This window comes from Peromyscus leucopus, chromosome 8b (genome assembly GCF_004664715.2).
Source record: "Peromyscus leucopus breed LL Stock chromosome 8b, UCI_PerLeu_2.1, whole genome shotgun sequence".
NCBI classification, from domain to species: domain Eukaryota; kingdom Metazoa; phylum Chordata; class Mammalia; order Rodentia; family Cricetidae; genus Peromyscus; species Peromyscus leucopus.
The window spans coordinates 40,678,886-40,735,267 of NC_051086.1; the positions used below are offsets into that span (position 1 = coordinate 40,678,886).

Consider the following 56,382-nt stretch of genomic DNA (forward strand, 5'->3'; position numbering starts at 1 on the left):
TCCTACAGTTGAGTTTTGATGAATCACATGAACACTCCAGTTCTTGTTTGCTTCCCATGGTAGCTTCCTGAATGTGAAGTTCAGATCAGTCAGGGCCCAGCCTGACTCAGGAGGCATTTTAACCCTGCGGGGTTTCCGGCGGGGCGGAACTGCTCTGACTCCGGCTTCGTTCTCCCTGCAGTGGTTACGATTTTGGCTACATGGTGAAGCTGCTGACAGATTCTCGATTGCCAGAAGAAGAACATGAGTTTTTCCACATCCTGAATCTTTTCTTCCCATCCATTTACGATGTGAAATACCTAATGAAGAGCTGCAAAAATCTTAAGGTAACAGACAACATTCTCCTTCGTAACTGTAATAAACAAGCAAACCCCAAGGCCAAGACTTGTTTTGTTTTTCTGATGATTTCAGCATGTGTTTTTGAGGCCTGGCGGTCTCCTCTACAGAGGGTGTCGATTGAGCTGAGTGGCACAGGCCTTCCTCTGTAGCTGTCTTTGTTGGTAGCTTGGGCGCCAAAAGGGCCCGATTTCTTGCCTCTTGAGGCTGGCTGCCTTCCTCTTAGGCTGAGAGCCTCCCAGAGAAGTTGGTGACATGAAGCTGTGTGCAGTATGTCATGACAGTCCCGCACTGGCCTACAGTCTGAGGGGTTTTTAACTTTTTAAAAGTTCAAGAAGGCTGGATGGTGGTGGCGCACGCCTTTAATCCCAGCACTCAGGAGCAGAGACAGGCAGATCTCTGTGAGTTCGAGGCCAGCCTGGTCTACAGAGTGAGTTCTAGGACAGGCTCCAAAGCTACACAGAGAAACCCTTCCCCCCCCAAACAAAACAAACCAGAAGTTGAAGGAGTTGGGCCTGTGAGATGGCTGAGTGGGTGAAGGTGCCTGCTGCCAAACCTGATGGACCCGAGTCTGGTCTCTGCAACCCGTGTGGTAGGAGAGCACTGACTTGGGAAAGCTGTCTTCTCGTCTCTGCGTGCATAGTGTATTGTTTGGGAAGAACAGAGGGAAAACCTGAGAGATGGCTACTGAGGCCTGTTAGATGAGAGGCCTGTCCCACTGCTAAATGAACTCTCGAGTAGACTTTCCTTGAGTCCAGGAGAATAGCATTGGTATGTGACATCTCTGTTTTCTGTCCTCTAGGGAGGTCTTCAGGAGGTGGCTGATCAGTTGGATTTGCAGAGGATTGGAAGGCAGCATCAAGCAGGCTCAGACTCCCTGCTGACAGGGATGGCTTTCTTCAGGATGAAAGAGGTAATGCTCCAGTGTGAGGCTGCTTCTCCTTCTTTTCTTCTGCTTTCCACAGTAGGAGTGGTGTTTGTTAGTTTACCCCCTTGGGCTAAGGATTGTTTCTCTAATGAAGATGAATTTCTCTTTCGGTTTACTTACCTACTCTGTAAGTTTTAAAATATGTTTGAAGAGGAAGAATATGATTGAAAATTACAGTGAAAGCTGGGCGGTGGTGGTGCAGGCCTTTGATCCCAGCCGGCACTCAGGAGGCAGAGGCTGGTGGATCTCTTGAGCTGAAGGCCAGCCTGGACTACAGAGTGAGTTCCAGGACAGCCAGGGCTATAGAGAAACCCTATGTCAAGGAAGAAGAGAAAAAGAAAAGTTACAATTTTTTTTGACATTTTTCTTTTAATTTATTGTTTTTGGTTTTTCTATGTCTCACTGTGTATCCTTGACTGACTTTAAACTTATATATTTAGAGATCTGCCTCTTGAGTGCTGGGGTTAAAGGCTTATGCCTGTCCTTGAACCCTTGCCTCGGGTTCTAAAGTCTGGGATTACAGCTGTGAGCTGTCATAACTAGTTATATTTCTTTTTTGCTGCTTTTAAGCACTATTGCAAGTTCAGGTATTGATTTAACTAGTTTTCTGTGGCTTTGACAAAATAGCTGAGGCCATCAACTTCAAAGGACTAGTTTATTTGGGCTTACAACTTAAGAGATTTTAGCCAATGATTGGCTGGCTCTGCTCTGGCAAGCCAGAGCATCTGAATGCTAGGGTCTGGCAGGAGGTCTGTTTATCTCTGGTGGCTTGGGAACAGAGGAAGAGGCTGAGTACAGGGGCTGGCCCTGACAACTTCACTCCCTCCAACTAAGTTTCACCTCCTCAAGGTTTTACCATTTCCTGGTAACGCTTTAAGTTGGTGCTAAGCCTTCAACACAAGGACTTCTAGGAATATTTTCTATCGAAATAGTAACAAGTGTATTAGGTCAATGGCTGCCAAGTGGCACATTTGGTAATGCCTTGGAGATGATCCTTGTTATACTTAGTAGAGGTGGTGCTTCTGGCCAGGGCTGTGCTCAACATCTTGTGATTGGACTGGACAGCTCCTGCCCAGTGATAGTAAGGTTGAGTTGCTGGTGAGTGCTCATTGTCCATGAGCTCCTCAGTCACTTTCTGCCTCACCTCACGTGGTAGGATTCCATGTGTGCACCAACTCACCTGGTTTTCATGACTTTTATGAATAAGGAACCATGATGGAATGGAGTTGAAGTGACTTAGCAAACCTGAGTTCTTAGTCACTGCCTTGCCTGGCAGCAGCCCAGACTTCTTGGCAGTGGCAGATCATAGGAATACGAAGTCTGTTTAGGAAGCAGAGCCCAGTGCCTGTGTGGGAGATGTTTGGTGTCACTGAGTTAGTGTCAGGGCATGAGAAGCTGGGAGGTGGCATGACTCCTGGCCCCTTTCTCAGCTGCTTCTGTCCCGTTCTGCAGCTATTCTTTGAGGACAGTATTGATGATGCCAAGTACTGTGGGCGCCTCTATGGCCTGGGCACGGGAGTGGCTCAGAAGCAGAATGAGGATGTGGACTCTGCCCAGGAGAAGATGAGCATCCTGGCCATGATCAACAACATGCAGCAGTGACAGCACGTACATCCTGCCGCCTGGGCCATCGCCCCGCCACTGACCTGTGCGTCTGCTCCGAGCAGAGACTGGGTTTCTGTTTAAAGATGCCTTTATTTTAGATCCAGAAGAAGGGATTTGCTCTGAATCTGTAAACAAGTCTTCCTTGTCCTCATGCCCACGCCCCTCTGCTGCCTCCTGCCACCAGCATCCATGGCTCCATGGACACCTTTTTAAACCTCCGGGATGTCTGAAACAAACCAGTAAAATGTATCTGACTCTTATGTGTTGTCCTTCTTTTTCTTTTGGCTTTGCTGCTCTGATGAGATTCAGGTGAGCCGAGGCTGCCAGGGAGCATGCTGTATGTTCTTGGGAAGTAGGTCTGCAGCAGCAGCAGGCTCTGCCTGCCCTGGCAGTGCGTCTCCAGGCGGCAGTCCTGACTTAAATTGATTCCATGGCTGCCGTGCTGAAATCTGGAGAGTTCTGCCACTCTTTCTGTGGTTAGCGGGCACCTGAGCCTCAAGTCACCTTTTCAGATGAACTGCCTGAGACTAGGTCATGCTCCAGGTCCATTTTGTCCTCAGCAGGGGGATCTCAATCAGCTGTGTTCTTAGCTTCCATTTCCCCTGCTTGTATTTAGAAACGTGAGATGGTCAGGTGGTAGAGCTGAGCTCTGGAGTGTTGAGTCTTAGAAAAGTCACAGGAGTACTTGTGAGCAGGGCAGCAAGGGAGTTCACCTCAGACCTCCTGGAATCATCCCCACAGCTGTGCTCAGAAGCCTATTGTTTTTCAGGGTTAGGCATTTAAGAAGCACACTGGTTTTTGTTTTTGTTTTTTTTTTTTAATGACTACAGAAAGTACAATTTTGAGAAAGCAGAAACTTCTTGGGAAGTTGGAGACAGACGGCAGCAGCTTGGAGTGGTCTTACATTTTAAAAGCTTGTGGGGAACTGAATTTGAAATGATTACAAAATGTCAAGTATTAAAGCTGGTATTTAAGATGCTTGTAAATATTATTTATGTTTTTAATTTTGTAAAATAAAGATTGCTTTTTAACCACTGGCATGAGGTGTGGTCTTTGTTAGCTAGGAACTGGTATCTGTGACAGGATTGGCTTACCTCAGAACCAATCAGCCTTGGAAGGAAGGTCTCATTGAGGAGCACACGCTCACACCCTGCTGGCAGTTGGGTCTTATTAGGACAGTAGAGTAGCTTTAATTGTATTCTCCCTGGCTACTCATATGTAGTGGGTTAGGCTCAGTGGAATTCTGTAGGACACATTGAACTTCAGACTTCCTAATTTAGTTTTATTTCCAGTTTTTTCTGTTGGCACAAAATGGTAAGGCTGTCAGTCAAGTATTGGGATCCTTCTAGAAAGCATTTCTAGAGGGTCCTTCTAGTCAGGGTCTTGTGTTACATAGGCTGGCCCTGACCTCCAAGCCATCCCCCTGAGAGGCAAGGAGTGTAGATTTGCACTACTGTACCCACCAGGTTTACAACTCTGGCTGGCAGGTGGAGATCTGTGGTGAAGGTGGAAGAGGGGCTCTCAGTAAGGTGCCCCGGAACATTTAAAGAATTGTGCTTTTCTCAGAGGACAGGCCAAACGTGCTGAGATGAGAAGCAGGACTGTCTACACACTAGAGAGGAAGGGCCCCGTCCATGAGAACTGACAAGCACGGTCACGTGACACACAGGGCTGTGCAAAGGGTGGGTATGCTCTGATGGAAAAGGTGCTAGGGAAGGAGGAAGAGAACAGCTTTTGGTGACCAGAGTTCAGCCCTATGTGCTGCTGACCTTGGATTCCACAGTTGGGTTTGCAAGTTGAGCAACCTTAAGCCTCTTGTCAGCCAGTGCTGGCATGTGAGTCCTGTGTTTCCAAATCACCAATGAGTATCTTAGTTTACTAGTTTATTCAGCCAGTGAGCTTTTATTAAGTACCCGTTATCACTCACTCTAGTAGATGTTGGGGTGAACAATAGAGGACACTGTCCCCCTCACTACAGGTGGAAGCCTACCTGTTACCAGACAGTAAATGACTTACACAAATACAACTTCAACTGTATATGGTCAGAGATTAAGGCTTAGGAAAAGGGGGAAAGGGCGGGGGGTGTGGCGGTTTAGGAAAAAAAAAATTTTAAAGCTGAGTTAAGGGGTGAGTAACTCAGGCAAGATGGCAGCAGCTGGGCCAGATTTGGTACAGGGTGAGATGCTGAGAGGTAGGAGGTGAAGGTGCAGAAAGGGAGGGGATGGGCGTAGGGAACAGTGGAAGCAGATCCAGAGCACCAGGGAGCCAGTAAGAGGTGGAAGAGGCCCAGCGGTGGCGCAGGCCTTTAGTCCCAGCACGTGGGAGGCAGAGGCAGGCGGATCTCGGAGTATGAGACCAGCCTGATCTAGAGTGAGTTCCAGGACAACCAGGGCTACACGGAGAACCCTGTCTTGAAAAAACAAAATCCAGGGCTGGAGAGATGGCTCAGAGGTTAAGAGCACTGACTGCTCTTCCAGAGGTCCTGAGTTCAATTCCCAGCAACCACATGGTGGCTCACAACCATCTGTAATGAGATCTGGTGCCCTCTTCTGGCCTGCAGTCACATATGCTGTATACATAATAAATAAACCTTAAAAAAAAAAAAAAATCCAACCTCCACCCCCTTAAAAAAAAAGGTGGGAGAAGGTGCTGAGGAATATTTTGAAGATGTGTTACATCTGTTTATGCTGTGGAACATTTGTTTGAATGATACAAAGATGTGTTATATTCTTTTATGTTGCATTTGTTTCATTCTGTGAAGCTGTTACTTTGCTTGTCTAAAACACCTGATTGGTCTAATAAAGAGCTGAATGGCCAATAGCTAGGCAGGTGAAAGGACAGGCAAGGCTGGCAAGAAGAGAGAATCAACAGGAGAAATCTGGGGGGAGAAAGATGGAGGTGCGAGAACGAGGGAAGACTCCAGGGGCCAGGCAGCTCTACAGCCAGACATGGAATAAGAATGGAAGAAAAGATAGACAGGATCATTTAAGGGAAGCTGGCAAGAAACAAGCCAAGCTAAGGCCAGGCATTTATAAGAAAGAGTAAGCCTGTGTATGTGATTATTTAGGAGCTAGGTGGCGGGCCCCCAAAGAGCAAAGAGCCAAAAGAGAAAACGAGTTAAAAAAAAAACAAAAAAACAAAAAACCCAAACCCAACAACTACAGAAGGTAACTGGATGAGTCTAGACCAAATTACTTTAGATAAACACTGCCCACCCACCCTCAAAAAAGGTTGCTTAGTAATACATGCTTTCTGCTACAACCTTGAGTGAACACCTTTGCTCCTCTGGCTCTGTGGTTCTCATAACTAGGGATACAGAAATAATATTCGAGTGATAGCAAGTTGATAACATCATACATTATTTAAAAGAGCAGTTTAAGAGGAAAACAGCTGTCATTTTAATTTTCTATTGGGTAGTTCTATTTTAGGTTTCTTTTTGAGTGTGTACATCTATGTACTATGTGTATGCCTGGTGACTGTGGAGGCCAGAAGAGGGTGTTGGATCCCCTGGAACGGAAGTTATAGATGTTTGTAAGCCACCATGTGGGGCTGAAATTGAACCCAGGTCCTGTGGAAAAGCAGCCAGTGCTCTTAAGCCATCACTGTAGCCCACTGGATTATCATTACTATTTTTGAGACAAGGTCTTGCTTCATAGCCCAGGCTAGCCTTGAATTCAAATTCCTCCTGCCTGTTTTTCCCCAGTAGTAAGTGGCATGCACAGTGGGCAGGGTTGCTCCCAACAAGCACTGGTTTCAGCAAATCACAAAGGTGAGTCTGTAGTTTACCAGCTACTCTTTATTCAAGTGGAGGGAACCAACTTTTCCCATTCTGTAGATGAAGTTGCTTGGCATTATCCAGTCCTCTATATAGTCAAGCCCACTCACATTTGTCAAGACTCTTGCCTTTAAGACCAATGCATCTTCCTAGAGTTCACACAATGGTACAGTAGTTCCCTTTTTTGGGTTTAGCATTTAGATTCCAAAGCTAGGCACACACAAATACCTCAAGATGCACGTCCCATGGGAGTTCCAGGGGGGAATATTTCTTGCTGCCCACAGATGAAGCCTTCACATTGGACCTCAAGAGAGGCAAAAAGAAGGTCTGTTTGGCCCACACAACCTGAGCATGTCTGCTTTTTCTGTTCTAGAAACCAGTGACAGTGGAGGCATCATCAGCCTCTGAGCTGTCTGGCTGTGTGGTAACTAGCAGCAGGCCCAGGGCTGGGGAATAAATAGTACTGCGGGTTCCAGGGTGTCCAGTGAAGCCTAATGACCCGGGAGGCACATGTAAAAGGAGGAAATATACGCATTGTTCTCCAGGCTGGGTTTTAGTCGATCCTCAACCAAAGGGTTTTATGACCCCAAAGGATTAAAGAACCACTAGGAGTGACTTTTCCTGAGCTGTCTGACCACCATCAGTCACGCTACCCAGCCTGGAGGACAACATCAGCTCTGTTCTCAGATAGCCGTAGCCATCTGTCCACGGAAGCAACTCCATACAAATAAAATCACTGTTGTCCTGGTGTTCCCAGTCAACACAGTGGGAGAGGCTAATTCCTTTACTCTTTGAGAGGTGGGAAGCCCAGCTAACAAAGTAATTAAGAAGCCCCGACCCAACAGTGAGAAGCGTGTCAAGTGCCCCTCCCACAGAATGAGACATTCCGATGGTGGGGATTTATAAAGGCAGCTGCACCTAGGACAGACAGACTTGGGGTGAAGAAGGCTTCTCTTTGGGGAAACCACGTAAGGCTTGAGACAACAGTCTTGGCGAGGGCTAGTTCTGAGTGACCCTGCTGGCTTTTGGCTCCATTACAGGAAACCACTTGGGAGGCACCAGGCAGGCTCCATTGTGAGTGGATCAAACTTCACCCTCAGCTGTCAGATGGACCACAGCATCTTTCCATTGGAGACGGGCTGGAGGCCTGGTGAGCTGTGACTGAGAAGAAAGTTGTCACAGTAGTGTGGCACAGCTTTACGGCCTCTGCAAGTTCATGTGCGCGGGGTCTGGCAGTGTCTTCTGTAAGTTCTACTGTGGCCGTACTTCTGAAGGAGCTTCTGGGCCTGTTGCTGCAGCTCGGGGTTCACGGCGCCAGGACACTGGGACCCGATGTGAAGCAAGACCAGGCAGCACTCCAGCACATCTGGAAAGGGCCAGGCCTAAAACAACAGGACAAGGCAGTGTCTGCAAGGGCGTGCAGAGGACAGATGGATGAAACTGGTATGTCTGCTGGCATGTCCTCGTGGGTGAGTCTCCTAGTGTCCCCAAATCAACTCACAGCTGCTCCTAGTACCAGTCACAGCCCAACGCACTGCTCCTCCGTGAGTACTGCACCTGCTACCATCTCCCATCTGACTTGGTTTCCCTCTCAGCCATACCTAACTCTTGTTCGGTTTTCCCTAAGACCGAGCAGGAAACCTGTGGTGTGGCCAGTCCTGCCACTGTCACAAATTACTGCAGCTAGGCAGAGACAACCGCATCCCAAGTGCTTTCTTCCTTTTTTTTTTTTTTTTTTTTTTTTTTGGTCTGTATACCACTAGCTGTCCTGGAACTCACTCTGTAGACCAGGCAGCCCTAAAACCCAGAGATCCGCCCGCCCGCCTCCCGAGGCTGGGATTAACGGCGTGCGCCACCGCCCAACTCTTGTATCCTAAAACTTTAAGCACACACAATGACAGTGGATGTAGATGACCTCAGGGGTTGGTGTGAAGCATCTCCAAACATCCTTACCTTTACACTCTCCGGAAACTCAGCTATTCTCTCATTGGCCTCCGTGAGCCTTCGGGTTAATTCAGGGAGAGAGACTGGTGCATTCCCTTCTTCTCTGCTAGCAAGAGTAACAATAAACTGAAGTCACATATGGTCACCTAACTTCTACCCCAAATGTTTCAGTTAAAGAAAACCTTTTGTTACTGTACATACATGTGTGCGATCATGGCTGTGCTTGCATGGTACAGTGTGTACATGTGGAGGTCAGGAGACGTTTGGGAGTTGATCCCCTCCTTCCATATGTAGGTTTCAGGAATGAAACCCGTATCATCAGGCTTGGTGGCAAATGCCTTTACCCACTAAACAACCTGCCAACCCCCACTGTTTTGACTGTGGTAAAAGAATAGTTAAAACCGGGCTGGAGAGATGGCTCAGAGGTTAAGAGCACTGACTGCTCTTCCAGAGGTCCTGAGTTCAAGTCCCAGCAACCACATGGTGGCTCACAACCATCTGTAATGAGATCTGGCACCCACTTCTGCATGCATACATAATAAATAAATAAATAAATAAATAAATAAATAAATAAATAAATAAATAAATTAACAAATTAACAAATTAAAAAAAAGAATAGTTAAAACCATTTCAACCACCTACAAACATATGTCCACTCATCATGCTGTGCATCATCACTGCCATCCAGGACCACAGCTATTTTTTTTGAGACAGTGTCTCACTGTGTGACCCTGGCTGGCCTGGAACTTGCTTTGTAAACCAGGCTGGTCTCTTGGTTCTAGAATTAAAGGCATTCACTCCCACTCTTGCTCAGGACCAGAGCTCTTGTGAAACAGGAACTTGCCTTGCCTATCTCTGCTGGTTGGCAGTCCACACTTGCTGTCTCATGGAACCATTATGCCATCTACCTTGTAGCAAATGTAGTACAGGCCACAGTTTCCTTCTTTTTCAACACTGGAAACACGGAGTAGTATTTCACTGAATGAATATACCATGTCTGCTAATCTACCCACCTGTCCTTGGATACTGGGCTGCTTCTCATTTTCAATGCTATCATGCACAGTGCTGCAGATGCTTACACAAACAGTGGAATTTCAATTATTTAATCATCCCTGCATTAATTTATTTAGACAGATTTTGCTGTGTAGCCCAGACTGGCTAACTTGGGGTCCTACGTGCTGGGATTAGAGGCATGCAGAACCATGCCAGGCTGCCCTGCTTTCAGTCCTCTTGACTGAGGAATAGAACGGCTGGATCTCAGAGTGCAGCTCATTTTCTAATTCCCGAGGAACTTCCATAGTGTTCTCACCTAGGACAAAGATTCAAGCTGTGCTGCACCAATCTTGACAGCAGCCACAGCACACTGGGTATGAAACGGTATTTCACTGTAGATTCATTTTATTATTTATTTATTTTTTTTTTTGGTTTTTCTGTGTAGCTTTGCGCCTTTCCTGGATCTCACTCTGTAGTCCAGGCTGGCCTCGAACTCACAAAGATCCACCTGCCTATGCCTCTCAAGTGCTGGGATTAAAGGTGCGCGCCACCACGGCCGGGCAGATTCATTTTATTTTTAAAGGCAGGGTTTCACATATGCTGGCCTTGAACTAGACAATGTAACTGAGGATGACCTTGAACTCTTGATCCTCCTGCATCTTACCCCACCAGTGCTGGGATTATAGGCATGCACCACCATGCCCACGATGCTGGTCATAGAATCCAGGGTTTCCTCTTGTTGGGGACAGACTCTCCTTACTCAGTCCTATACCTAGCCCTTCACTGTGTCATGGTTTGCGTATCTCCAGGGATGAGTGACTGGTATTTGTCACATCCTCCGTACTTTCTTGAAGCCAGCCACTTGTTATACCTAAGTAACTTCAACTCAGAGATGGAGAAGGCAACAAACTGGGATGAGACGCACACCTATGACGATGTGATGTGCCACTTTTCTAATACCTGTGACAGAAGATAGGGGCTTTAGAGGAAAGACGGCAGACAAGTGTGACAGGCCGGGGTCTCCAAGGAGTGGAAGGCAGCCAGGAACGGTGTCTTAAGGTCCTCAACAGGAATCTTGTGAGCCAAAGGTAAGAGCCCATCTCAGAGCTGTACAGCATTTTTTTTTTTTTTTTTTCTAAAAGCAAACCTGGCTGGGCACATCTATAATCCCAGCATTTGGAAGGCTGAGGTAGAAGGGCCACCACAGGGAAAGATCATGTCTTATACACAAATAAAAAACAAACCTGAACTGCCTACAGCAGTGGCTGGGATTTCTAAGTTATAACAGACCATTTTCTAATTCCTTTGGAGACAGTCCCACATTTCCTAGGTAGCCATACAGTCAATGTGACCTTGAACCACCTCCGAGTCTCCTGCCTCCAGCTCTGGAGTGTTGGGATTACAGGCATATAGTTTTTCATTTTTTCAGATTACTTATGTGTATGAATGTGTTTCTATGAGTGGGTATGCACATGAGTGCAGGCACCCATGAAAGTCAAAAGAGGGTGTTGGATCTTCTAGACCTAAGGTTAGAGGTAGTTGTGAGCCCCTGGGTAGGTGTTGGGAAAGGAACTTAGGTCTTCAAAAAAAGCGGGTGCCCTTAATTATAATGTCTCTCCAGCCCCATACTATTTTAAAGTTAATATAACCTCTGCGGATTTCTGAACTTACTGGTATTTCTTAGATTCTAGCCTGAGGAATGTAATCAAGATGAAAGGTACTAGAAGCATACGTAGTAGCACACACCTGTAATGGCAGTCTGAGCGCTAGTGTAGGGGTATATGGAGCACTGAGTGGCTTCAGAAGGGCTGGAATTAGCTGACTGACCTGGGTCTGCTGCTTCCCAACGGCCTAGTCAATGGCATCACACACTTATACTGCACAGTTATAGGACAACAAGGCCACCATGGTTCCAGACCTGAACTTACCTTGGGCTCTGAGGTTGCGAAGCGGCCTGCTCTGCTTCCTGGCCAGGGTCATCTCTGTTGGGGCCGTTGGCCGTGGCCTTGCAGAGCTGACTCTTTTGGTGCTGGCGGATCATCTCTGCCAGTGTCTCTTGGACTTCAGCAACAGTCCTCTGGGAGCTCTGGAGGCTGGCGTGCCTTTCTGAGAAGAGCTCTCTGCAGGCACTAAGTAAACGCTCACTCTCTCCACTGAGCCTGAGGCCTGCGCCTGGAGGCTGACTCGACTGTGGCTGAGCAGCAGCCCCAGGCTCTGTGTCTTTATCACTGGCGCTGTCATCTGGCTCCCTCTGCTCCGCAGGGACTGTGCTTTTCACCCAGATGCTGGACTCAGGGCCAGGCCCACAGAGTGACCACCAGACTTCATACAGTTGCCCGTAAATAAAAAAGGCCTCTAAGCTTTTGAAAGCTGCAGTGGCAAGAGAGAGGTCTCCCAGTTTATCTCGTAGGTGGTCACAGCCTAGAAGAAAAGGATCCTGGGATATGTTATACATTTCTCTATCTGTGAGAAACCTGGCTTCTCACCCATGTGTGGTCACCCCAGGAGAAGGGACAGCAATGTAACTCTTGGGATTACATCCTCTGCCCAAAGCCAATGGAACTCATCATTTCCTTTCCCACCCTGGGACAATGCAATCCCATCGCCACAGGTGACATCACTCACAGCATGACAGAAAACTATTGTTTTATTAAGAGCTCCAGGGCCACACTAATGTGGTGGGGTAGGGTATGAAGTACACTGTGCTCTGAAAATTGAGATGAACTGTAGGGACTAATCACATAGTCAATGCCTAGCCGGGTGTGGTGGCTTACACCTTTAATCCCAGCACTCAGGAGGCAGAGGCAGGCGGATCTCTGTGAGTTCGAGGCGAGCCTGGTCTACCAAGTGAGTTCCAGGACAGCCAGAGCTGTTTCACAAAGATGAAATGCCTAGCTTTCCTAATCTTTCCAGCTTGGAAACCCACATTCATTTATTTATTCACTCATTATTTATTTATTTTCAGTTTTTTGAGGCAGTGTTTCTGTATAGTCTTAGCTGTCCTGGAACTCGACTCTGTAGACTAGGCTGGGCTTAAATTCAGAGATCCACCCTCCTCTGCCTCCTGAGTGCTGGGATGAAAGGCGTGCCCTACCACCGCTCTGCTGGAAAGTCACATTTCTTGACCACCGCCCCCACTTCTTGGGTGATGGTTCGACAGGGTCTATGTAGCCCAGGCTGGCTGCAAACTCACCACATAGCCAAGGTTACCTTGAACTGCTGCTCGGACCACCCCACCCCCATGTTGGGATGGCAGGTGCATGTACCCCATATACCAGCTCTTTTTCTTTCCCTCTCCAACTGTGCTTTAAGGAGAGAGCAGGCAGGTAAGACACCGGTGCGGGTGCTTTGGTTTGGTCTCTGTAACCTGTGTAGCTCAGAGTTTGTGGCGATCCTCCTGCCACAGCCACATCCCCTTTTAATGACGCTGCCACTGCCAGTACAGTACCATCGGAGGTGGTTATACTGTGCTGTAACGGGAGGACCCAGGCAGCGATGTGTGTGCGGGGTCACTTACCGCCTGGGAGAAAGGCTGAGTAGATTTCCTGCATGAGGGTGAAGTTCCCTGAGGTGTAGCTCCGAAGCACAGCCTGCAGCAGAGCTGGCACGGCCTCCTCCCAGGAGGCCGCCTGTTGGCTCAGCATTGCCAGGGTCAGGTCATGGCAGACATGGAGCAGCAGCTGCAAAGAGGCCAGAGTCTCACTCACCTGCTAACACCCTCCTGTGGCAGAGACTTGACAAGCCTGGTCCCATAGCTAGGAACTGTACCGGAAACCAGTCACACAGAACGGCTACTCTGGAAGGCCTTTACCTCCCACCCATCAATCCCCCTCTGCCTGGTGGTAAAGTCTGAGCATTCTGAGGAGATGCACTGACCACTGCGCTTAACAGTGAAGGCAGCTGGCATGCCCAGGGAGCTGAGGAAGGAGGGTCATGAGATCAAAGGCAGACTGGGTTATACAACATCCTGTCTTTAGACTGCAAACAAAAACAAAGTGAGTTAAGTTTCTGGATCTAAAAAGCTGTAATTAGACAAACAAAATGGGGGGTGGGGGTATTATGCTTAATTGGCTGAGTGCCTGCTTAGCACGCACAAGGCCTTGGGTTCAGTCCTCAGGTTCACATCAACTTGGTGTGGTGACACACACCTGTAATCTTAGCACTGGAGAAGTGGAGGCAGGAGGACCAGGACTTCAGGGTCATCCTCTGCTATCTAAGAAGTTTGGGGCCAGCCTCAAAACAAAACAAAAAGAAGGAAATCAGCCGGGCGGTGGTGGCGCACGCCTTTAATCCCAGCACTTGGGAGGCAAAGCCAGGCAGATTTCTGTGAGTTCGAGGCCAGCCTGGGCTACAGAGTGAGTTCCAGGAAAGGCGCAAAGCTACACAGAGAAACCCTGTCTTGAAAAACCAAAAAAAAAAAAAAAAAAAAAAGAAGAAGAAGGAAATCAACAGAAATAACGTGAATAGTTGGTACCAATTCATTTTAGCATGTGGAGGTCTGAGGTACAATGTCAGTTGTCTTTCCCAATCACTCCATTTTATCTTTTTTTCTTCTTGAGACAAGGTTTCTCTGTGTAGCCCGACTGTCCTGGAACTCGCTTTGGAGACCAGGCTGGCCTCGAACTCACAGAGATTCACCTGCCTCTGCCTCCCGAGCGCTGGGATTAAAGGTGTGCACCACCATCACCTGGCCCCATTTTCTCTTTTGAGACAGGGTCTCTCACAGAACCTTAAGTTCACCAGCCGGGCTAGATCGTCTTGACAGCAAGTCCTTGGGGTCTACCTGCTTCTGCCTCCCTAATCCTGGGACATGGATGTCAACTGCATGTTAGTGATTAAACCCAGGGCCTCACGCAAAGCAGTTCACCTACTTGACTGAACCGGCTCTCCAGCCCGTAGGTTACTAAGCAGCTTGAAGCATCTGACAAGCAGTTTACAGCCACCACCAGAGTGAAGGCACACAACACCTTTGTCACACAAGGCCGTCTGACAGCACCTTCCCAGTCACCCTCCTCACGTCACTCTCAGAGCTCCTGGTTATGCCGCATGGCTTTTCTAGAATCCATGTAAATGGAGTCACAGTTTCAGTCTCAAGGGTCTTGGGACTGTCAGCCTGTTTCTGGGGCTCACTGATCTGTGCAGAGGTCTATTCTTCCCTTGTGTGGCTGTTTGTTTGGGGCTGTTGTGGGCTAAATGTCTCCAAATATTTGTATGCAGGCCTTTGAGTGGCCTCCTGATTTCACCTCTTGATGTGAACCACCCGGTCCACTTGGCTGGCTGGGCAGGAGTCTGCTATCTTTGTAAGAAACTGCAAACCCGCTTTCCATTTTGTATACCATCTGAGGAAGTCTCCTTCCTCAAAAGTAAAATCTTTTCATTTAAAAATTTAAAAAGCAGACAAATGGAGGCATATTCCTAGGATGAACTCAGTAGTTACCGTACGTCAGCTTGACCCCTCGGCATCAGCATGGGTAACCTGCAGGCGGGGACTCTCTCAGGTGAGTGGGGAGGGGGAAACAGCAGCGGGGGAGGACAGGAGGACCTCAGCTTTGCTCTATGTAGTATTTTGCCTACATGTATGTCTGTGCATGATGTGTATGCCTGGTGCCCATGAAGGCCAGAAGAGGGTGCTGGATCCCCTGGAACTGGAATTACATACGTGTATGGGTGCTGATAACGCACACTGAACCTTCTCCAAGAGCAGCCAGTGCTCTTAGCCATGAGCCATCTCTCCAGCCCCAAACTTCCTTGTATTTTAAAATTAAACAATGAGAGTCCCGAGTGAATACACAACTCAAGGCTTTCATCTGAGGGGTCTTCCCAAGGCCTGGACTGCCCTGTCTTTTTCAGATACCAACGGTTTTACTTATTTTCCGAGGGATGAAGCACACTGTCAGGCCTGGGCCGTGGCGCACCTGTCTGAAGGGGGTGTTACTTGTTGCAGACGGGTACTTGACATCCTGCAGCTTCCGCAAGGCGGCCCGACACTGCTCCGGGGTGTCCACACCGAAGGCGCTGCGCCACACACTGGCCACTCTCTGCACCAAGGTTCCTTCAGAGCCCGCGGCCCACGGGTGGTAAACGGAAGAGGGGCTTCTGACCTCTGGGGGCTGCTTTTCCTCCAAGTGTCGGCACAGAAGCTCAAGGAGGGAGAAGACCAGTCTCTGGCCCTGGGATCCAACAACACACAGGTATGACACAGGCAAACGTAGATGACACCCACACCCGTTAGAGCCTGCCGCCCCACTGGGCAACGGTTATAACAAGGATCCTGACTGACACCCACAATCCCTACCGGGAGCCACACCTAGGTCCACCCTTCAGCCCTGCAGCATCAGGCCCTCTCCTGCCGACAGCGCAGTGATGTTGGAACAGACAAGCGTGGCACTCAGGAGCTGGGCAGGCAGAGGCCGTGTCTAAGCAGGTCTGACAGGGAATCCACCAACAACAAAAGTAGCAAAAAAGCTCTAGAAAAATCTTTATTTGTTGGATTTCTCATTGCTACAAGATACCTGGCACACCCTGGGAAGTCCTCAGTTAAGCCTAGATGGCATCTGCAAACCAGTCAAAATGACCCCCCTCACCACAGTGTGGACCAAAAGGCTACAGCACTATTTTATTTTTTGCTTTGTTGAGGATGTTGCATCAGGGAGAAAATGAAGTGCTCGAGAACTACTTTTCTTAGCTGTCGATAAATGACTCTGCCCGGACTTGGTCATTTTATAACTAATGCACCCTGTGGCTCGATCTTCCAGTTCTGAGGACGCTAACCACCTATGTATCTTCCTTGGGCTCTGAACACTCAGCTGGGCACTGCTTTTCAGCCTTATTCCTGTGCTAGGGAAAGAGGAGCTTAAACAGTCCAGAAATGTCAGAAATGTCAGAACCGGCAAGGCGGCTCACACCTGGAATGCCAACTCCAGGGAGACTGAGACAGTAGGATTCTGAGTTTGAGGCCGCCTGGGCTGCACAGTACACTTATGGTAAGCGTGGACTACAGACTGCACCTCAGTTCTCACGGGTCAGAAAACAACAGTGATGGCAGTGGGAGTCTGAGTACGGCCAAAGCTCCCAACTCGCCAACACGAACGTGTTAGTGAAATCTGCTGTTTGCACAGCTTGTAGGGTTTGTCCTCATTAACTGCCGTTATCACCTGAAGTGCTGGGAATGGAACCTGGGACCGCCAGGGAAATGAGCTACCACTGAGTCATTTCTAGCCCACAGGAACAAAGCTTTCCAGAAACCAGACATGCCTGCTACTTACCGTGATCTTTCTGTCAGAGGCTAACCACTCTCCCCGGAGGGAGACAGTACTAATGTAGGAACCCTGGGCACTGCCCAAGCGCTGGCATACCGGTGGCTGTTCAGATGGTTTGTACAAACTTGTAAGCAGTAGAAATCACTGAACAGTGGTGTATCTCTTACCCCAAACATAGTAATGAGCAAGTTGTAGTATTTCAGTGAGATAGGGTAGTCACCACGGCTTTTGGACATTTCCAAAGGACACTTACTCAACTGGAAATTTGTCTACTGGGGGTTAGTTTGACCCAGCCCCTCCACACCCCCCATCCCCAGGCTCCAGAGACTGACCTGCAAGCTTTCATGCAGTCCCAAGGCTTCCTGTGCGCCCACCCAGTTCTTCACCAGAAGCAGCTCTTGGGCACATCTGAGAGCCAGGGAAGCAGCCAGCTCACTTTCTCCTGCTATGGAAGCCAGCTCTGCAGCGGTCCTGAGCGAGGCTGCATCTCCTTTTCTGGCCAGGACTTTGGCTGCATCATAGGCGGAAGTGGCTCCTAAGTAGCTGTGGCAAGAGTGAAAGCCGGTCACCAGCTGTGCGGCCCTCGCACCCCTCTTGGGTCTCTGTGGAGGCCGAGGTCGGGATGGCCCCATGCTGCTGAGTTGTATACCGCGCTGAACCTCCACAGTGCTGACTGACCCCCACAGAGGACCCACTCCCACATTCTGCTTATCTCATCAATGGAGACAGGTGTAACCTTCAAGTCTGCCCCTGAGATCGACTGACTGCCTGTGCCAAATCAGGTAACTGTGGAGCATGCGGCTGGGCTGAATCTTCCCTTCTTTTTACACTTCCGGTCACTGTACCCATTTCTACACTGAGCTCTTCCATTCTGTCGTGCTCCAAGCACATACTAAATCAGCCTCTCTGCTTACCACTTGGCTGCGATTGCGTAGTGGCCATCTCTCTCTAGGATGGACCCCCAGCTGAGGTACAGGTCCTTCAGGACAGGGTCTTCAGGGCGCAGCCGAGCCTTGGCAACTGCAATAGCTTCTCTAAAGGCAAAAGCAGGTACTTCAGTCAATCTGCAAAGGTTCCTCCATGGGAGGCTACCAATGAAAACAGTGAGTGCCCCGGGGAGGCAGCCAAATGATTAATTTCCCTAATTCCTTCCATCAGCATTTTCCACCTTCCCCATCACAAAATGGCAAGAATGCTTTGTTCCTGACATTATTCCAAACCATGTCAGTCATCTCTGGGGAAATCTGTACGAGTACACTAGAGGCTGACTAGCTGCCTTTACTTTCAATATTTGTGTGTGTGTGTGTGTGTGTGTGTGTGAGAGAGAGAGAGAGAGAGAGAGAGAGAGAGAGAGAGAGAGAGAGAGTGAGTGTGCACTTGTGTGTTGCATGTGAGTGTCTGTGCCTGTGTACACTGTACACACACTTTAAAAAAAAAGGTTTATTTATTATGTATGCACACAGTGTACTGCCTGCATGTATGCCTGCACAACAGAAGAGGACACCAGATCTCATTATAGACAGTTGTGATCCACCATGTGGGTGCTGGGAATTGAACCCAGGTCCTCTAGCAGAGCAGCCAGTGCTCTTAACCTTTGAGCCATCTCTCCAGCCCAACACACTTCTTTTTTATCACTCTTCACTTTCCCTTTTAGACTCTGTGTGGCTGTGCATGTATAAGGTGTGTGTAGGTGTGTGTGTGTGTGTGTGTGTGTGTGTGTGTGTGTGTGTGTGTGTGTGTAGGCCAGGTAACCTGCAGGAGGAGTTGGTTCTTTCCACTGCATGGGTTCTGGGTATCAAACCTGGGTCCATGGACTGGGCAGTAAGAGGCCTTACCTGCTGAGCTACCCCATTTCTTTTAAGATTGGTTAGGCTGGTTGGTCAAAGAGCTCCTGGGATCCTTCTATTCCCACCTGCTGACACCGGGGTCCCAGGCATAGGCGGCCATGCCCAGCTTTTCATTGGGTGCTTCTCCTGCTTGCAGGCAAACACTCTTACCCACCGTGCCCACACAGTCATTTCTCCAGCCCCAGCTAGCTGCTCTCTTCAAAAAAACTCACTTATTTTTACAAAGCACCGGCAGACTTAGTGGTGCTCGTCATTAGTCCCAGCACACAGAAGCAGCAGCAGCCAGATCTCTATGAATTTGAGGTTACCCTGTCCTACACAGTGAGTTCCAGAAGAGCTGGAGCTACAGTGAGACCCTGTCTAAAAACATAAATAAAACTAACAGATAAGCTATTTAGCTTCAAGTATTTTACAGATATTTTCTCAAAAATGGACAAAGTAAAGCATGTCGTCACTTTATGTTTCCAATGATAAAGTTTACACTTTCCTGAAAAATGGGATTTTCAGAAAAGAGTACCTGCCACTGGGGACTCAGAGCATCCCAAAGTTGAAAACCGTTCCAGTGAAGGTGACCCGAGACTAAAGAGTGTGACTCTTGTGGGACTTCTAACAAAGCGACTCAGTGTGTGTCACTTGGCAAATATCTCCCAAGTGCAGCTCAGCAGGAGCTGCAGCCACTGCACAGCTGTAGGAGGAGGAAAATGCTCGAAAGAGCAACGCCTTTAATCCAGCACAGGGAGGAGAGGCTGGCAGATCTCTGTGAGTTCGAGGCCAGCCTGATCTGAGAAACGAGTTCCAGGACAGTCAGGACTGCACAGGAAACCCTATCTCGAAAGAAAATAAATAAATCAAAGAAAAAAGAAATACTTGGGGCTTTTACTTCTAGGCATAGTCCTTTAAAGCAAAGGAGGAGAAATCAGTTCATACACAGAGAGGTGGCCAGGGTGGATCCTGCTGGGTCTCGGGCCATGCTGGAAACTCTGAGAGGCTGAACAAAGAACAATCAGGGAGCTTGGAGCTGAATGATGCCCAGAGCTTGTTGTGACTTGCTCGCTAAGCAAAGCCTTCGGCAGAGATATCAGAAGGTAGGAGGCCCTCACCAGTCCACAATGTGGACTTCTCTGAATCTGCCCTCCTGAAGTAAGGGGAAGGCTTACAATCCCAGCATTCCAGAGGCTGACAACACGGCCACAGATGTGAGGCTAGCACCGTCAGACTTTGTTCCGTTTCCACAAAGATCAAGGTGAGCCACAACGAAGGAGGACAAGGTAAACAAAAGGCCAACCTCACCACAGTACATCATCACACTACTGAAAATCAGTGATAATGGAAGGCGGCCTGGACACAGAGAACTCCACTGTTCTCACGCAGCACAGATGAAAATACAGCCAGTGTGGAGAGCACGCCTGTAACTGAAGTACCCGGAAAACTAAGGCAGGAGTTTCCAGGCCAGCCTGGGTTACATAACCAAAAAGTATCAACAACAATAGAAAGAAAATCTGCAGTATAGGATTCTTTTAGGCTCTTGTTCCTCAAGCTGCTACAACTACAGGTGTGCATCACCACAGCCACTGTTCCTGGTCCTCATTCCTCCCAGTGCTGGGTTGCAGGTGTGGACCACCACATCTGGAAGTAATCTAGAATTCTAAACTTGGAAAAGATCTCTTCAGATGAAGGTGAAATTATAGGCTTTTACACACAAAACAAGTTTTGGGAATTATCACCAGTAGAACATACTATTAAACAAACAAACAAACAAACAAACAAACAAACAAACAAAACTGTCAGGGGCTGGAGAGATGGCTCAGTGATTGAGAGCACTGGCTGTTTTTTCCCAGAGGATCTGGGTTCAATTTCCAGCATCCACACAGTGGCTCACAAACCATCTGTAACTCCAGCTCCAGGGGACACAATGCCTTCTTCTGGCCTCTTTAAGCACAAGGCACACACACACACGGTGCACAGACAAATATGTGGACAAAACATCCATACACATTAAAATGAGTAAATAAACAAATTTAAGAGGACGTAGCTAGAAGTCAGTACAGGAACCTGACAAAAATAGTCCATCCAAAAAAAAAAAAAAGATATACTTGACAAACAAGAAAGAAACACCAAGGTGTGCAGATACAAGCCAAGGACAGCAAATGAATATTAAATGTCACCGATTCAAACATCCCACTTAATGGCAGACATGGTGAGACAGAGAACCAACTGTCTAGCTCATGCCGCCTAGAATGGTCCTCCGCCACTGTGGCTGACATACAGGGTTACACTGGAAAGAGACCTCACCAGTCACCCCAGTAAGAATGGTGGACGGCCCTTCATCCAAACTGAGAACTGTGTTGGCTGGTTTTTACCAACTTGACACAAACCTAGACAAATCGGGAAGAGAGGGTCTTAACTGAGAAATGCCTCCAGAAGACTGGCCTGAAGTAGGTCTGTGGGGTACTGTCTTGATTGATGACTGACATAGGACAGCCCAGCCCACTGCGCGTGGTGCCGCCCCTGGGCAGCTGGTCCCGGGCTATGTAAGAAAACAACATGGCTTCTGCCCCAGTTCCTCCCTCCCGGTTCCTGCCTTGAGTTCTGGCCCCGACTTCCCTCAGCAGTTACGACTACAGCTGGAAGCTGAAGTTGCTTTTGGTAATGGTGTTCACTACAGCAACAGAAACCCTAAGACAGGAATGTTGGATTTTTCCTTAAAAAAAAAAAAAGTGGTATTGGTGGGGGAGCCCCAGAGAAACTGCTCAGCAGTTAAGAGCACTCACTGCTCTCCTGTAGAAGACCCAAGCTTGGTTCCAACATGTTGGGTAGCTCAAAACCTCCTGTAATTTCAGCTCTAGAGGGATCCACTGTTCCTGGCCCCCATAAGACAACTGTGATCATGTGCACATACCCACGACACACACATAAAGATAATCTTTAGGGAGTCGTCAAGCCCCCAACTATTTTCTCTGTTCCCATTGCGTCATCAACAAGTTTAGATCACACAGTACGTCAGATGCCGGCCGAGGCCCAAACTGCACAGACCTGTAGAAATGATTTGACTTGAGGAGTTCCACAGCTTCATACACTTTGTGGATGGACAGCAGGTAGGAGGCAGCCTTGACATACTGATCCTGGAAACACAGCTGCTTGGCAAAGGCTTCCACGGCCCACAGCCACACACTATAGCCAGCTTAAAGAAAAAAAGGGGGAGGAGGGTGTGTAAACGGAGGTACATTTGAGTTAAAACGCCGTTTTCATCACTCAGTAGGCAGGACGATCAGGCACACTTCAGATGCTACCGTAGCCCTTCTGCCCCCCTCCCCTCCCCACACCCACACTGTGAAACAGGATTTGTTCCTCTGACTCGCTCTATCACATGAAGACGAAGTTCAGGGAACACTTCTGGGTAGGAACAGACAGTGACAGCGAGACTGTGTGGCCATGTGTGTCTTCCGCTGAGGGTGAGGTCCAAAGAGAGCTTCTGGCTGGGTTGATGAGACCCGCCACACATTCTGATCTATGTGACCCACTTACATGTTCACCACAGCATCAACGGCTCCACTTCACAGCCATAGAGATGTGTCAATCATGGCGCCCCTGCTCTAAGCTATTCATTCATAAGAAGATTTTAATATATGGTTGCTTTTTTGCTGTTTCTTCTTTAGAGACAGGGTCTGACTACACAGCCCTGGCTGGCCTGGAACTCACAGAGATCCACCTGCCTCTGCCTCCCCTGAGCTGGGATTAGTGTGCAACACCATGCCCTGCTGGCACCATCTGTTTTGCGACATCTCCAATAGAGATGGCCGTGTTTGTGGGGGAGGAATGGTGGTCTTTTAAGGACATTTAGGGGGACCTTTTCTTCTTGCTTCTTCGTTTCCTAATCACAGTGTACTTTATCTAATTCACCATTTCACCAAACTTCGATTTCTCCCGGCCTGGCTGTCTTTCACTTCTCGTAGCACTTAGAAAACTCTGCAAATTAGCCGGGCGGTGGTGGCGCACGCCTTTAATCCCAGCACTCGGGAGGCAGAGCCAGGCGGATTTCTGTGAGTTCGAGGCCAGCCTGGGCTACCAAGTGAGTTCCAGGGAAGGCGCAAAGCTAAACAGAGAAACCCTGTCTCGAAAAACCAAAAAAAAAAAAAAAAAAAAAAAAAAAAAAAAAAAAAAAACTCTGCAAATTGACTTGGACGGCTAGATTTTCCGTATGTTCCTTTCTGCACATCTGCATAAGGAAGGCATAGACAGACATCTTGCCATTTGGTTTCTTAGGGTCACCTTTAGCCATCCGGACTGTATTGTTCACAGTGTGCCCAGGCTCCTGTCAGCTGCTCCACTGAGAGCCACCTTGATTCTTCTATATTCTGGGGCTCGCTCACGTTAAGAGTGTACAAGGCTGCCTCAGTCTCTGGGTATTTGTAAGGGTTTCCACTCTGTGTACATGACTTCACAGGTCTCTTACTTATAGACATGTAGGTAGGCCCTTACAGTCTTTTGTTATGTCCATGAATATGAGTGTAGTTTACTTTCTATCATTAGAACGGTTGGGCCAAAGGCTTTAAGCATTTTCAAATCTATCATACAGTCCAATTGGCCTTCCAGATGTGCTTTGTCCATCAGTGGCTTATGTGCTAGAGGCATGGTCGAGCTGGGCCTGGGGGACAGTAATTAAAACACAGGGCAGCGGTCCTGGACAGCCTGACTACTGCTGACCCGTGGAGTCGACTAATTCCCAGGAGCTGTTAGACAAAGAGCAAACTTGGCTCGGTCTGCCTCACCCGGGAAGCCAGCCTGTCCTGTCTTCCCTACATTCTGACTCTGTGCTGGCCCTGCCACCACTGAGCAATGCGGGCTCTGGCTCCCGAGCTCCAGAACTCTGAGCAGAATGAACCTGCTCCTTATAGAGCACAGGGCTGCGGCTACTCTGTCCTGACGAAACACAGTGGTGATGTGTCCCCAGCCTTTGCCATTGCTGCAGCGCCAGCTTCTGTAAAACCGTCTACTTGGGAGTGACTTTAAGCCCAAGGCAAGTGCTGCCACGTCATCTTTTCTCCTTTGTGCCCTGAACTGGTGAGTCCTCTGCCCTGCCTCCCGGCTGCTGGCTCTGCACCACCACACCAACCAGTGCCCCAGCCACCACCACACCAGTGCCCCAGCCACCACCACACCAGTGCCCCAGCCACCACCACACCAGTGCCCCAGCCACCACCACACCAGTGCTGGGTATCTTTAATGGCACGTTCTGGAAGGCCACACACTTTTTCAGGAAGCACATACCTACTGGTGCCACGGCCACGAGGCTGTCGGTAAGCTCTCCTCGCTCTGCTGCCGCCTGGAGAACACCTTTCAGATCTCCTTTCCAGAGCATGAGCTGGTGAAAAAGCTCAGGGTGGCCACTTTCCAAGTGACCTTTTCCTGTTTAGAAGAGACAGTGAAGGAAAGCTGTTTTGACCTTTATAAAACAAGAGTCAAAGTGGAAGAGAATATATAGGCACCTACTAAAATGATTTTAAGATTTTTTTTTATTAAAAAAAATTTATTTTATGTTCATTGGTGTTTTGCCTGCATGTATGTCTGTGTCAGAAGCCCTGAAAGTGGAGTTACAGACAGTTGTGAGCCGCCATGTGGGTGCTGGGAATTGAACCCGGGTCCTCTGGAAGAGCAGTCAGTGTTCTTAATTGCTGAGCCACCTCTCCAGTCCCGATTTTAAAACGTGAAATCTTTCCTTTCACTTTACTTCAGAGACAAGGTTTCTGTCTGCACTATGACACCTGCTCCGGCTCATCCTCTTGTCTGTTTCCATTTTGTAGCTGGGTTAGGACTGCAGTGTGAGCTATGCGTGTTCTGAGGACTGAACTCAGGTCAGAACTGCACTTCTACCTGAGCCAGCCCTCTGCTCCCTGGCTTTTTTTTTTTTTTTTTTTTTTTTTTTAAAGACAAAGTCTCTTCATAGCTCAGGCTGCCCTAGAACTCACTGGATGGACATACAGGGTGGCCTCAATCTTGTGATACTCCTGCTTTAGCCTCTAGAGTGCTGCGATTGTAGATGTGAACCACAGACCAAAGCCAACATGTACGCATGGGTCTGGAGCCCAGCTGACCACTGCCACCAGAGGCCTTCAAGTGCATTCCACCAGTTAGTGGCTGCTGTTTGGAGTCTGAGAACCACATAAAGGACATGTGGCAGTGGCCAAGATGGCAACATATTTGTAAGCAGAAAAGCTGCATAGAGTGGCAATGCATAGGCTGGCAGCCACCCAGAGTGAGGAGAGACAGGGCGATATAGACAACGGAGCAGGCCTCACCTTCTGTTTCCATCATCCTGTACAGAGTAGCCCTGTCTGTGAAAAGGCCCAAGTGGAACCGTTCCTCAAGGTCGGCAGACACATCTTCATTTAGCTCTGTGAATTGAAAAGGTCAACAGGGAAATGACATCCACTGCTTTCTGTCCAGTCGTTTCGGGATACATGCCCCAACACCTACTCCAGAGACAAAAAAAAAAAAAAAAAAACCACACTCCAGGTCCTCACTGACTCTACCTCCTATTAGTTACAGACACAGTTTGGAATCTTTAAAACTCAGCTTGGGCAAAATCCAACGAGACAATACCATTTTGTAGTTTGTGCTAACAAAGGCTTGAGGGAAAAATATGGTAAGAGGATTCCAAATTCAACATGTCTTTTAAATTTACTGTTAAAAAATTAACCAAAATTAACCAGAATGGCCTAAGAATTCCCTAGGAGCAGGCATGGAGCTGAACAGCTTTAATCCCAGCACTCAGGAGGCAGAGGCAGGAGGATCTCTGTGAGTTCGAGGCCAGCCTGGGCTACAGAGTGAGTTCCAGGACAGCCAGGACTGCTACACAGAGAAACCCTGACTCGAAAAACCAATCAAGCAACCAAACCAAATCAAAACAAAAACAAACAAAACTAAAACAGTCAGTGGTGTTTGGGCACGGCTCAGTGGTGGAGGCCTTGCCTAGCACATTACAGGCCCTGGCGTCCATCCAGAGTACACACCCCACCCGAGAATGTAAAAAATCCCGATTTCCAGTAAGTTTAACTGTTGTTAACCAAGGAGGCTCTAGGCCATCTCAAAATTCCAAAAACAAGCCATACCTATAAGAAGAACAGGAGAAAACAGTGGTAGCCAGTAGAGTGGGCAGGGGATTCACTCTCTTGGATTCTTTGAATTGTGCTTTACTGTGCTATTCTTTTTAACACATCAAATTCATAATAAAAACACCAAGTTGTTCAAATACCAAAATACTGGGCTGTGACAAACAAAACCAAAATCATTTAAAAAAAAACAAAACCTCCATCAAATACATCAAAGTAACTGCCAGACGTTATGGGGGGCATCTCTAGTGAGGATTTTTTGTTTTAACCTAAAGACACTGGTAGGGAAGAGTGGAAGGCAGATTTACACGGAGATGTGTAGATGCCTTGCCTGATGTGGCACAAAGATGGCTGGCTGGGTAGCAGAGTGACAGATGGGATAATGGGAGCAGTGACTGCAGGACAGGGGCATGGCAGGGGGCAGGGGGCCAAGGAAGCTGGGAGAAAAGCACAGGCAGTAGTGATCTGAACGTTTGCTCATTCACTTAACACACAGCACCATTATCAGCTGCAACGCACAGGAGCAAGGAGCAGCGCTCGGTACCTTTGGCGTGAGTTGCAGTTGCCAGTACCAAACAGTCTCGATGGAGCTCCTCTTTGGACCTGTGGTCCAAGCTTGTGCTCAGGGGAAGCATGGAGCGAGCCTTCCTCTTCTTGAGCAAGGCTTCTGAAATGCAACAACAGCAGCACATGGTTTCAGAAAAACAGATCAGAGAGGGAGCAAAGGAACGCCAATGTGGGCAGTGTGGGTATGGCCTGCAGGAGGGCGGCACTGAGCAAGCCACTCTCGGACGGGACGGTAGCTCTCACACCACGTGGCTGACGCTCCTGCTGACACAAGTGGAATCAACAACTGTACGACATTGCAAGTGCTGAGCGATGTGTGAGGACACACAAAATCCCAAACAACCTCAAACAGCCTGATCAGGTCTCTCTTGGGCACAGAGGGTCTCAGGAATATTTGGTAAAAACGTGCTCACGAAAGATACTGACCTGGCTTCTCTTTGGGTGGCTCCTTTTTCAGTGAGGTGGCTTTGCTACTAACTGTGACTTTTAACTTTTCCAAACCTAAGGAAACGGCAGTGCAGGAAACAGCTTCACCAGAAACTACATCAAGGAAAAAAAAAACCAGACAAGGTTTGAGACAAGAACTATATAGAAAGGCAGTAGGCAAGGGAACTCAGGCCTGTAACCTCAGCATTCTGGATACTGAGGCAGGATCACTACAGGTTGAGGCCAGCCTGGGCTACACTGCGAGTCCCAGGACCACCAGCTGTGCTCACAGAGGGAGACCCTGTTTCTAAACCACTGTCGAGTCCAGCTGTTGTTTAAGAGCATCAACAGGCTCAGCAATGCAATCCTAGCAACCGTGCCCTGATGAGCCCAACAGGCGCTCTGAGCCCACCCCTTCACAGACTGGGCTTCAGGAGTCTCTAAGCTTATCATCCAGAACTCCAAGACATTTGATTTGGAAACTGCTCACATGGCAAGTCACTTGTCAGATAACTTACACTTCACTGTACAAATAGGAAAAGGCTTCACTAACAAAAACAACAGGTACACAGGACAGTCACAATGCTAGGCACACAAATTGTTTTCTGACCTACAGAGGCAAAGGATAATTTGTGTAGCCCTTACTGATACAAAGGCATCTACAATTATTATCCTCACTGCATGTGCTCTGTCGTGTATGTGGAGGTCAGGACAATTCTCTGGAGTCAGAGCTCTTCTTCCATCTAAATCTTTCCTGCTAAATCTTTCCTGTATATTACTGACTCCACCCCAATCACGCACTACATCTCTTCTAACACTTCAAAGTGGCATTTAGACCTTCTAAAGATGGAGAGAGAGATGGCCCAAAGGTTAAGAGCACTGGCTGTTCTTGTAAAAGACCTGGGTTCAGTTCCCAACACCCATACGGCAGCTCACAATTGTGCCTAATTCCAGTTTTAGGGGACCCAATGCTCTCTTCTGGCCTCCATGGGCACTGTACTCTTTGTGGTACATAGTTGCAGGCAAAACACTCATACACATGAAACAAAAACAAATATTAAAAATGGCACCAAACAAACCCCTTTCAACGATGGTAACACGGTTTGCAAAGTCTCCATCGACACAGAGGCTACACACCGAGGAAGGGCCTGCTCCCTCAAGACACCAGAGGCGGGTTTTCAAAGCACCTACCCACTGGAGACGGCGGCAGCTCCGGCTCCTGGGCTTCCTCCTCGGCATCCTGGTCCGACACACCGTTCTCAACAGGTCCCGAGTTCTCCCTCGCACTCTCCTCTTCATTGCCAATGGAGGAATCTTGCTTTGCAGGCAGTCGCAACGTGGGCTTTTTCTTCTTTTTGAGCTTTGGCTTCGGTTGAGAGAGCCGTTTTTTCTCTAGTTCAATACATTTTTTCCCTACAGAGACCACGAGAGAAACAAGACTAGACTAAATACACACTGTGGGTGGGAAGCGCCCTGGTGAAATCCTCCCAAATCACCCACCGCTCTTCTGACAGTCTTTACACCCTCCTGCCTCCTTCTCCACGACTGCACAGCTACACCTCCATCAGCAGTCAACCCCCTGGAATCTCACTAATTCCACTCATGGCTGCCCACACTTTTCAAGGGATGCAAGTGGTCCCAGAGACACTGCCCTTCTGGGGTACCTGGGAGATGTGATCAGAGGGTGCCCCGACAGTGTCTGCTGCTGTCCATTGCCACACTTTTGGACTCCCTAGTTCCAGCACCAGACTCCTGACCGGAACTGTCACTATGCCAAGTGGGCACTTGTGACTTCCCTGGCTGGAATGCACTGCTGGACAGAACTGGTTCTCAGGAGAGGCCCATGTGATTCTGGCACCTGAAAAGTACACTTCCCATGCACCTGGCACTTACTAGTTCGCAGCATCTAACACCACCCTCTTCCTTCCTTAAAGCTTTTATCATTTGCTTACAGTCATTTTTATCTTTTTCACATTTCAACTGCTTTTGACAGAGTCACAGTACTGGAACCCAGCACTCGCAGCACAGACCAGATATGAAGCAGCGTCTTCTTGACCTGAGACCTCCACCTCGTAGATGCCCTGGCTCCAAGTTTGGGTTTTAGCTGCTCTAGGGTTTCATAGAAACAGTACATACCCTGTGCAGTCCCCTGGGCCTGGCTGCATCTGCTCAGTGGGACCTGTCAGAAATGCATCCATTTTGCTGCATTCATCAGCAGCTGCTCTTTGTTTCTGTTCTGAGGGCTGAAGTAGTTCTGTATACATAGGCAGCCTACAACCTCCTTCTTACGCCTATGAACATTTCCTCTGTAAGGATACACTTACAGGTCCACTAGCATTTGAGCAGTTTCTGACCACAGACAAAGCTAATTTGAGCATTCTTTTACAATACTGTAGGAGGATGGGGAATGTCATAGTTGGGGGTATATTTCTTTATCTCCTGTTTCTAGTTGTTTATGGTAGGGAAACAACATGCCAGGCATCAGTTAATTTTTGGTAGCTGCAAATACAATTCCCTTGTTTATTTTCTTTAAATAAAAAATATTTAAGCTGGGTGGTGATGGCGCACGCCTTTAATCCCAGCACTAGGGAGGCAGAGACAGGCATATCTTTGTGAATTCAAGGCCAGCATGGTCTACAGAGCAAGATCCAGGAAAAGCACAAAGCTACACAGAGAAACCCTGTCTCAAAATATATATATATATATATATATATATATATATATATACACACACATATATATATATATATACACATATATATAATTTACATTTATTTTTATAAATTTATGAAATTCACATGTAAATGATAAAAATTACTTATATGAATATGTCTCTGAGGGAGAGATAGATAGATAGATAGAGGGGAAGGAGGAGAGAGAGATTAGAGGATAGCTCGTAAGAGTTGGTTTTCTCCTTCCACTACTTGAATCTTAGGGATCAAATTCAGGTTGTCAGGCTTACCAGCAAGCACTTTATACCTAATGTTGTGTAGCAGTTTCCTCTAAGACTGATACATTCCATTCTTCCTTTAAACAGGAAGGTAAAGAACTCAAAAAAGCTTCAGGAAGTCCCTGAAACTGGCAGGATTCACTAGGTCCCTCCTTTCCAGCCAGAGCAGAAGCTGTACTGCCAAGACTCTGGGATTAGCCCAGCTGCCTGGAACAAGCAGAAACTAGCCAAGCTGCCTGAAGGAGGTTCAGAAGAGTCACCTGGAGAAGACACCCTTCAACCTGGTGAGCTGCCTGCAGGCCACACAGTGTGCTCCAGATTCCAGCTTCACCCATGCTGGGGTGGGCTTTGATGATGCAGCTGTCTTTGAGTCATTTCTGCTCCTGTTAGTAACCCCTCACCCATATTCTTGTTAGTAACCCCAATAAAACTCATAGTTTATCAAGCTGGACTTTGGTGGTATCCACACATTAGTCTGTTGTGGGCTCTATATACATATTACTAATTAGTATGTATGCACATACATTATTATTATTATTAGTTTGTTTTTTTCAAGACAAGGTTTCTGTGTAGTTTTGGTACCTGTCCTGATCTCGCTATGTAGACCAGGGTGGCCTCGAACTCACAGAGATCCGCCTGGCTCTGCCACCTGAGTGCTGGGATTAAAGGCGTGTGCCACCACAGCCTGGCTGTGACAACCAATCTTGATTGCCAATTTGACCAATCCAAAAAGCGGAGGCACTCCTGTGAGCAATGTTTTCTTTCTATTTTCTTTTAATTTGTCTGAGACAGTTTTTCTATGTAGTTCTGGCTGTCCTGGAGCTTGCTATGTAGATCAGGCTGCCTTTGAAGTCACAAAGATCCTCATGCCTCTGCCTCCCAAGTGCTGAGATTAAGGGCTTGCACCTCCTCTGGGCTTTTTAAGGGATTTTCTTGACTGGATCTGAGGTCAGAAGACCTATTAAAATCCAGGCCACACCTTCTGGTGGCACCCTATATAAAAGGTCATGGAAAAAGGAGGCCCTTGCCTTTTGCCTGCCTGCCCTCACTGTTGTCAGTATTAGAACCTACTTCTTTAAGATTCCAACACAGACCGAAGACCAGCAATTCTCTAGGAATCTTTCCAGACTCCAGCACCAAATTTGGAACTGTTGAGAGATCCAGTCTCGTGAACTGAATAACTACTGGATTTCTGGCCTTTCTATCTGGAGACAACCATTGCTAGACTACTCAGACCACAGCTTGTAAGCCACTCTAGTAAGTCGTGTGTGTGTGTGTGTGTGTGTGTGTGTGTGTGTGTGTGTGTGTGTGTGTATGTGTGTTCCATTCTGTCAGTTCTGTTCCTTTAGAGAATCTTGACTAATTCCCCCACTCTTAGACATCTTGCTGACCCTTCCTGTCAACAGCCTCCCTTTTGTTTGGCGGGGCCCTTCAAGCTGCTCTTTGTACTTGGATTTGAGCACACCTTTCTTTCTGGCCTAAGATGTTGCAGGTGCCTTCATTCCCAAAGTCCTCCTAGTGAGTCATGATGTCTAACAGCCCTGATAAGAGCACAGCCATGCTTGCTACAATTTGGAAGTCATGGGTGATGCTGGGTGGAGTCAGAGCAACAATTACTAAGGCAGAGAGAAAGGGATTCAGAAAAAACAGTGTGGGTTCCATAACCTCAACCTGACCAACCTTGAGGAGGCCGGGAATGGTCCTGCATGGAGGTCAGCCATCTGTATACACAGAAGTCATCTGCACCCGAGTAGATGCATTCTGGGTCCACTGGGGACCATGCCACACATAACAGCCGGCCTCGATGTCCTCGGAAATTGAACAAAGGCTCTTCCCGGAGGGCGTCCCACACCTAGAACCAACAGTAGTAAGACAGAACAATTGATACATTGCTCTGGAGCATTAGTTGCTCAATTAAAAATAAACTCATGACAGGCTTTTGATTTTCACGATTTGCATTTATCTAAAGCAGTCATGTGACAACACTATCTCACATGGCCCACACCTACAGTTCCAGCATGGAAGGGGGGAAGCAAGAGGATTAAAGCTTTGAGGACAGGATGGTGAGATGTCTCATCGGAAAAGGCATTTGCTGCCAAGTCTGATGACCTGAGTTCAATCCCTAGGACCTACATGATGGGAGGAGAGCACCAACTCCTGTAAGTTTTCCTAGGGGGACACACACACACACACACACACACACACACACACACACACACACTGTTAATTTAAAAAAATAAACCAAATCAAAATACAAAGAGTTTGAGGACAGCCTCCCTTGCATAGTAAGACCCAGGAGTAAAAGCCCAAACAACAACAAAAAGAATGCCTACAATTAGCTAAAATCTTTGTGTTCATTTGGTAGAGATTTTGGGGGCCACTTGGGTCCACCACACTGAGAGTAATCAGAATTCCCCACACTGACAATAAGTCACAAGTGACCTGCTAAGCGCTATGAGGAAACTACAGTGTCTTCTAGCTCAGCCCTTCTGTAAATGACAGAAGAGGAATGAAACAACCCAAAACAGAGGGAAGAGGAGAAAGTGTAGGTTACAGTAAGTGGTTCCAGGACAGCTACGGCTGTTACAGAGAAACCCTGTCTAGAAGCCCTCCCCCTCAAAGTAAGTCAAGACCTCAGGCTCAAGGACACACAGTACCTGAGCTGTGCCATCATAGCAAGCAGATACCAGCCTTCCATCATGATGAGGGCTCCACGCCAGACTGGTAACCTTGGCTGTGTGCCCCGAGAGGGTCCGGAAGGGCTCTGTGATGGTCACTGGAGACTCAGGATTGCTCTCTAAAAGGCAAGAGGAAGAAGTCACAAATGGCCACAGAAAGAATGCACAGAAGACAGGATATCTCAAGAGGCAAGGAAGGCTCTGTGAGATCTCAGTGATTAAGAATGTAGTTTAGCCAGGGGGCTAGAGAGATGGCTCAGTGGTTAAGAGCACTGGCTGCTCTTCCAGAGGTCCTGAATTCTATTCTCTGCAACTACATGGTGGCTCACAACCATCTGTAATGAGATCTGGTGCCCTCTTCTGGCCTGCAGGGATACATGCAGACAGGAAATTGTATACATAAGAAATAAACAAATCTTAAAAAAAAAAAAAAAAAAAAAAAAAAAGAAAGAATATAGTTTAGCTGGACGGTGGTGGTGGTGGTGGTGGTGGTGGTGGTGGTGGTGCATGCCTTTAATCCCAGCAGAGGCAGGTAGATCTCTGAGTTCAAGGCCAGCCTGGTCTACAGAGTGAGTTCCAGGACAGCCAAGGCTACACAGAGAAACCGTATCTCAAAACAAATCAAAAACAAAAAAACCAAATAAATGTAGCTTACAGTTGGGCAGTGGTGGCGCATGCCTTTAGTCCTAGAACTCTGCAGGTAGAGGCAAGCAGATCTCTGTGAGTTCGAGGCCAGCTTGATCTACAAAGCAAGTTCCAGAATGCCAGAGCTGTTATACAAAGAGACCCTGTTTTGAAAAAAAGGGTTGAGGATTTAGCTCAGTGGTAGAGCGCTTGCCTAGCAAGTGCAAGGCCCTGGGTTCAGTCCTCAGCTCCAAAAGAAAAAAAAAAGAAAAAGAAAAAAGAAAAAGAAAACAAAAACAAACAAACAAAAAAGGGGCTGGAGAGACAGCTTAGTGGATAAGAGCACTGACTGCTCTTCCAGAGGACCTGGGTTCAATTCTCAGCACCCACATGGCAGCTCACATCTGTCTGTAACTCCAGTTCCAGGGAATCTGATTCCTTCATGCACATAAAATAAAGTTAAATAAATAACTAAATAAGTAAATCAATATAGCCACCTAAACATGACTGAACAAATACGACACCAATAACTAATGGAGAAGGGAGAAAGTTTATGAGGCATCAACGCTAAACAACCATAGGCAACTAAGAACTGCTGAGAAAAGGAGAAACAGTCTTCCCCAGGGAAGAATCCATCAACTGGTTATCTAACACTAAATCGTCAGTCCTAAAAACACAGGCACATAAATAACATTAAAGGGATTGGGAAGAGTGCAATTTTGTATTTATGAATGTATATGTAACAACAAAGAAAGACAAGTCCATGAATCTGAAAGAGTTAGGGGGTACACGGAAGGGTTTGGAGGGAGAAAACAGGAGAAAAATGATATAAGCTCAAAACAAGACTTCAAAAAACAACAACAACAAGAAGAATGTAGCTCACTAACAGGGCCTGACACACAGGCCACCACAGGAAGTGTGTAGGTAAAGGCCAACACAAGAGCACCTCCTTCTGGACATGCCTGCACTCACACAGTAGTAACAGTAGGTAGGAACAGATCTGAAGCTACTCAAGAGAAAATACCTGATAAAACCAAACTGCAGGAACAGTGACGGAACAACTGTTCTGTGTTTCCATCACTATCAATTCCTTTACCAGAAGAAATCCAACATAAATTCCCTCCTCTTTAAAAAAAAAAATCTATTTGTGGCGTCGTCTATAATTCACCTTCACTTTAAAGGATCTCCCCCAGGCACAGAATCCAGATTACCGCTGGACAAGGAACGCAAGGCCACAACCTTGCGCTTGCTCAGCAGGCCCAGGCAGGAGGGCAGGCTCCTCTCAAAGCCTGCATCGCCCCAGCCCAGACGTCAGTGTTACCTAGGACAGTTCTCAGGTTGTGCACGTAGATGACTGCGTTGTTGGAGCCCGAAGCGAGGAGGCAGCTCAGCTCTGGACGGCTGCCGTGCTCATGGTGCCAGACTATGGCGTTCACCAGCTTGTGGTGCTGCTGGATGGTGCAGAGCAGTTTCAAGTTGGGAACCTGGAATATTTCTATCGACCTGGAACAAGACACAGCAGGGTGAGGATGATGGCTGGTCAAGTCACAAGCCGCCCCCTGCTCTTTTCACTCTACCCCGGGCAGGGGTCCTTCTCTCACAGCACCAGGAACCAGCTGAAGGTGGGGGTGGGGGTGAGAATGATGAACTAATGTCTGAAGGAAAAGGGCTGTGACTGTAGTGAACAATGGACAAAACCCAGCGAGACTCCAGCAGCCAGCACAGTGTAGTCAGACACTGTCATTGAGCTGTAAAGATTCAAATAATTCTGTCTTCACAAAGACGGAGAGTCCAGATCAGCTGAAGCTATCCACAGGGAATCCTAACACAGAACACAATGGAACCGCCACTGGGCACTGCAGAAAGCCTTGGCCAGCCAGGGAACGCTACAATAATAGAACTTTTTGTAAAGGACACACTCACCCATCTTCATTGCCGAGAGCCATGACTTTGCCATCTCCTTTCCAGCTGATCTCTGTGTGCACAGGCAGCTTGTACTAGAAAGCAAAACAAGCCAGGCACGGGTGTAAACATTTTCTTTCCACTCTTCATCATATAAGTCGATAACATCATGAGGGGGAAAACATCCCTGGGGTTAAAACATGTTCTAATTCTGAAGGGCAGTTTTCTAGACTAACACCACATTTAGCCAAAGAGTTACAGAGAACAAGTATTCTGACTACAGTTTCTTAATGGAACAGAGGCCAGTAAGTACAGAGTAAAGCTAACCAAGAGGATTCCTTCTACCCTGACAGTCCCCTTAGCAAACGGCACACTCCCCAGCACTTCCCCACAAGTCTACTGCTCAAAATCAGATCAGCTGTTCCTCTGGGGCCTGTCAGGACCTTGTGCGCATGCTTCTTTTTCTTAAAAATATTTTTATTGTGTGTGTGTCATTCACAAGCACAGGGGTGTGTATGTAGAAGTCTGAAGACAGCTTTAGGATTAGGGTTTCTCCTTCCACTTTTATGTAGGTTTCTGCACAAAACTCAGACAGTCAGATTTGGTGGCAACCACTTTTACCTGCTGAGCCACTTCATTGGCCCCATGACCCTATTTTTCTTACTTGTTTCTTATGTCTACTCCATACATGCCCACAGCTTTTTGAAAGTCATCTATGTGAAGGGATTTCAAATTTCTATTTTCTGTGCAGAATCCTCTGAACTCTAACACAGAAACTCAGCTGTCACTCAACTAAAATCTTGTCAGGACAGGAATTTTGTTCATTACTGGATGTTAACATCCAAACAACATTGAAAAAAATGAAATACAATCAAATATGATTTACGATTTATGTTACCTTGTGGTAAGCATACAAAAACGAGAAGCAACAATTAAAACTGCTTCTTTGCAAGGGTAAAGAACCTCAACATTTCTGATTTGACTTAAGGACAATTGTAGAAGGCAGGCATTGTGGTGCACACCTGTAATCCTAACCCCTGGGAGGTGGAGGCAGGAACCAAGCTTGAGGCCAGCCTGGGTTTTGTTTGATCCTGTCTCAAAAAAGAAGGGAAGAAAAATAGCTGAGTCATACAAACACAGTGACACAAAGGTAAAGCAAATGTGATTAAATGTGAGATCCAGGCAAAGGACCCGAGAGACTTCTTGTATTACTGTGCATGTGTGACTCTGTGTGCGTGCGTAATCCAGCACTTGGGAGGCTGAGGGAGGAAGGTCAGGCACTTGAAGTTAGCCTGGACTAACAGGAAGTCATCCTATCAAAAGAGAAGACCAAATGAGGCCTGAGCACAACCACAGGAAGCCACTGTCAACAGGGTTAGCTTCCAAAGGATGCACACCTTTACTCCCAGCCCTGGGGAAGCAAAGGCAGGTGGCTCTCTGTGACTCTGAGGACGGCTTGGTCTATACGGAGTTCCAGGCCAGTCAGGAGTACATACGGTTCACCCTGTCTCAAAACAAAAAACCCAAACAAAAAAGGATGCCTTACAGTGAGGATATGGAAGATTTTTTTATCATTACCACTGCGATGAGTCCCCGCATCCTCCACACAGTTCTTTGCTTTACTCAATGATAAGTATCTCCAAGGTATAACAGGCAAGCCACAAATTCACCAATAGCTTTATCAACTATCTGAGAAGTCTGGCTAAGCATGATGGCATCTTTACAGACGGTCTGAGTAAGGAGAAAAAAACCAAAGGAAGCGGAATGGACTGCAGCCAACTGGAACTTACTCTGATGGAGTTGGTGTCCCTCACGAGCTTGTTGATGTCGAAGGCCTCTCCGCTGAGCTTCCAGGGGTTATGCTGCAGCACAATGCCTTCCCCTCCACAGCTGTACAGGGTCAGGGAAGGCCTATCTCCTTCCCCTCCTGGGAAAGGAAAACTCTTGAGTGTCTCACTTCACCAGGGTAGCTGCTTCCATAGCAACATCATTAGCACGCACACCATACTGTTAACATCCGTCTTCATGTCCCACCCAAAGGTGGGAAATGATCTAACATGTTGGGATAAAGTCACCCTCATACCAACCTGGAAACTGTGGGCAGAAAAAGCTATTGTTAACTTCTGAGATACTGTGTTCACTGCAAAGGCTCGTCTGACATTCAAGAGCAGTGACACTAGAGATGTGATCAGAGAAAATGTTAAGGTCTCCAATAAAAGCATGTGGTTTTTCTTCCAGAAACGAGAATCGTACTGTTTGTGCAAACACTGAGTTCAGGACTCCCATGACCAAGGAGGGTCCCAGGGCACAGCCCTTGCTGTAAAGCCAGCCTCCTGTCTGTCACACAACTCTACTCTGGACACAAGGCTAGTGCTAGGGAATCCACGCACAACGAGTGTGTAAAACTTGTGACTCATTTTAAAGATAGTGAGAAAGACACATTACTTTAGGGAAAGCAGCAGCAGCCAGGGTAGGAAAGTGAGGAGGGCGGGCTACGGGAGACACAAATCCAAGGCCAGCCCCCAGCCTGCGGTTACTCTGTGCAGTGGAAGATGAGCAATATTCCAGAGCTGGGGGAGACGAGAGTCAAGGTTTTCCTTGATCCATCATGATCACCCACCTCTGCTGCTCTCACAGACTCCTGGAGGCATGGTGCACACATGCACACAGACAGACATACACCAGCTTTCAGACCCTAATTAGAATTAAAGGGGAAGAATATACTCATGTGTGTTAAGAATGACTCACACTTACCAAGTGACATTGGGGGGACTGGTGGCCCCCAAGCCAACCTGTACACAGTCTTCTTATGATATGTGCTTGAAATCTGTGGAGGTCTGTGGATGGGGAAAACAGGATGACTTGAATAAAGAGGCCCATTAGAAAACAGACCATCTTTCTTTGAAAAGTGCTTCCTGTACATGTGGTTGTTGGCATTAGAGAAAAACAATTTATCTTTGCCTCAAATAGTTGGTTGTTAAAAAGCAAACACTTAACTTACTATGTAATAATGTCCACCACCGAAACAAGTCCCGAGTGCACTGCCCACCCACCCACCTGGCCAGCTAGAATCATTTTTCTGTTCTGTTTCTCTAAAGAGCCAACAGTAAAGAAACGCCTAGCATTTGGCATTTCTGTAGCTATGAAGGAGTACAGAGGCCGTGACAGCCATAATCACCCAACCTGAGGGATGACAGGCCACCTTGCTTCCCCCCTCTACCATTAGACCCTCCCCAACCCCACCATGAGACAGGGCCTCACAACACAGCTCTGGCTGCCCTGGAATTAGAGAGATCCATCTGCCTCTGTCTCCTGAATGCTGGGATTAGAGGTATGCAACACCAAGCCAATTCCAGCCAGTACCACATTCTTTAACTGCAATAAAACCTGAAAGAAGACAGATCCCTAAAGCTTTTTACTGTATTCCAGGGGGCTCTTGCTCTTAGGGGCATCAAGGCTTGACTTCTTGGGAAAAAACATCACTGTTAGGACTTTTAGAGTCAGTCATAGTCTAGGTATGGATTTAGAAGTCCAGAACCTGCGTGGAAGGAGGCATGGCACTGAAGTATCAGACACACTTACAGCACCCACAGTACAAACCCCTTTGGCTCAAAGCAACAAAATAAACCATCCTGACTCCTATCAGTGACACCTTCAGTCCTCCCTCACGGCTTAGCTTCTGGTCGGCCGACCACTCAGCTTATGGGATGACTCAGTGCTACTTATATCAACGTCGTTTTATTTGGTCATATACTCCTTTGAAACAGTATTTCAGCAAAAATGGAGAACTAATCAAGCAGACACAGGTTCTATACAAATACTTAAAGCATTGCACACAGACTGGGGAACTGACTTGGATGATTTAGCACTCATGAGGCCTATGGTGGTCCGGATGAGAGTGGTCCCAATGGGTTCCTATGTTTGAATTCCTGGTCCTGTTTGGGAAGGTGTGGCCCTGATGAAGGTGTGTCTCTGGAGATGGGCTTTGAAGTTTCAAAAGGCAGGACCATTCCCAGGTTGGTTCTCCCTGCCTCAGCTACTGCTCCAGCGCCATGCCTGCCTGCTGCCATGCTGGTCATGAACTCACCCCCTGGAACTGTGAACCCCAAATTAAACTCTTTCTTTTGTAAGTGACCGTGGTCATGGTGTCTTATCACAGCAGTAGAAAAGTAACTAGGACAGATCCCTAGCACAGCAAAGAAGAGAAAGCGACAGAGAGGTAAGGCAGTGGGAGGAAGGGCACGCAGAGAGGGTAGCCCTGTAGTAAAATGGCTCTGGCATCCTTTCCCATAGAGACACTGGCAGGTCAGGCGTGGCAGCCATGTGGGTGCTGTGGTGTGGAAGCAGTCAGCAGGATGCAATTAGTGAACATGGATGAGTTCCTGCAGAGTTTTATTTACACACACTGAGACCATCATCCAGCTTCTTCCTATGCCAGGGAACACTGACTCCACCCCATTCCCACATTCAGAAAGGAACACCCTGAGCCATATGCTACTCTTGTGATTTGAAATGCGGCCAGTGTAAACGAAGACCTTTATTTCTAAACTCATGTAATTTCAATCACTTTCAGTACCATTAGCCGTGTGTGGTAAGGGGCTGCTGAACTGAATAAGCAAGTCTAAAAAGAATCAGGGCAGCTGAGTCCAATATACAGTCTGAGCCAAAAATACAAACCTCCAATGTACCCTAGAACTCCCTAGAAGTCATAGTCAAAAAAGATCAAAGGAGGCCAGACATGATGATCCCTAGGAGTTCCAGGTCAGCCCCGGACACATAGAGATGCTGTTTCAAAAAGAAAAAAATAAATAAGAAAGGCAAAGGAACACAAGAGATTGACTTAGTATGTGTCAGATAACTCACTAAAGTAAACACATTACATAAGGTGATCATGCCTATAATCCTAGACCACCAAAGGTGGAGACAGAAGGTCTAGGAGGCCCAGGTCAGCCTCTACTATGGACGAGACCCTGTCTCAGAACAACAATAAAAAAAGATTACAGCTGGGCAGTGGTGGTACAGGCCCTTAATCCTAGCACTCAGGAGTTTGAGGTTAGCCTGATCTACAAATCAAGTTCCAGGACAGCTGTGGCTGTTACATAGAGAAACCCTGTCTCCAAAAACCAAAAAGTTACTCATAAGCTACTTTATATTCTTTTTTTTTTTAAAGTTATTTTTGACTTTAAGAACATGGGCATTTTGTATCCATTTGTGTAACAAATATGTGCCTGGTGCCCATGGAGGTCAGAAGGCATCAAATCCCCTGGAACTGGAGTTACAGACAGCTGTGAGCCACCATGTGGGTGCAGGGAACAGAACCTGGGTCCTCTGGAAGAGCAGCCCGCACTCTTAACCCCTAAGCCCTTTCTCCAGCCCTATTTCACACTCCTTAGAAAGGCTAAGACCATATACAACACGTACAGCATATCACACTTGGGCTCATGGCTCTTCTAGAATCCAGACAGCGTGCTAAGGATTACTCAGAGACAGGCAACTTGTGCAGTAAGTAGTAGGCAACAGAAAAACTGGCATCAGGAGATGAACTCCAGCCAAAAAGAAACAGCCAGACAAGTACAGGATAAAGAGGTTAGAAAATGTGCTAAGATTTGGAAATGCACCCATACTATGGAAAGAAGTGAGTATTACAGAGAAAAGGACAGCTAAGAGACAACCAAGAACCCAACAGAAATGATATCAGAAAACAGAAAATATCCAGAATATGTTTAATTCCAGATGTCAGTGTGTCACAAAAGTCTGAAACTTTCTCAGTTGTAACAGGATTTTACAACTATACAGAATACCACCTTCACATTGTGTTTGCTTTTGGTTGTTTTTGTTTTGAGAAAAGTGTCTCCTTATATATACCAGGCCGGCCTCCAACTCAAGAGATCCACCTGCCTCAGCCTCCTAAGTGCTGGGATTAAAGGCATGTACCACCATGCCCAGCTTCATCTTTGTTTTGTATTTTATGGTGTTAGGCAGATGCTCTACAAGTCAACTATATCCCTATCTCTGAGACTGATCACAGGAGACATCAAGAACCACAGATAAACAGAAAATGTCCACTAGTCTTGCAGCTTTGTATGTATCTGGAAACTTTTGTACAAAAAGCCACTGGTTTATCTTGGTGGCTTTTTTTAAAAAAATTATTTAGTGGTTTTTGTCTATTTATTTTACTGGTGTTTTGCCTGCAGGAATGTCTGTGTGAGTGCTGGATCCCTGGAACTGGAGTTACAGACAGGTGTGAGCTGCCATGTGGGTGCTGGGATCTGAACCCAGGTCCTCTGAAGAGCAGCCAATGCTCTTACCGCTGAGCCATCTCTCCAGCCCATGTTGGCGGTTCTTAAATACCAGTCAGGTTACACTGTCATCACCTGGAAAGCTAATTTCTTCTCGCTCTCTTTCTTCCTTTTTGAGACAGGGTTTCTTGTGTACATCACGCTGGTCTGTAACCCTTGATCTTTCTGCCTTTACCTCCCAAATTCTGGAAGTAATGATGTGCACCCCTATCCCTCAGTTTATGAGTCTTAGATATTAAATCCAGGACACTGTACATGCTAGTCAAGGTCTCTCCCACTAAGCTACATCCTCAGCCTCTCAAAAAAGTTTCTAAAGAAAATTCCGAGTTCTGAACCTCAGTATCAGAGCCAAAAGATTCTACTCTATAACAGCTTTATGGGGTGCCAGGTTTCTGAACTCAAGTTCAATCTGACATCACAGGTGCTCTGCTCACTGAGTGAGGGAGAGTCAAACTTACTTGTTGGAACAGGTGTCATACAATCCCACCTTCCCGTCATCAGTTCCGAACGCCAAGCAGCCCTCCTTGTTTGGGTGCCAGCATAGCTACAAGAGAAGTTTCCAGATGAGAGAGGAGTACCCGGAAAGGAGTCAGTCTGCAGTCCTGACCGTTGCATGGGAAACTTTCTTGCTCCTCATTTAATTCTCATTGTTTAGTAAGAAGAGGAAGGATTAAAGCAAGAGGGCCAATAAGAACTCAGCAGGTAAAAGCACTTGCCTCCAAGCTTCACCACCTGAGTTCAACCTCCCAAGACCCACAAGAAGAGGGAAGAACTGACCCCAAAACACAAAACTATGGAGCCCACAGAGGCTTCCTAGTGAGAACTCAGGGTCAGAGGACCTGAGCTTGCTTTACCCAGCAGGGTTGTATAATGGATGATTTGACCACGGGCGTGGTTACCAGGTGTTTGGAAGGGTCTACACTTGGCTGTACAGTGTGCTTGCAAGGGGGAGGTCTTTTTTAATAAAGGTCGAGGCTGGTGGGTATTGATCCAGGCCCTCCTGAAGCTATCCTTTGTTTCTGTCTTTCCTCTTGTCAGCTAGGTCTCCCTTTCTATCATTTCCTAATTCCTTTCTCCTCTACCTAAGAACTCTTCAAAAGGTGGGAGCTGGACTCCCACAACAAACAAACAAATGCAGTAAGAAAAACAGCAACAGTTAAAATCACTGCATTCTGACTGTTCAACACAACCCAGAGCCAATCCCACACACCTCAAACATTTAAGCCATCTCACAGCACTCTGAGCTGACGAAAGAGTCTAGACCATTCAGAGCTTAGACAGTGAGAAGTTCTTGCTTCATGACAGATACCTTTAAACATCCTTTGATTTCCAGCAGTATCTAAAAAGAATCTGAAAAAAAATCTCCAAGAAGTCCCCTTACCGCTGTAACCTTGGACTTGACTCCTTGCCAGAAGTTTTTCACATCGTAGTTGTTCTTTATGGAGAGTGTATTCCACACCCGGATCATGCCGTCCCCAACACCTATGGCCAGGCAGCCCACGTCCACAGGAGAAAAGGCCAAGCTGTAGGCAAAACCTCCAAGAGAAGGCAATGTCCAGCAGCACTCCAGGGTGGCCATGTCCCAACATTTTACCTAAAAAAAAGTAAAGGTTCAAAAAAGCAAAGAAATGGGGGTTAAGAATTAAATATTTCAAACGAGATTTAATTCTTCCAGAGGGAACTGGAAGAAGTTTCTCTTATGAGCAAACAAATCTGCAATTTATCACAAAGCTCAACTCTCTCTAGGAGCACATCCACTCCCAGGCGTGTTCAGCGAATCGACACCCTGCAGCCCAGTCAGAAATAAAGAACCCAGGTTTGCCATCTCCCAAGTCAAACCCAGGCTTGCCATCTCCCAAGTCAAACCCAGGCTTGCCGTCTCCCAGGTCACGGCACTGCTAACCCCATCTCTCACAACTCTGCAAGAACGTGCATGGCCTCCATCAAGAGCTGCTATCTGACAAGCCATGCACTTCACGCCTGGGGACGTGCAAGAGAAAAAGGATGCCTAAATCCAGGGCTAGAGCCGCAGCTCAGCTGGTAGAGCATCTGCTTACATGAAGCTGGGGCTCCAGTCCCCCGTACAACCAGGTGTGCTTACAGCACTTGGAAGGTGGAGGCAAAAGGATCAGAGGTTCATGGTAATGGGGAATTCAAAGCCAGACTGGGCTAGAGACCTGTCTCCAAAAAGCGTCTCTAGCCAGGTGGTGGTGGCACACGCCTTTAATCCTAGCACTGAGGCAGACCAGGCTATGAGTTCAAGGCCAGCCTGGTCTACAGAGCGAGTTCTAGGACAGCCAGGGCTACATAGAGAAACCCTGTCTCAAAAAACCACACCAGTGCCTCTGGCCGCTCTTCACAGCCTCTGCTCTTGCCATATGCAGTGCACTTGGCAGCAGGGGCTCTGAACTGGAATGCGGAGATGTGGGTGAGGACAGACACCTTCCAACCCCGGCCCTGTGACACACCGCTTCTCTGAACAATGGCATAAACCATTTCTTACATCTCTGTCCATGGACGTGGACAGTAGCAGCTGCTTGCCATCCTCAGTCTTCAGAGGACACAAATTGAACACGATTCTGGAGTGATTCTGCCCTTCCGCTGAGGTGCTGAAGAGCGTGTACTTCCGTCTCCATGACTGGGTGAGGTCCCACAGCAGCAGCTCGCCTCTGAAAGAACAAGAGCACACCTCTCACCAGCTGTCACACTGTGGTTGTCTAGCCAGCTCTGGAACCTCAGTGGTAGAAGAATGTGATAAATGCTCCCTGGTCCCTTGGGAGACCAAAAGGTTAGTATGGTCAAGGAGAGAGACTAAGTCCTTTTCTCAGCTCAAGAGGCTCCCTGACAGGAAGCTCTCACAAGGAGAATGGAGTCTGCCACGGGGAATACTCTTCCAGAATCTACAAATGGGCTGAGGAGTTTCTGACAGAGCTTACAACCAGCTTAAACTGTCGGACCCAACAGCTGGGCCTGCTGCATGCCCCCTCCCTTGGCGGCCACACTTGCTGTTTTACAAATTCAATGTGTGCCCAAATAGATCTGCGGTGGCAGTGGTGCATTTCTTGAATCTCAGCACTCAGGAGACCGACATGGAGCCCTGTGAGTTCCTGGTCTATAGAGCAAGTTCCAAGACAGCCACAGCTACACAGAACCTGCCTATCCCCACCCCTGAAAAACAAAAACAACCAAACAAAAACCAAACTCTTTTTGTGTTAGGTGTGGTGGTGTGCGCCTTTTTGAACTCAGTTACTGGGACAGCTGAGGCAGGAGGATCCCAAGTTCAAGGACAACTCTACTACAAAGTGAGAGCCTTCAAACATTAAACAAAGGCCAGGTGTGGTGGTGCACACTCTTGATGCTGGCACTTGGGAGGCAGAGGTGGTGGAGCCCTGAGTTTGAGACCCTCCTGATCTATATAGAGTTCCAGGCTAGCCACAACTACATAGTGATACCCTTTCCCAACAAACAAGTATCAACAACAAACACAAAGGGCCGGTGATGTGGTTTCATGGGTAAAGCACTGCTTCCAAGTCTGACCTGAGTCCTCTCTCTGGAATCCACATGATGGAAAGAACGAACCAAGTCCTCAAAGTTGTTCCCTCAACTCCACACAAATGCTATGGCATACTTGTGCAAACACACACAGTAAATAAGGAATTCTTTGAAATATTTAAAACAAAGCAAAGCAACTGCAACACGCACACTTTTCTCTATAGGAGGGAAAAATAAGCCTCTGGAAGGTAGTGGAGAGAAGGACACAGGTGCTTTCACTCTTGAAATTTTAATGTCAAGGACTACCTTTTTGAAAAGTTTTTTGAGGGGCTGGAGAGATGGCTCAGTGGTTAAGAACACTGGCTGCTCTTCCAGAGGACCAAGGTTCAATTCCCAGCACCCACATGGCAGCTCACAACTGTCTGTAACTCCAGTTCCAGGAAACCTGGCACCTTCACACAGACATACAGGCAATGCAGGCAAAATACCAATGCACATAAAAATAAATCTTTTAAAAAGATGTTTTTTTTTTTTTTTTTTTTTTTTTTTTTTTTTTTTTTTTTTTTAAAGAGAATCTTGCTACATATCCCAGGCTAGCCTGAAGATGGTTCTGCCTCAGCCTCCAGAGAACTGATTATTTTAGGCATGGGCTACCATGTCCATGTACTAGCTTTTAAAGACATTTCTCTTCATATTTAGCTTTAATTTATAAAAGTCAACCAAAACTTGCAAACTTCAAGATTTATCATTTTTGAGGTGGTAGATGTCAGGAGGGGGTGTGGCTAACATTCTAGGTTTTGCATGTTTTTCTGTATGTCCATTTAAAAGAAAGGAATTAGCCTGTGGAATTCTCTCAGTGTCTTTGGCACTGTGAAATACATAGTCTTTGCTCTTTTCTGGCCTGCATCTCTGAAGCAGTAACTTTTGCACATGAAGCTGATAGCTGCAGCCTCGAGGTGGCTAAAAGATGTAGGCTGGTCACTCAGCAGACCCAGGCAGGATAAAGGAGTGACTTACAGTCCCAGCCCAATGTTAAGAAAGGGGAGGGATCAAGATAAGCTGGTCACCAATGGCTTCATCAATTACATGTGTGTAACAGTGATTCCATAAAAGTCAAAGAAGGACTGGAGAGGCCTCTTCTCTCCCACATGCTGCCCTGCAACTCTCAACTGTACCCTCTTGAATATCCATATAAATAGGTGAGTTTTATCAGTGGCTTACGCCAATGAACTGAACCAGGGAATCCTGGTTTACAGAGCAGCTCAAGTCAAACCACCTAGGGTTTTCAACTAGCATGTGGGGGGGAGGGGGCAGTGGGCAAGGCAAAGGGATGGCTCAGTCTGTAAAGACACCCCAGGGAGCCATGATTCTGTTAGTAAACAGCACAGGCCTCACAAATTTTCCCATCTATCATTTCATTTATCATGCCAAGATGGCTGGGCAAAGTGAGGCACTTGAGGAGCTGAGGCAGGAAGATCCTGAGTTCTAGGACAATCTGTGCCATAAGTGAGACCCTGTCTTTAAAAAAAAGATGAATTATAATGATAACATAAACCCTGGTTATTTCTCCATTTTCTTTTCTTTTTCCAAGACAGAGTCTCTATGTGTAGCCCTGGTTGTCCTGGAACTCACTCTGTAGACCAGGCTGCCTCAAACTTGAGATCTGCTTGCCTCTGCCTCCCAAGCGCTGGGATTAAAGGTGTGCGCCACCGATTTCTCCATTTTCTGAACACATAATAAGCCTGGGGAATTTCCAAATATGAAGCACATATTTACTAGAAAGCACAACCCCAAGACTTACCCAAAACAACTGGATACCAGCTGTGTTGGCTGGTTCTTGGGCCAATGAAGTGTCAACCAAAGACGTTCTTTAACTGTTGGGTCCACACCCCCTCCTCTTCTCTTCAGAAAGGGCAATTTCAAAACCATTATACCTGTAGATTAGAAGAGAGTCAATGAGTTCTCCAAACAGTGAAAGAGGAACCTCACCCTCCCAGAAATCCTCAATTCTATGGTCTACAAGCTGTTTGGTTAAGTTATAGTAAAACCCGGGGCTAGGTGACTCAGTGAAGAGCTTGCCATGCAGGCTTGAAGACCTCAACTCAGGCCCCCAGCACCCATTAAAAAGAAGTAGTCTGCTGCAGTGTGGAAGCAGACCCAGGCAGATCCCAGGAGCTTGCTGGCCAGCTGCTAGTCTAGCCTCATCACTCAGGGGCAGGTTCAGTGAGATCCTGTCTCAAAAAACAAGGCCGAGAGAAACAACAACAACTAAACATGAAGAACTGAGGAAGACACCCAACATCACCTCCAAACATGTGCGCACACAAGAAGGAACACCTCCTTTTGTTATGGAGACACACTAAGATAGAGGTTAAATCCAATCTAGCCATTTACGCCAAACAAGCTTTTACAGGCTATCCGGAAACATGAAAAATTAAGAGTATCTTTGTCTGGGACAGCCTGGGGAGACAGCCCACTTCACAAAGTGATTGCCTTGCAAGCACTGAAACTTGACTTTGATCTCCAGGACCCATATCAAAACCAGGCATGGTAGCAGATGCCTGTCCACGTGCTAGGGAGTCAGAAGCACAGCTCTCTGGCTTAACCATCCAGCCTAGCTGACTTGTTAAATTCCAAGTCAGTGAGATTTCGTGTCTTTAAATGGCACCTGAGAAATAACACCAAAGGTTATCCATTGGTCCGTAGATGGATGTGCACACACACATGGACATACACACATGGAAATATTTTTGTGTGGAAAAATGAGTTCCTAATTAGAATGAGAACCTACCTGACATTTTAACAATCGCAGGACAGTGGAATTCTCCTACAGCAGTGGTTCTCAACCTTCCTAAGGCTGCGACCCTTTAATACAGTTAGTTCCTCATGTTGTGATGACCTCCAACCTACAATTATTTTCATTGCTACTTCATAACTGTAATTTTGCTACTGCTATGAATCGTAATGTAAGTATCTGATATACAGAATATCTGATATGCGACCCCTGTGAAAAGACCATTTGCCCTTCAAAGGGGTTTGGCCCCCAGGTTGAGAACCACCGCCCTAGTTGGCTATAACTCTAATGGGGTAAATTTGACAGTCAACACTTTTGGCAGTCAACACAGTGTCAGGGAAACCTCCACCATACTGACCCGGAGAGCTGTACCGTTCATCAGAACAAGTACAGCATTACAAACACACACGCCAGGGTCTGAGTTCAGAGATCCAATTCAGGAGATCCCAAGTGGAATCCAGAAAACTGAACTTTCTAGTACTCTCCATCAGGTCTGCTGTACAAGGGGAATCCAGGACTTCTGTGCACAGCCATAATGTTCAGGGATCCTCAGACAGGTGTCCTGGGAGGTCCAGTTGGGGAGGTGTGTTTAGGTTCATCTGAACAAAGTGGTGGTGCTGGCAAGATAGCTCAGTGGTCAGAGTGCTTGCCACACAAATCTGATGACCTGAGTCTGATCCCCAGAACCCACATAAAGGTATGAGGAGAGAACCGATTTCAGAGCTGCCTGACCCTCAAACACACATACCCTCTACCCAACAGCAATAAATAAAAATGTGAACGCAGCAAGCTTGATCATGTGCACAGTGGGCATTCTGGGTCTGTACCACCTGCCCTGCATCTGTCTCTGGGAGTTACAACTCGGGTTTTTTCCATTCTTAAGAGTCAAGGAAAGCCCATTAGTCCTGTTCTTACAGTAAAGATCTTGCTCTCCGGTGGATCTCTGTGAGTCTGAGGTCACCTTGGTCTACATAGCAAGTTCTAGGACATAGGACAGCCTTGCTTTGCATGGCAGGCATGGCTCCTTCAGCAAAGCAGGGGTCCTTGCCTTCTGGACGACACCAGAATACAGAAGAAACGAAGGCCAGATGTCCAGAACAGAGAGCTCTAACCAGGACACAAGAGTCAACAACTTTCTGGTAACAGATCTTGGACAGATGATGTTCTTGGAATAAGATGAACAAGCAGCTAACTCGACTGCAGCAGGACAAGCTTTGCCACCAAAGAAAGAGACACCGAGACAAAACACACAAGACCTGGGAGAGAGTCTCGATGAGGCATTATCTAGGTTAGTTTGGCCTCTGAGCATGTCTGTGGGGGACTGTCTAGATTGACAACAGATACAGGAGGGCCCAGCTGACTATGGGATGTATCCTTCGGTAGATGGTCCCAGGCTATACAAGAAAGCCGGCTAAGCATGAGCCAGGGTGTGAGCCACCATGTGGCATTCCTCCATTGGATGGTTTCTGCTCCAAGTTCCTGCCTTGACTTCCCTCAATGACAGACTGCAACCTATAAGCTGAAATAAAACCATCCTTTCCTTTTATCAGAGCAACAGAAAGGAAGCTAGAAACACCTACAATGGGTGGCACCATTGGTTTAGGTCCTGAACTGCCTGAGAGCAGAGAAAGCTGAGCAGTAGGTGCGCAGGCATCTCCTCCCCCCCCTCCCCCCTACCCCACTCCCACCCCCACTGTGGATGTAACTAGTTGCTTCAAGTTCATTCTGACTTCTCTAAAACAAGAGACGGTAAGGGGGCTGGAGAAAAATGGCTCATCAGTTAAGAGGACTTGTTGTTGCTTTCCTAGAAAGGCCAGGTTCAGTTTCCAGCACCCACATGGTGACCACGAACAGTTTGTAACTCCCGTTCCTAGAGGATCCAATGCCTTCTTCTGGTCTTCATGAGCACATACATAGTACACAGACATGTGCATGCAAAACACCCATACACATAAAATAAAAGCCAATCAACCTTTAAAAAAATAATAAAATGATAACCAAACCTGGAGTTTGGCTGAATACACTCTTATTCCCTTCAAGTTGGTTTGTTGTTGTTTTTTTTTTAGCAGCAGAAATGAACGCAGGACAACACTGGGCATCAACCTTACCCCGTCCTCGGGAGCAGCTCCAGATTCGAATGGTCTGATCCTTGCTTCCCGTGGCTAAGTAGCAGCCTTTTGTAATGGGTGTTTCTGTTATCAGTTTCCCATTGGGAATGTTGGGTTCTTCTAGGAAAGAGAAGGCAATTTTATTTTTAATTTACAGTGAACACACACTTGTGACAAAAAAGTTACTTTCCCAAAACTCAGTTCTCCCCTTCCTAGTCTGATCTGTGAGGCTCGAGTTTTACATGTAATTCAGAAGTCGCAATCCTACACTCAGTTCTTTAGGTCTAAAGAGACCAGAAGCGCCTGCGATCGTCTTACCCGAGTTTTCCTCTTGGTGTATGGATAAGCAGTCTTCGCCAGACAGAGGACACCAGGCTATGGAGTGGATTTCATCATCGTGACCTCGAAGCCTGTGAATGACTTCTCCTTTCTTACTGATGTCAATGATCACCACTATACCATCCTTGTAGCTGAAAAGTAAGTTAGAAATACAGCAGGGGCCTGCAGATTCACACTGCTAAGCCACTCACCTTTCTGAGCTCTAACTCAAGCAGCAGGACCTTCCTTACCAGCTCAAATCCTACGCATGCTTGACCTGGGTCTAGATTCCGCTCTCTTCTCTGAAGACTCCTTCCCACCATGCCCTGCCTCCTTTTACAGCCATTTGCAGACCTCCAGGCTGATGCTAACTCAAAAGACATGACTTCCCCCCTCTTCTCCACCCCCTCCTCCCAGTACCCACTGGATTTACAGCTTGTATTGCTGCTGCCCTGAAAGGTGAAACAAATTATTTAGAAATATTACTAAAAAATAAAGACAGCTCACTAATAAACTTTTTTTTTCTTTTTTTTTTTTTGAGATAGCCTCATACATCCAGACTGGCCACAATCCCACTACGTGCCAAGGATGATCATGAACTTCTGATTTTCCTACATCCACCTCCCAAGTGCTGAGATCACAGGCATGAGCCAACATATTTTCTTAATGCAGTACCGGGGACTGAACCCAGGACTCTGTTCATGCTAGACAAGCACTCTACCAGAGGAGCTCCATCTCTAGCTCTACAGCTGATAATACCTCCCACTTACAAACCTAACAAGAACTGTTACACTGTGTGGTGCTTTGAACAGAAATGGCCCTCATTGACTCAAGGGTTTGAATGCTTGGCCCATAGGGAATGGCACTATTAGGAGCTGTGGTCTTGTTGGAATAGATGTGGCCTTGGTGGAACAAGTATGTCATTGGGGGTGGGTTTTGAGGTCTCAGATACTCAAGCCACACCCAGTGTGGCAGTCTCTTCCTGCTGCCTGCAGATCAAGATGTAGAGCCCTCACCTCCTTCTCCAGCACCATATCTGTCTGCACATTACCATGCTTCCTGCCATGAGGATAATGGACTAAATCTCTGAACTGTAAACCAGCCCCAATTAAATGTTTTCTAAGAGGTGTCGTGGTCATGGTGTCTCTTCACACCAACAGAAGCCCTAAGACATACTGTACCCTAGAGCTGCATTTGTCCTACACATTACTCTATGAATTGATAAGAAAATGAGAAATTCTAACAGCTTTTTAAAAAATGAATTATTTTGGACACATTAAAAAGTATCTGATGGGGGTTGGAGCGATAGCTCAGCAGTTGAGAGCACTGGTTGTTCTTCCAGAGGACCTGAAGTCCCAGCAACACAAGGGGGCTCACAATCATGTCTCTCATCCTAAAGGATCTGATGCCCTCTTCTGGTCTCCTAGGGCACTGCAAGCACATGGTGCACAAACATGCAGGTAAAATATCCATCCATGTTAAAAACAAACAAACAAACAAACAAACACCATCCAACCAGCAAACCTTACACCAGCAGTTCTCAATCTGAATCACAACCCTTTCACAGGGTAGCCTAAAACCTTCAGATATTTACATTGTGATTCATTAACAGTAGCAAAATTAGTTACAAAGTAGCAACAAAAACAATTTTATGGTTGGGGTCACCACAACACGAGGAAGTATATTAAAGGGTAGCAGCATTAGGAAGGCTGAGAACCAATGCCTTAAAGTATCTACTACCTAGCTTAAGGAAAAAAAAAAATTAACCACCCAAACAGCTTATACCTCCTCCTACCAAATTTCTGCTTTGCTTTCTGAGAGGTAGCCAATGTTTCTGATTTGTAACCTAGCATCCCTGGACTTTCTTTATAAATGTTTCCAACTAAGAGACCATTTTATTTTGTACATCCAAAAGCTTCATAAATGGTATCATAAAGCTAGCTTTCTTTGTCTGTTCTGTTTGTGAGGTGCATGTTAGGATACATGTATCCCTAGTTCAGGTTTGTGGTGCCAGACCCAGAGCAGAGTCACGTGACACTCTGAAGTTAATGTCACATCCAAGGATAGTATAAATTAGCCAAGAGAGAAAGAACACACTCCTAACATTTGGAGGGTGACTGGAAAAATTAGATGGAAAGAGGGGAGAAAACATAGTATCATGGTAAGAGGGGCAGTGGAGAAAAGCCTGGATCTGGAGATCACGTGACACCAGGACAGCAGGCTTCCTCTGAGGACTGGGTCATACAAGGCAAGGAGATGGAAAAGCAGGACCATAAATTAAACCAAACCATCAACAGATAAACATCAACAGACAGCACAGTACTTGGTACTCACCCAATGGCTACTAAGTCTTCATGATGAGGCGAACACGTAAGACAGAAAATGGTCCTGGGCTCCGTGAAGAGGTGCTGGCTGTCGTTTCTGTTAAGCCAGTGACAGAAAACAACTCCTTTTTCATCCCCAGAGACTATTAAGTCCTTAACCGTTGGAGACCAATGCAGTGCTGATATTGTATGCTTCAAACAAAGCAAAGTCAGATGAGTCTCGCTGGTCAGTGTTGTACTATAAACTAGTCTAATGTTAGGCACATTACAGGCACTTAGGGACTGTGCTACAGATACCTGTAGAGTGATATATTGGTCAATGTTGTACTATAAACTAGTCTAATGTTAGGCACATTACAGGCACTTAGGGACTGTGCTACAGATACCTGTAGAGTGATATATTGGTCAATGTTGTACTATAAACTAGTCTAATGTTAGGCACATTACAGGCACTTAGGGACTGTGCTACAGATACCTGTAGAGTGATATACTGAATCCAAAGTGAGAACTTTTTGTGTGTTTTTGAGACACAGCCTCATTCTGTAGTCCAGGGTAGCCTGGAACTCAGAGTGATCCTCCTGCCTCAGTCTCCTGAGTCCTAGGATTGCCATGTCTGGCTTTCTGGAGACACACACACACTCTTATTTACGTGTGTTTGTGCAAACTCATGCCATGTGTTTGTATGTGGAGGAGGCTGCAGGAGGGCATTGAGTTCCCTGGAGCTGGTTGTGAGTGATGGAAACCACATGAGTGATGGAAATCCAACTTGGGTCCTTTGGGAGAGCAGGAAGTTCTCACTCACCCCCAAGCCCCAAAGTTGCTGGGTTTTGTTTGTTTGTTTTTTATTGGGCTGTGGGGAGTGTGTGCCACAGCTGAGCACGTGGCAGTCAGATGACTACTCACGGAGCCAGTAGTCTCCTTCTACTTTTATGTGGGTCCCAGAGATTAAACTACCCAGGGAGCTGGAGAGATGGCTCAGTGCCTAAGGGCACTTGTTGTTCCCAGCACCCAGATGGCGGCCAACAACCTTCAGTAACTTCAGTTCTCACCTCTTCTCATCACCACAGACACCAGGCACACAGGCAAAATACTCAGACACATACAAAATAAAATGAAAGAACACAAAATATCAAAACTCAGGTTATCAGGCTTATATGACAAGCACTTTGACCTGGAAAGCCATCTTATCTGCCCAGGTGTTTATTTTATATAAAACTATTGACTCTGTCAGACTTTGTAGGTCATGCTATTGTCCTACAAAGGACACTCACTGTTTAACTCTGTTGTTACACCATGAAAGCAGCCACAGATAAGAATTAATGACTAGGGGCTAGAGAGATGGCTCAGTGGTTAAAGGCACTGGATGCTCTTTCAGAGGCCCTGGGTTTGATTTCCAGAACTCACAGGTAGCTCACACCTGTCTATAATGGGATCTGAATGCCCTCTTCTGGTATGCAGACGTACACATAGAAAAACTAGCCATGCCAGGCAGTGGTCCTGCATGCCTTTAATGCCAGCACTCAGGAGGCAGAGGTCAGCCTGGTCTACAGAGTGAGCTCCAGGACAGGCTCCAAAGGCTACACAGAGAAACCCTGTCCCGAAAAACAAACAAACAAAAAAAAAAAAAAAAGAAAAAAGAAAAAGAAAAACTACCCATATACATAAAGAGGTAGTGATTACATGTAGCCATACTTTAGTATTAGCTTTATAAATAGGCGGCATAGTTAACTTGTGGTCTGTCTGTCCCCCTTAGCCCCAGACAGGATCTCTCCTGTAGACAGGACAGGCCTTGAAATCCTCATCTTTCTGCCTCCATTCCCCAGGTGCTAGGATTATAGGTGTGCACCATCATGCCCACTTATGCAGTTCTAGGGGTTGAACCCAGGGCTCTGTGTAGGCTAGGCAATCACTCTACTGACTGAGTTACATCCCCTACTTTAAGCTCTATTTTCAAAAGAAAAAAAAATGCATCTTTAAAAGGTTTTAGAAGACCTTTCAACATATCTAACTAATGAACACAAATTATTAACATTCCTTCACATGGATGAGACGTATTAAAACACTCTGAGGACTCAGGATGGACCGTTACCTGATGGAGTGAGTGTTCTGTCACCACTGCCTTAGTCTCTACATCCCAGATTTTCACTGTCCCATCATCTGAGCTGGTGGCACAGAGGTTGTATTGTCCAGGGTGATGAGAAAAAGTGAAGCCGGATACTCTTTCAGTGTGTCCCACCAACTCTCCTACAACTGGAAGTAAAACCAGACTTGTTTAACTAAACCACCATCCAGACAATCGGACAGCATGCTGCTGGATGAACAACACGCAGATGAATAGTTGGGCCAAGTTCGCAGGCTGACGACTAGACTAGTCTTAGTCCACAGGTGAACGTGAAAGCCGTTTTTACTTAATTTTGCCATAGGTCATCAGGAATAGAACAAGCTGATATTTCATAACACAAGGCATCATCAAACCCTGGTTTGTGTTTGCTTCATTTTCTTTTGTGTCTTGCTACGGTTGGCCTGGAACTCACTTATGTAGCCTAGGCTGGCTTTGAACGCGCGGCAATCCTCAAGCCTCGGCCTCCCATGTTGCTGGGAATCAGACAAGCATCACCGCATCTGGAGCAAATTCAGACTCACCCCATTCATCCTACAGAAATCAGCATCCTGTATCACCCAGCGGGAGCAGGGAACCGAGAACTGCCCCCAGCCCAAGGGGCGTCCTAGGGGCCGGCGGGGCCTTGGCAAGGGAGGAAGGCCAGGAGCGCGGTAAACCGGGTCTAGCCCGGGCCAGCCCCTCCGAGCGTAATGGTCCCACGTGCGCCCGTGGTACGAGCCGGCAACCTACAAACCCCGGGAGAGCAAGGCGGAAAAGACAGCGCCGACCCGTGGGGGGCTCACCTCGAAACGGGGGTGCCCCTGGGCTCGCGCCCGCACCCGGACCCACGCGGACGAGGAATACGGAGGTCCGGGCAGCGAAGCCAAAGATGCCTCCGGGCGCCGCGTCGCTGCAGCGCGCGCAGTACCAGTTGGGGGACGGCGGTAGCGTCCGCGGCTCTGGTTTCATCTCCGCGGCCGCCGAGGCTCAGCGAGCAGCTCCGGTGGGGTGGTTCGCAACCGCGGCGTGTAGCGGGAGGGGCGGGACCAAATTGAACCCCGCCCCTGAAGGTGGGCGCTACGGAGTGCGTCGAGGTCCAAGCTGCGCTCTCGCTCTCGTGCGCTGCCTGGGACTGAATTCCCCGCCCCGAGGTTAAGCATTTTCCTTAATTAAGGGATTAGACCGGTGGAACCCGCCAGCCAGCCACGGACGGAGGTTTAGCCTTCAGGGCAGTTCAGTATCCCAGTCCAGTATTATTATTTTTTTTTTAAAGATACGTAGCGACATACTTTGTCAGTTTTGGGGGTTGAGGTTTTTTTTTTTTTGCTGTTTTCTTAATTCCAAGACATTGTTTCTTTGACAGTTGCAAGAATGTATTTAACTAAATACTAAAAGAATGAATCCAACTCTGGTGTAAATCCCAGCACTCGAGAAGCTGAGGCAGGAGGATTGCCTCGAGCTTCAGGCCAGGCAGCCTAGGTTATAGTGTGAGAGCCTGTCAAAAGAAATAAAATGAATCAGGAATCAGAAAGGGCAGGAAGAGTTTCTGACTCTGGGTTCTTGGTATTTAAAGATTAAAGAACTGGGGTCCGAAGGGCCTCCTCCTGCTTGTTGGAGTGCCAATGCTGTGAAGAGAACTGAATGTGGCTCGTGGTGTGGAAGTAAAAAAGAATTGGAGTCTCCTTACCACCCAGACATGAGCAGAGCACTCAGATTCTGCCATACTTCTGTATTGCTATTTGCCCTCCCCAAATTCGGCATAGGAAAACTTGCAATGGCTATCGTTAATCCAGAGCTCTTACATGTGCTAGCATGGCCTGTGGGCTCTGAATTTGGAGGCACCCAGCCCCACATTGAACACTAGTTTTGCCAGTAGCTCAGGTCAAATGTGTCTCAGATGTTTCTCACTTAATATTTGCCTTGCTGGATTGCTGGACAAATAAGGAGACGTAGTAAAATGCAGGTATATACGGCGGCAGGTGCACACAAACATATTGGCTCAT

The 56,382-nt window shown here is 47.1% G+C and overlaps 2 protein-coding genes across 6 annotated transcripts in view; one reads left to right on the forward strand and one right to left on the reverse strand.

Annotated features, from left to right (window-relative positions):
• Window positions 1–3,907, forward strand: part of Cnot8 (CCR4-NOT transcription complex subunit 8) — a 14,621-nt gene extending 10,714 nt beyond the window's left edge. For both annotated transcript variants that reach the window (XM_028863172.2, XM_028863174.2), the window contains exons 5-7: window positions 182–326; window positions 1,139–1,249; window positions 2,717–3,907. In XM_028863172.2, the coding sequence (XP_028719005.1) occupies window positions 182–326; window positions 1,139–1,249; window positions 2,717–2,866 (406 nt within the window). In that variant the 3' untranslated portion in view covers window positions 2,867–3,907. The remainder of the gene's footprint in view (window positions 1–181; window positions 327–1,138; window positions 1,250–2,716) is intronic.
• A 2,738-nt stretch (window positions 3,908–6,645) lies between these two features.
• Window positions 6,646–55,423, reverse strand: Gemin5 (gem nuclear organelle associated protein 5). Of its 4 annotated transcripts, none has more exons than XM_028863171.2 (28): window positions 55,183–55,423; window positions 54,368–54,528; window positions 52,289–52,470; window positions 49,955–50,106; window positions 49,637–49,753; window positions 46,536–46,668; window positions 43,746–43,911; window positions 42,624–42,836; window positions 41,701–41,786; window positions 37,698–37,780; window positions 36,734–36,870; window positions 34,965–35,038; window positions 34,363–34,544; window positions 32,397–32,536; window positions 31,420–31,591; window positions 27,981–28,202; window positions 26,790–26,903; window positions 26,341–26,463; window positions 24,984–25,079; window positions 23,956–24,093; window positions 21,721–21,868; window positions 17,755–17,874; window positions 17,173–17,383; window positions 15,497–15,751; window positions 13,099–13,261; window positions 11,510–12,002; window positions 8,598–8,691; window positions 6,646–8,026 (listed from the first exon to the last, which is right to left on the reverse strand). In XM_028863171.2, exons 1-28 carry the CDS (start codon window positions 55,346–55,348, stop codon window positions 7,859–7,861), a joined length of 4,509 nt encoding a protein of 1,502 aa, XP_028719004.1. In that variant the 5' UTR covers window positions 55,349–55,423; the 3' UTR covers window positions 6,646–7,858. The 4 variants fall into 4 exon arrangements, with proteins under 4 accessions (XP_028719004.1, XP_028719003.1, XP_028719002.1 ...); XM_028863170.2 differs by having other exon boundaries at window positions 8,598–8,694; XM_028863169.2 differs by having other exon boundaries at window positions 49,637–49,756.
• Between the last annotated feature and the right edge of the window lie 959 nt (window positions 55,424–56,382).

What these genes read in the sequence shown, in the direction of transcription:
- Gemin5 (XM_028863168.2), bottom strand. Translation starts at nt 55,348, where the DNA reads ATGAAACCAGAGCCGCGGACGCTACCGCCGTCCCCCAACTGGTACTGC. An exon ending in CAGAACACTCACTCCATCAG is followed by an intron (nt 52,471 to 54,367) that starts GTAACGGTCCAT and finishes CTTTGTTTGAAG; the next exon opens with CATACAATATCAGCACTGCA. An exon ending in GCTCTCGGCAATGAAGATGG is followed by an intron (nt 34,545 to 34,964) that starts GTGAGTGTGTCC and finishes GTCTTGTTCCAG; the next exon opens with GTCGATAGAAATATTCCAGG.